This window comes from Callionymus lyra, chromosome 17, assembly GCF_982586985.1.
Source record: "Callionymus lyra chromosome 17, fCalLyr1.hap1.1, whole genome shotgun sequence".
Classification (NCBI taxonomy): domain Eukaryota; kingdom Metazoa; phylum Chordata; class Actinopteri; order Syngnathiformes; family Callionymidae; genus Callionymus; species Callionymus lyra.
Genome location: NC_141834.1, coordinates 8,689,292 through 8,761,380, shown reverse-complemented (window position 1 = coordinate 8,761,380; position 72,089 = coordinate 8,689,292). Strand labels below are relative to the sequence as shown.

Below are 72,089 nucleotides of genomic sequence, written 5' to 3'. Positions count from 1 at the left end.
CTCCGGTGGCAGCGCCCTGGTAATGATCCAATCAAAAAGCCCCACAGGAGTTTGCACTTCGGCTAATCCCATTTTGACGCGATGTTGAGATCCATTATCCAACTTGACTTTATGTGGCCGTCCCCAAGGTCAAGATTTTTTTTATTTAATCAACAAATAACAAAGAGATAACTTCTCTTATTTAACTCTACTAAATACTGGAGTGGTTACGTAAGATGTTTATGTCTGTGTTTTTGGTTACGATTTAAAACTGGGTTATATTTGACGGCTGTTATAAGGGGCCGTCAAGCAAAAGCAAGAAGGGACAATGTCGTTTTGAAACTAAATAAATAAAAGAAAATAAATATATAATTAGCTGTTTCTTTGTTAGTTCAGTTTCCATTTTTTTGTATTGCAATAAAAGTTTATGTTTCTGACATTGTTTAATACTTTTTAATGTATTTTATTTGAATATTCTAAAAACAAACAAAAAAAACATGGCATATTAAATGTGTATTAAATAATTATAAATAATAGTATTTAAAAATTGAGGATAAAAAACAAAACATAAATGTATGAAGTATTATTTTGCCATAAAATAAAATGTTATATAAAAGTGCTTTAATTAAAAATAATAATAATAATTCAACATTACCCATAAAAAGGTAAAGATGAATAAATAAAAAAAACTTCCAATATAGATTTTTAGGAGTTAAACTCTTCAAAGTCAATGACCACACGTGGACCACATTGATAGAGTCGGAGGGACACAAGTGGCCCCTGTGTCCCCCATATCTGATCTAAAATGATGGAATTTTGATGGATTGTCATCTGTGTGGCTTTTAATCGGTGCTGCTTGTTGCTTCATTCAGTTGTCCTGCTAAAACGACTATGTAAATTTTGATCAAATCTAAGAAGAATCCCCATGAATTTAGTGACAACATATTTTATTGTTCTTTCAATCATCATCAGAAGTTTGCGTGTAAAGAAATTAAAAAAAAAATGTCATTTTACATTTTTTAACAGCTAGATGTCTTTGTTTTCATGTAAATCGGAAAATTTGCAACAATTTTAAACAAATTTCAAGTCATGGAATAAAAAGGTTGTTTATAGAAGCGACTAAAACTAGTGTTTTACCACATGCAACCCTCTGACTGTATTTATGGGGCCCTAATGATGTTTCAGTAAAACTATAAAAATCCTCCTTACAAAAACATTTTTTATTTAACTAATGTAAGTCATAACAGATCTTTGTTTGATTTATTTTCTTCTTTTTTGGTGAATATTTTTAGTGTTTTAATATCATAATCATTTGCATTTGACTTTTTATACATGATATTGATAATGTATTGCATTAAATAATATGAATGAAAATATGTGTGATATTAATACGTGTGAAAATATGTATAATATTAATATGTGTGAACAAATGTATAATATTCAATCAATTTAACACTTAAGCTCATTTATAATTAATTGGTTAGGGTCGGCGGCCCCTTACAGCAGTTAGATCAATGTTTGGACAGAGACTAATTATCAAAGAGATGCCCCTAAGTTCATCTAATTGCCCTCCTCTGTTCTAGTTGCTACATCAGAAGAACACATCGATCAGATCCAGTTTTGTGTAGCATGTATCGTACATTGTGTGTCCGTGCTTGGATGAGACGAGTGAGTCAGTGCGGTGGTTTCCCAGGATGCACTTTGTTACTCATATGAAAGTGCACATTATGACGCCGGTGTCTCCCCACTGTGCGCACGCAGAATCAATTTGCAAATCATACGCACACATGTTCACACACACACACACACACACACACACGGTATTCAACGAGCAGGAGTCCTTTACTGTCGTCATGGAAACTACCCCCCCTCCTCTTCCTGTACTTATATCCTCATCTATTCATCATGACTCTTCGCTATCTGCTAATTTAGGTAGAATCCTCTCGACGCAGTCAGAGGTGTGTGTGTGTGTGTGTGTGCGTGTGGGGGTGTGTGTGTGTGTGTGTTAGAGTGCGAGCACACAGGTAGTCGAAGAGTGTGTTGTTTATCTTTGTCGCAGTGAAGCCACCAACACGCCACACAACCTTTTGAAAGCCTTTTTTCCAATATTTGACTTTCATTTTGATCACATGGCGCCTCATAACGTGAGTCAAATATATTTCTATCAAGTCGCAGTGGAATCTGAATCCATCCATATATGGACGGGAGGCTCCGTCAGATCGACCGGTAAATCCCTGGAAAGCGCTGAGAAAAAAACTGGCTACAGGCGGAATATCTCATTACATAGATCTCACGCTAAAGGTTGGTTAAAATATCCATCATGGAGTCACAGATGGTTTTCCTGCCAAAGAAAAGGCTTTTACAGGATGAATTCCTGCAGTTTGACTTTTAGGATGTTTACGACATTCACTTCATCACCTGAGAACAAGAACTCAAATCAAATATGAATTATTAATGTTAATATTTATTCGACAATTATACCATGTTGTAGTTTAAGTTGGTGTCGCAGCAGATTACCAGGTGGTGATGGAGCTGAAGCAATAATACATAATATTTTAAGAAGATTTTCTTTCATATTTTTTAATGATTGGTTTCATTTTTTTTTTACTTTTATGCATCAGTAGATAGAGTTGAACTACAGTTGAACCAGAAACTAACACCACACAAGCTTTTATCTAATTTTGTAAACAAATGTAAATACAGAAAATGTCAACAGTGTTATGACAAATGTAGTAACACTCCTTCGACACTAGGGTGGCCAAGAAACACTTTTTAAAATGCTACTGATTGGGGCTTTTTTTTATTATTGAAATGAATATTGAAAAAAATCTAAAGATTAATTTGATCTCCATATTTATTGATTATTTTTGCACAAATAAATTATTTAGTTTGTAGGGGAAAAAATCATGTTAAAGTGTAACATATTACAAGTACATTTTTATATTATTTTTTAAAGTATATGAATTCAATCTTGTTGAGGCCGATGTTGAAATGTTTCTTATATTAAAAATAAAATGTTTTTTGTTTTTTTTTCGTTTTTTTCTTGTTTGACATTAAATGAAAATAAGTGAATAATGACAGGAAACTATTTTCATGTTATTCTCATTAGATTAAAACAAATCTTTTAAAATAACTAAATAATAATATTTCTAAATAACTACATTCAAATGTTTAAATTATGTTCCGGGGGTTCTAAGCCGTTTGACCTAAACAACTTATTTCACTTTATATCTATTTAAAAATGTGTTTTCATTCCAGTAGCATCAGTGCAATAGTCGCATCAAATATGTAATAACCTCTTTATTTATCTTTGTTAATTCATCAACACAATGTGACAAGATGGATTTTATTACTTCACAACCAAATATTACCTTCAGAAATATTGAACATTTTATTTTCATTCTGCTGCGAACACGAGGCAGTCGAGGAGCAGTGAGAGCGAAACATGAATCTTCATTTGTGCAGAAGCTCTCAGCGTTGACTAGAAAATCAGGAATATTGTAGAGAACGCAGTCGAGCAACTAAGTCGGATATGAAAAGTGGATTTCATGTAAATGAAGTAAAGGCACTTTATAAAAGTACTTTGGGTTGCCCGGGTCATTTTCTGGGAAGATTCCTGACAGGGTCACGATCCCTTCTCATCCATAAGTCATCGCTTTTTTCGCCCTAATTGGCCTGAATTTGGATGCGAGCCGCGGCCGTTTTTTTTTTTTCCGAACGTCTCACCCACCGCTGGTCACCGGCGTCGACACCAGAGCAGGAGAAACTCCTTCATTAGGCGGACGTGTCCCGGCAGATGCCGTTTATCAAGACGCTGTTATGTCAGCGCTGAAAGCAAAAGAATTAATTTGGTTCTTCAGAGGCCTCCACCGCTTCCCTCGATAGCTCCGCGGAAATGAGGACAGCTGGTGAAAAAAGGTCACAGAGTGTTGTATTTTTAGGAAAGTCGGAAATATGTGTGTGTGTGTGTGTGTGTGAGAACATGTGCGTGTGTTTGTTGACATCTGACAGGCCTTCAGAGATGAGAAGCAGATTGAAAATCTGGCTTGATAGCGGCTGCTGGTGAGAGGCCAACGAGAAACTGGACCACATGCAAGCAAGGGAGCACACACACACACACACACACACACAACACATCCATATAAATCTTTAAAATCATATTTTAAAGTCGGTTTGTGGAGTTTAACTGCATCCGAAGTGGTCAATACAGCGAGTCCAGAATAATGGCAGACAGATGTTTGGCGCTGGAGCTGTATTATTATTTCTCTTGGCCTCAACGAACCTCTGCGTGACCTTGCCTTGCTTGGCCTAAAATCTCCGACACGCCATCATGAAATCTAAAACTCTCCCCCCGCCATCTTGAAACCACACTGTCCTGAACTGACCCGTAAAAGCAGGCTGATGTTCACCACTGCCTTCAATCATTGTTTTGGGATTTCTCCAGTTACTGTGGTTTGTGTTTGATATTTTCTCAGTAATATTGTTATCACTATGTTACCATTAGAGCAAGTTAAATCAATCTATATCTATAAAGGGCACTTGAGTTATCTTCCTTATCCTCTCACAGGTCCTACAGATCTCTTCTTGGTCCAAAAATGACTGCCATGACCTGCGTCTATAAAGAACTATTTAGGCTCATTTTCTTGGTCATGTTCAAAAGGAACGTTTTAAACTAAATCAGGGCTGTGTAGCTCAATATTAAGCCATTTACAGCCTTTTAAAAGTCACAATTCCTCCAACATTTTTAGCCTTATTTTAGCTATTAAATCCTTCCGCAGTATTTTTCGGAATCGGTGGAATGATCGGACGAAAATGTATCCTATCAGCATGTTTAACAAACAAAATAATGTTTAAAACTACATTATATGGCCTTTTATTTTTTCATTTAAAATATTTTTGGTGGTTTCATGTCTTTAAAAATCCCCAACCTAGTTTATTGTTTTCCTTTTTATCCTGTATAAATTAAGTTATTTAGCTAATTTCATTAGTTTTCGTTTTTGTTATTAGCATTATGTGTGCTTATTATTGATTATATGACGTTGATAATAAGCTTAAGATACTTTTTTTGTATTTTTTTAAGGTTAGTGCAAGCCCTGAAATGCCCCAAAAAATATTTTTTAAATGATAATATTTTCCTTTTTTTAATGGCCATTTTCTCAGTAATCTTGCGAACTGCACAAACATTCAAAGTGATTACGCAATTAGAAAAAGTGTATTTCAGGTAACAAGTTTACTAATACTTCAATGCAGATTGAAGTGTAAAATGCAGAATATCTAACAAACCTGAAAACAATTTGTCATAGAAAGTGCTTCTTTATATAGAACATTTTAAATGGGATCAAACTGTGTGTATGTGTAATTGTGCATGCATGGCTGTGGTGGTTGAAACATTGTAAGTAGCATCACAAAAAGAAAATGTCATTTATTTAATCATTATTTAGTGTTTGCTACTTTTAAAGAAAGACGTAGGGAGTTAATAAGTAAAGAAACTTGTTTTAGAAATGTACATTTTGAACTCTACGACAAATATTCTAAAACCTTATCCTGTATATTGTTGGTTTAATATGTTCAGTTTGAAGTCATGGCTGGAACATACCAAAATAAATTAATGTGTCAGCGATAGCCCCCCCCCCCCCCCACCCTCCCGCCGCCCCTTGACACTTCCTGCTCCCACCTCCACCCCACGTGTCGGGGTGTCATCAGAAACGACAGATTGAATCGGGGGGGTGTTCGTACCTCGGCAGGCGGCGCGGAGGCTCTGGCACTCGGACACTGTCACACCCATAAGTAGGTCGTGCAGCGGGCGCCGTGTGGCGAGCGAGAGGCGCTGGGTCTTCAGCCATCTGCTGGTGAAGTGTGCTAGATATCCTCGGAGAGACCCACGGAGACGAAGAAGGGAAGGGAGAAGATGGAGGATAGATGGGGGGGATAGAAAGAGGGTCACCTTGAGAAAGTTGGGCCCCATTTTCTTTTTATGGATAAGCCAAATATCTCAATGATTTGTCGATGTATTTGAATAAAATTGACAACAAAACAAGAAAGAAATGATCACATGGTGGAGTTCTGTAATTCTACTGACTCTTTCAAGAAACATCTTAAGACGTTTTTATTCGTGCAGGCTTTCTCTTGATTTTCTGGAACTTTAAGTAAGTAAGTCATTTTTATTTGTATGGCGCCTTTCTAGACCAGGGTCACAAAGCGCTTAAACAATCAAAAATACTTTAAAGGTCATGATAAAACTGATAACACAACAGGAGTTCCAGAAAATCAAGGAAAAATCAGTTGTTCTCAGTTTTATCTTGACCTTTAAAGTATATACTTTATTGAGTATTGTTTTGATTGTTTAAGCGCTTTGTGACCTTGGTCTGGAAAAGCGCTATATAAAAACAAATTACTTACTTACTTACTTTTTTCATGTGTATGCTCCTTTAAAATTGGACGGAATATGTTTTTAATGTCTATTTAACATGGGGGACAGTGGTTGGGTCTTTTTTGTTCCACGAACAACTGAATTATTTATTAATTCATCTATTAATCTACTGCTTATTCCACGACTTCAAAGCCAACGCTCGGTGGATAAATGTATTTGGTTTCAGGAGGAGCAGCATCTGTTGTGTTTTCATCATTGATATTCTGACATGCTCTAGTAGAAGAACTCACATTTCTCCGATTCCTTAAAACTCTTCACTGGCTTCCAGTTTCTTTCAGGATCAACTTTAAAATTCTGGTTCTTACTTTCAGATCTTCCTCTATCTTTGCGCTTGACATCTTAAGACATTTTTATTTGTTCAGGCTTTTCCTTGATTTTCTGGAACTCCTGTTGTGTTATCAGTTTTATCTTGATCTTTAAAGTATATACTTTATTGAATATTGTTTTGATTGTTTAAGCGCTTTGTGACCCTGGTCTGGAAAAGCGCTATATAAATGAAAATGACTTACTTACTTACTTACACTGATGCTAACTATAGCTTGTTTACGTCAAAAGTCCATTAAATTAGACTAATTTCGTTTAACTTTAGATTCATTTTTTTGCGTCAAATGTGTGGTAAAATGATTGGACGATAAGTTGAGTATCACAAATGATGATTTTAGTCCAATTTCCTTGAGACACGTTGACGTCTGACAAAGTTTTCAGCATGTTATCAGAGAATTGAAAAAGAAAGTAGGACGCCCACACAGCAGCCTTGTCCTCCGCTGTCCTCTCCACAGGCTGAAGGTTCTGTTTTTCATTACTTTACTTCGGCAGATGAAGGTGAAAGATGTTATTATCAAAGTGTCGAGACAATGCGGTGGGAAAAAACACACACCGACTGGACATCGGTGTGTGTTTGAGGTGTTTGATTTCGGTGTTTTCCTTCCCCTTATATTTGAGACTCTGACACCATCTTAGCAGCTTTTTAATTAGCGGCCTCCCGCGGGATCCAGTCGGGTAGTTAAACAGAGAAATCAGCATTACAGCAATTATTGGTTCACCGTGAATACAATCTCGTCATCTGTAATCATTGGGGGCGTCTTGGCCTGAGAGGAAACATCTTCTGGTGGAGCAGTCGTGTGGAGGAGACGAGAGACTAAAGACTATCTTCATTCATTCATTTATTCATGAATCCATCCATTATAATACCTTATTATTATCATGAATTTCCAACAGTACTAATACTTATACTACTAATGTATTTTGGTCATATATTGATGCAAATTCAACCAGTATTGGTTCAAGACACATTTTAAAGTTGGTTTAATTTGCCTGACTGTCAGAAAGTTTCATTTTTTTGCTGTGAGTCTTCAAGGAATAGTTTTTAATGACTTTCTCTTCAAAACGGGTTTAATTTCCGATTTGAGACGTAATGTTTTTTTTCCCGATTCATAGATTATATGTTCATGGTTTAATGGAACTTTAAAATAATATGGTGCGGTAATGGACCTTATCCTAGAATCAGAATATTAAATGTTTTAATTAAAATGTTAAATGTTGAAACTTTTTTATTATTATTATTATTTTTTAAATAATTAAATAAAATAATTTTCTTAATTAAATTTAAACTCGTTTTCTTAATAATTCAATTAGAAAGTAAAATTTTTTTTTTTTTCCAACTCAAGTTTGACACTTTACTACTATATGTTATTTTTATCATATGTATCATATGTAGCCTCTTGAATTCAGTATTTTACTAATATTTTTTATTTATTTTGAATTTAAAGCACTAGGATTCAAAGAATGTTCAAGTAATAAAAAAAATGTATTTTTGAATTAATTAACTCAGAATATGAAGCTCTGATGCATTCATTTTTAATATTTATTTAATATATATTTAATATTTATTTTTTACGTAATTATTACTATATTTTTAAATCAACCATAAATATATAATTTATTGCATTTAACAAATTGAACCTTTTTTACCATGAAAAAATATTAGAATCAGTTATTCCTGATAAGGTTTAAACATTTGAATGTTGAATGTCTAATGGAACCAAAAAGCTTAGTAACAAGTAACAAAAAAAAGTAAATAAAATATCATATTTTGTCTGAACCTCCTGTTTGAGACCTTGGCTCCTGCAAGTGTTTGAGAGATGTTATTTTCTACTTCACTATTAAAATAATCTTTGAAATGGAAACTGTGAGAAATATGTGGTAATATGTAAAATATATATATACATGGTTTTGTTTAGATATTGAAGATGTCATTTTATAGGGTAAAACATTTTTATTTCATTCTTTAATATCAATTAAATTATTGATAAATTTGTTTCCATGAGATTTGTGGTCAGTTAAACAGGCCGAAAAGGTCTTTCGATAGTTCATTTGTGTCCAGGTGCCTTCAGGTGTCTAAAGTCCTAAGTTCTTCCCTCTCCACAGCTTCAGGGCGATCTGGACCAGGAGTACCAGGACAAGTTCCGTCGGCTCCCCGTGGAGATCCAAGAGTTTGTCCAGGACAGCAGCAAGGCCAAGCCTAGAGAAGACACCGCCCCGGGCGAGATCCTCGTCGGCTCGTCGACGGCCGAGAAGCTGAACCACAAGGCGTCGCAGTCGGAGGACGACACAGAAGATGGATCGACGGAGCGAGTCTACGACACCCCTCTTTAGAGACCCTCTCGCTTCACACTGGACACCGATAGGTAGTTCCGACCACGTACGGGCGCCCATGTTTGGTCCTGTAAACGACCGGCGGACGGACTTTTATCATTGACTCGGGCCTGAACCGGTGAGTAGGCGTCACTTTCCACGACCGGAGTTCAATGTAATAATGTAAAAAAAAAAAAAAAGTCTATGTGCTTGTGTTTCACCCGTCGTCTGTTGGGGGTACGACCGCAGGAAATACTTGAACCAACGCACGAGTAGTTGAATATCGGCCGATGTATAAGAAGGTGGTGGTTCTGAAGTCATCGTCGCTAGAGTGGAGTGTAGTGTAAACCAGCCTTCCAACCTTCCCTGGTTAGATCCATGTTTGCACTGAAGTCTCACAACACGTCGTGTTGCTGCTCGTTCGTCTGATCTCCTCTGAAACGGTCGAGGACGTGACGGTTGTACAGCGTCTGCATGAACCTGAACTGTAAATGTCACAGTAGCTCTGTAGCAGAGATGTTTATGTAAATCTATTTTCTTGGAGATATTTCATCACTGGGCAAAAAAAAAAAAAAAAAAAAAAGAAACACATTCTTCACACAGTAATTGTGTTGTTGACCTTTTTGAAAACACCACGACTAACAAGAACCGGATCCTGCTGTAGTTTTTTTTATTTTTTTTGAAAGTGGCCTTCCTTGTTTTACTGGCTCACTGTTTACTGGATCTGTGCTTCAAATATTTGACGGTGGAAAGTCTTCGCTTCTTTTCTTAAGATTTCGGTCGTCCATCCCGGGACTCAACCCGGAAAGGTGGTCCGGGGCTAGATTTAGAGTTTATCAACGGCTCATTCCGGGACCACCTGGGCTCTTTCCGTGGCATTTAAAAAACTCCAGGTGTTTGAACGGCTGCGGTTCCGTTTCCATGTGAGAGTCCTGTGCCTTTTTTTAAAAACAGCCTGGTTTGATGTTGAATGTGTGAAATGCAATATATTCTATGACGCTGTCGGATATTATAAAAAAGACTGTGTGCACTTTTGAGTCCAGTACCACTACTGAGTAATGCTTGTGACGAGCAGTGTTTCCATTTATTTAACCCCCCCCCCCCCCCTATCATTTTACGTGTATGCACTCTGGAATTGTAATGTATTGCTAACAGGTGAAACATGTTGATAAAGAGTTATTAGTGTAAAGGGAATTTGCCTGTAATTAAATAAATGTGGTTATTATTGTACTTACTATTGGACGTTTGTGTTTTTCTTTTATTTATCGTTTGTGTATTTTTTTGTTCTCTATTCTCTCATCTTTTCATTTCTTTTTCTGTCTATTCTTAATTTAAAGTGATGGTTCAAATTCAAACTTCCCTCATTTTCTACTCGCCCTCATGTCGACTAAGGGTTGGGATTATTTTCAGAGTAATCGGTTACTTTTTAGAGTTATAGACAGAAATGTTTGTTCATTTTAACGAATTATATGAATCTCATTGGTCTTCGTCCTTATCTTCGTCCAAAAAGACACTTAAAAACATCCAAATACCTTCATGGTGCTCGTCTGTCCGGTTTTTCTGGAACAATTCCTTTCTTTTTTTAAATAAGTCATTTTTGACGGAGAAAAATGCGACAACTGAGCGCCTGAAAATGGACATACTTTTTGTCTATAACTCTAAAAAGGAACAGATTACTCTGAAAATAATCCCAACTCTTAGTCCAAAATGAGTAGAAAATGAGTGAATTTTGAATTTTGGGTGAACTATCTCTTTGATGCTTAAAATTATCTCCTCACCACTCATTGATCTGTTACACACACATATTTGACTTTATTATTTTGACGTTTCATTCACACCAAACATGATGTATAATAAATATATATGTATAAATGTGATAAACGATCACGCTACAGATTTGAGTGACTCAGTGACACATTCTTTTTGAGGTGTATCAGGTAAATATTGTAGACAACAGCACAAGTATCAAACGTTCAAAAAACGCAAACTTTGGTGACAGGTCGCAGCGTGTTAACCAATTAAAATCCCAGATTTGACCAGGAAGTGTTAAAAATGTGAAATTATAGCATCTCTCCTGGATCAGATGGCATTGGGAAAAAAAATAATTCCCAATTCTTTTCTTAGCTTTTCTTACTGCATCTTTTATCCCCCGTCTTAAATTACCACTTACTTGAAAAATAGCAGGAAACCAAACAACCACTTAGCTGCCCAAGGTTCCTCGGATTCCTGTTCTCGAGTGTACAAACGTTATAAGAACATTTAGACGGTGAGAAGACGAAGACAATCCATGGACCGTGCTGTTTGTGGATTATGTAGTAAGAATCAAACTGGAGAATGGAAAAGAGACAACATTTTGGGGGAAATTTATCCAGATTCAGACGAGCAAAAGTGAATATGTTGGATAGAGAAAAGCCAGAGATGAAAAATACAGAAGAAGAAAAGGACTTAAAGGTTTGTTGAAGACATTAAAGAAAGTATTTCGAATGGGTGATATTTGCTTTAAGTTCAAATAAAAAACCGAGAAGCAGGAAGTGTTTGGATTTATGTTAGACGTAACACGATGGTAGGACTCTTAATAATCTACTTCCTGTTGTCTCCAAGGTAACGATTATCCTCCAACGACAAGACTGAGAGCCTCCTGTCATCACAGGTCGACGCTTCAGCTCGCAGTTCTTTGAATCTGTGAGTCAGATTAAATCGAAACAAAATACTATTGTAGGACCTTTAAGAAACTTGTTAATCCATTCGTGACCAACCAAGTGTCTGGAGCTTTAAGAGCGTGAGTCGATAAAAGGGTCAATGCATCTCCGATTTCCTAAGTAGAAAACCTCAAAAGTTCTATCTTTTGACATTGGTTTAGCTTTTGTGGAATTTCTCCTGGAGTTGTGATGGCCCGTCGAGCTGTCCAGGGTGTCCCCGAGTCATGCCCGGAGTAGCTGGGATCCGTTCTGGACCCGAGTCCGTGAGTACACACGTATTTTTACGGACTAGTAGTTGATATGCCAGCGATGCCGTTCCATAAAAAGTCTTCGATGAGGCGAAAAAACTTGTCTGATTGTGTGTGTTTTTTTTTTCGCCTGTGAAAGTGAGTGTTTGCTTTGTATGCAGGATGTGTGCGTCCCTGACAGACTTCAAGAAACACTGTCCTCTCCCGCCTCGGCACCTCGGCTGAATCCCAACGAGCCGCAACATGTGACCACGCTTGTTCCTGGTCGACGCCGGCTAGGAAGTGAGCTAATTAACCCCAGAGTTCAGCGACGGAAGGACTGTGGCTTTTTAATAAGATTCTCTGGGTTACATAAACAGTGCCGCCCTCCCAAACTCCCAGGAATATTATCATCACCCCGCTGTGGCCGTCCATCTGCTGCAGGAACCAGGAAGAGGAGGAGGAGGAGGAGGAGGAGGAGGAGGAGGAGGAGGAGGAGGAGGAGAAAGAAGGAGGAGGAGGAGGAGGAGGAGGAGGAGGAGGAGGAGGAGGAGGAGGAGGAGGAGGAGGAGGAGGAGGAAGAAGGAGGAAGAAGGAGGAGGAGGAGGAAGAAGGAGGAGGAGGAGGAAGAAGGAGGAGGAGGAGGAAGAAGGAGGAAGAGGAGGAGGAGGAGGAGGAGGAGGAGTCCGGGAACGGAGCATTAGAAAGAACCAACAGGATGTCAAGAGAGGACTGAACATTTGAAGAAGGTACACACACACACACACACACACTCACACACACCTGTTTTAAAGTCAGATTGTTATTTGGCAGTGTTGATGTAATCCGTGGTAATCCTGGACAAACAAGAACCAGATGTGACATTTTTGCTACCAACAAAAAAAGAAGAAAAACTACTTTAATGTTCTGCTAGCTTGATATAATTATTTTAATAATTCTTTATTTTATATCAGGCACAGCTGCCGGACCATGAATTGCTGGTGGTTCACTAAGATTGGGCGTCCAATTATGAAAGTGATATGAAGATTGTTTTTATGGCCGACATGAAAAAGACTGAACTTTACGTCTCTTTTTCGGTCACTTTATTAATTTGGATTTGTATCTTTCTGAACACATACAAAAGATACTATACAGTAAGTAAGTAAGAAAGTAATCTATATTTATAGAACGCTAAGGGTTGGGATTATTTTCAGAGTAATCGGTTCCTTTTTAGAGTTATAGACGGAAATGTTTGTTCATTTTAACAAATTATATGAATCTCATTGGTCTTCGTCCAAAAAGACACTTAAAAACATCCAAATACCTTCGTGGTGCTCGTCTGTCTGGTTTTTCTGGAACAATTCCTTTCTTTTTTTTAAATTCGTCATCTTTGACGAAGATAATTGCGACAACTGAGCGACTGTAAATGGACATACTTTTTGTCTATAATTCTAAAAAGGAACAGATTAATCCCAACTCTTACTCCACATGAGGGTGAGTAGAAAATGAGTGAAGTTTGAATTTTGGGTGAACTATCTCTTTGATGCTTAAAATGATCTCCTTACCACTCATTGATCTGTTACACACACATATTTGACTTTATTATTTTGACGTATCATTCACACCAAACATGATTTGTCATGAAAAGTAAATATAAATGTGATAAACGATCACGCTTCAGATTTGAGTGACTCAGTGAGACATTCTTTTTGAGGTGTATCAGGCAAATATTGTAGACAACATAACAAGTATCAAATGTTAAAAAACACAAACTTTGGTGACAAGTCGCATCGTGTTAACCAATTAAAATCCCAGATTTGACCAGGAAGTGTTAAAAATGTGAAATTATAGCATCTCTCCTGGATCAGATGGCATTGAAAAAAAATAATTCCCAATCGTTTTCTTAGCTTTTCTCGCTGCATCTTTAATCCTCCGTCTTAAATTACCACTTACTTGAAATATAGCAGGAAACCAACGACCACTTGGGTGCCCGAGGTTCCTCGGATTCCTGTTATAAGAACATTGACTGAACTTTACGTCTCTTTTTCTGTAACTTCATTAATTTGGATTTTTATCTTTCTGAACACATACAAAAATATACTAGACAGTAAGTAAGTAAGAAAGTAATCTATATTTATAGAACGCTTTTCCAGACCAGGGTCACAAAGCGCTTCAATCAAAACATGCTCAATAAAATATATACTTAAAAGGTTAAGATCACTGAAAACAACACAGGAGTCTCAGAAAATCAAGGAAAAGCCTGAACAAATATAAATATGTTAAGATGGTTCTTGAAGGAGTCAGTAGACAGTGCAATATTACCACTAGAAAAATTCTTAATATGCAGAGAAACACAATCATTAGAAGATTGTTTAATTTGCTAGAAAAAGTAAATATTACCTAATGCTCTTACACTCAAGGCCTAGGGGCCGAATCCATCCTGCCTAGTCTTGTTACAGGTCATGAAAAATAGTTAAATATAGGAAGTGTTTTATGTAGGCAAAATGTTTTATACAATAATAATAATACAATAATTTATTTTATTTTACAATTTACATGAAAATATTCATGCCGTGTTACTTTTTATCTTGCAATTTAACTTAGATGGCGGCATTCATTATATCCACCATAGCTAAGTGAACGTTGAAATCCCCCAGCGATAACTGAGGACGAGAGGATACAGTCGACTCTAGCAGCTTTTAAAGCTGACGTCAAGACATATGTTCAGTACAAATGAAAGCAGTTACGACTTCATCAAGAGTTACGTGCTCTGTAAATATCGCAATACCAGAGTCTAGTACCCGACAATACTACAAATATATTCTTGTTACTACAGGGTTGCAATATATTGCCATATATGGTATCATTGCCACTTTATTGTGATACGTAACGTGTCGCAGGATTCTTGACAATTCACACAGTTATGTTTTTGTGTTATCAGTCTGTGTAAAAGGAGGATAAAAATTAGAGGTTTTATTTTGGTAAAATTGCGTGTTAGTAAAGTTGTGTGATCCTTAAATGACACCTCCTGAACTTCATGAGTCTACATGAAACACTTCTTTTTAATAACCTGCAGGCAGCTGCGTGTTTGCTCTGCAAATAGATACTTATTAATTATTAAGTTGCAGGTTTTTATTGAGCGTGATACCTCTTGTGCGTGTGAAGTGTGTCGAGTGTGTTGATCTGACGTACACAAGCTACACTTGCTCTTCAATGGGGGGTTTGTATATGTGCGTCAGCGAGCGTTCATCGTATTTGTCGGTCTGAGACGTCTCACTATTATGGTTTGCCTTTGGTTTCTATTGTGAGTAAGTTATGGTTATTTGTCTGACAATTGTTGTTGTTTTTGTTGTGTAGCGTTGCAAAAACACTGGCTTGGACAGATGTTTACACAAACATAATCATGGCAGTTTAAACAACAACATTTGAGATATGTTTGTTAGCATTTTTCTGCAACGATAATTAATTTAAATGATGATTTTAATGGATAAACTTAAGCAAAGAAATAGTTTCCATCCCTAATAATTTAAATAAACTACTAAAAAGGTTTCAGTGTTTATAATATTTTAAATTTGAATTGTTTATCAACAAATATTTGACTTGTAAATGTTTAAGAAATAGACGGAAAATAAGGTTAACATTTAAATGTTATTCTAATATACATAGTTGTAGGACAGTTTTATTTATTATGTTTGTTTTTAATCTTATATGTTTAACAGGAAAAGTAAAAATATCTATTTATCCATAAGAAAGTCAGAACGGAGCAACACTTTTGGTCAAAACTTAAAAATTACACTTATGATCATGTACAGCTCCCACAATGCATTTCTCCCACGCAAGAAGATGTACATACATTATTCATATTAATTATGGGGAGCAGCGTCGTCGTGGAGGGCTGAACAACTTAAAGGTTTCAAATCTCGATGGAAGCTGTGATGTATAAATTACGTGGCTTTTGTCGCACTGAGGTTTATTGTGTGTGTCTGAGCTATAACTTGAGTGCTGATGAAGGAAGTGAAACTGTCTTTTTCAGTTTTTATCCTTCATAAAAAGTCATTTTGGTTTCACATTTAGAGCGGCTATTCCCCTGAAGTACTTATTTACCCTCTTAAAAATCAACATTGCAATTCTGAGGGTATGTTTTTGTTGGGTTTAACCATTTTAAAGAGCAGTGTATGAGTTGTAATCCTTATTAATTTATATTTGATCGCACACTAAAAAATAAAGTTGTAATCTTTGAAATGTTATTATTTACTTTCCATATTGAGAATTTTATGAAAAAAACATTAGGTCATGATATTTGATTTTACTTCTCATCATAGTTCTGACTTTCATACGTTTTTATAGGCAGTAAGAGTTTTATGGCACGAATTAAAATAACTGAAGGTGGTCATAATGTTTAATGAACACTGACAATCACATGACCTTTATAATGTAGTAACAACTAGGGGGTTGTTTTGGAAAAAATCTTGTGATACAATAGGTATCACGATACAGGGGCAACGATACGATATATTTTGTTGTATTGTGATACTGTAGCAACACTGATATATTTTTAGTAATTTAAAGACAACATGACTCTTGACAAAGTCGTAACTCGCTTTACCAAAAAAAGTCCAAACATCAGCTTTAAAAGCTTCTGAGGTGGACTGTATCCTCTCGTCCTCAGTCCTCATTGTAGGAACAAGGATACATTTGTAGTATAGTTTAGTACCTGACTATAATGTTGCAGAATGTACAGACCACACGACCCTTGATGAAATCGTAACTCGCTTTACCCAAAACTGTCCAAACATCAGCTTTAAAAGCTTCTGGGGTCAACTGTATCCAACTGTATCCCCTCGTCCTCAGTCCTCACTGTAGGAACGACAATTTATTTGTAGTATTGTTTAGAACTTGACTCCGGTGTTCTAGAATTTACAGACCACATTACTCTTGACGAAGTCGTAACTCGCTTTACCCCAAAAATGTCCAAACATCAGCTTTAAAAGCTTCGGAGGTTGACTGTATCCTCTCGTCCTCAGTCTTCACTTAAGGAACAAGGATATATATTTGTAGTATTTTTTAGAACTTGACTCTGGTGTTGTAGAATGTACAGACCACATGACTCTTGACGCAGTCTTAACTCGCTTTACCCAAAACTGTCCAAACATCAGCTTTAAAAGCTTCTGGGGTCAACTGTATCCAACTGTATCCCCTCGTCCTCAGTCCTCACTGTAAGAACAACAATATATTTGTAGTATTGTTTAGTACTTGACTCTGGTGTTGCAGAATGTACAGATCACATGACTCTTGACGAAGTCGTAACTCGCTTTACCCCAAAAATGTCCAAACATCAGCTTTAAAAGCTTCTGAGGTTGACTGTATCCTCTCGTCCTCAGTCTTCACTTAAGGAACAAGAATATATTTGTAGTATTTTTTAGAACTTGACTCTGGTGTTGTAGAATGTACAGACCACATGACTCTTGACGCAGTCTTAACTCGCTTTACCCAAAACTGTCCAAACATCAGCTTTAAAAGCTTCTGGGGTCAACTGTATCCAACTGTATCCCCTCGTCCTCAGTCCTCACTGTAAGAACAACAATATATTTGTAGTATTGTTTAGTACTTGACTCTGGTGTTGCAGAATGTACAGATCACATGACTCTTGACGAAGTCCTGACTCACTTTACCCAAAAAAATTCCAATTATCAGCTTTAAAAGCTTGTGAGGTCGACTGTATCCTCTCATACTCAGTCATCAGTGTAGGAACAAGGATATATTTGTAGTATTGTTGAGTACTTGACTCTGGTGTTGTAGAATTTAAAGACCACATGACTCTTGACTAAGTCGTGACTCGCTTTACCCCAAAAATGTCCAAACATCAGCTTTAAAATCTTCTGCCGTCCACTGCATCCTCTCGTCCTCAGTCATCACCGTAGGAACAGGGATATATTTGTAGTATTGTTAAGTACTTGACTCTGGTGTTGAAGAATGTTCAGACCACATGACTCTCGACAAAGTCGTGACAGACTTTACCCAAAAAATGTCCAGTCATCAGCTCTAAAAGCTTGTGAGGTTGACTGCATCCTCTCGTCCTCAGTCATCCCTGGGGGTCCTGGCGAGGATTTCATCGTTTCCTTTCGCTGCGGAAGGACGAAACGATAGACGGATAGATTGACTCCATCTACGAGAGATCTCCTTTTGGGGGGGAAATCGGGGTTTGCGATGCGGGAAAATACGACAAGAAACGCCGCCATCTAGCGGCCGGACGTTTAATTGCAACACAAAAGTGAACAAACTCTGAAATATAAACTATAAAAACAAAATCGATACGGTGCCCTGAAAACAAAAACTGCGATATATCGGTGTCGAACAATCTCCTTCAAGTGTGTATCGATCGGAGTGTGTAGCGTTGTGCGCACAACAACCCACGGTGTGTGTGTTGCAGGAGCTGCAGGAGCTTGACTCAGGGAGGAGGCAGAGCCACTGTTTGTTCTCCAGGAGTCAGCTGTTGGAGGAGCAGGGAGGAGCTGATGACTCACTCTGTCAACCCCGAACACTCTCTCTCGGTACTGAGGCAGAAGAAGAAGGGGCTCCTGAGCTGAGGGCCACTCATTCTCCACTGGAGGGCGAGAGGGACCAGAGAGCCGCTCCAGGGGAGGAGAGGGGGGGAGACACGCCAGCAGAGACGCACAGACAAATCCCCTCGAACCGGGACTTTTTTTTTTTTTGTATCCACCCGCGTCTGGATTTAAACCCCCGAGTGTCGAAGCCACGGACTCACGTAAGAAAGAACCGGTCGGTGTGTGTCTCGTGAACCGCGAGTGTTTCCCGGTTGTTTCCTCGCAACTCCATCCTCGCATCATCCTCCTCCTCCGTGTCACACACACAGCTGGAGACAGTAGCCATTAGCTAGAAGCTAACGTAGCTCCCGCCGCTGTCACACACACGCCAGTTTTAAAAAAAAAAGTGTGTGTGATTGTGTTGACCTTTAGGAAGAGAATGCGTGCGTGAGACCCGTGCGTGTGTGGAAGTTAAGAGAGAGAAAAAAAATCCGCGTTATCGATGTTTCCATCCGGACGGGAGGTTAGCCGGGGAGCTAGCTGCTGTAGCGGGACAGCAGCAGTCATGGCCATAAAAGTCGACAGACGAGCCAACACTGAGAGGGTTTTTAAATGTCGGGTGTGTTTTTGCGAAGCGATGTCCGCTTTTATTCGAGGTTTAATGGTGTGTTTGTTTGACTTTTATGTCCCTGAAGAAAACATCCTCGGCGAGTAGTGGCTGCAGCGGTGGAGCTGCTGAGATGCACATGTTTGAATGAAAAATCAAACATTATACTATAATGTAACGAGATAATACAGCACACAGATGTGTATTTTAGTACCTTTTTTTGGGAACTTTTCAAATGTGTTTTAATGAATATTCCTGTAATAAATCTGACATAACATATATTTACACCATCATTCCATTAATGTTGCATTACAGTCATCTTTATACACATATAATGTTATATACAACTTATTTATTTGCAGTTATTTCATTTTTGTTTTCTTCTTATCATCGTTGGAAAAATTCGAAATATTTCCGGCTCTTTTATTATTTTTGTCTCATGAAATTTCTTCTACAAGATACTACACTGGATAGACGTGTCGTATATATATTTTTTCCAACCTTTTTGTATCTTTTCTTTTCTTTTTTTTTGCATATTCCTCTAATAAATCTGACATAAGAGATATTTACACCATTAATTCCATCACAGTCATATTTATACACAGATTTTATATACAGTTTTATTTTTTTTTAACGTTTTTCCTCTTACCAACATTAGAATTAGAAAATTCTAACTATATCCAGCTATTTTTATTAGTTTAGTCCCATGTTGGATAATTATTGTTTTTGCACATTTCCAACATGTCTAATTTAAGTTTAAAAATTCGTTTTTTTTTTTACCCGTAACACTGTTTACGTTTAATGGGGAATTAAACAATCCTTTTTGTTTCTTAATGTTATGTATATATATTGTTATCTTTATTTCAATATGAACCTTGGCAAAAAAAAGTGCAAACCAGGATGAACCCAAAATGAAACACAATTTTATTTCTCTATTTCAGTATATATTACTGTATAATACTGGTCCTTTCAAAGTATAATTTCATACATTTTCTAAGACAAATTCTACGTCTTGTACATCTTTCCAGTTTTTGAGTTTTTCCAAGATCCTTCGGGGCCCAAAAAAAACATTTGTCTCCAATATTTAAACAAGATTATTTGCCAGGATATGTTCATCACTATTTGTATTTGCCTTGGAAAAAATACACTGCAGGATAAGCTTTCGGTTCAATACAAATTGAATATGTTTTATTCTTTATTACATAAGATGTGTAAAAACATCTCTTCATATTCCATTTAGAAACCATACAGTATATTTCCATTCTACATGGATACTTTACACCTTAAAATGACATCGTCGTACATTTATTAATTCTATATAAAATAGACACAATTTGTCAATTCATAATTTTCAGAATAAAGTAAAATTATGGCTTGTATTGTTCAATTATTGACCCATTTGAATTATTCTATCACCTCAATGCTGAAATTTGATGAGTTTTTTTGTTTATTAATCCTTAAAATGATTTATTTAAAAACAATTAAAATGCCCTGTTAAGCCTTTAGGGTGTGTTTTGTATTCCTGTTCCTATCTCGTCCACCTTTTTGAAACTATGGTCTCCCAATGTCTTCATGACAAGGGGCCTCCTCTCCTCTAGGGGGTAACACTGAGGACCCATATTGAAAAACAACCTCTGGACTAAAAGCTCGACTAAAGTCTTCCACCTCCTCCTCAAACATTGGACGAATGTCAAGGCAGTCTTATAACGCGTCATGTTTTTCTTTCTTTTTAAATAAAGGTTGCTTCGAGGTTAAACTTCCGGATGATACAAGAACATGTTCTGGCATTTACATTATGTTTGAATAGACTTAAATAGGAATAAGTCATATTCCATGGGAGTGTATTTGTTTAGTAGAAAAACAAATTCTCCTCTCGACATATTGACTTTACAGCATTAAATGTTTACTGGTGATCATAAAAGCTAACATGACCCTCCCTGTTACAATACCTGAGCTCGTGATGCATTATCGTGAATAGACGAAGCTCTCTTTAAGTACCATCCGGCTGCTAAAAGAGAAAATTAATGGATGTTATTATCCAACATCTTGTTGGATATGTCCTTCGTGTGTAATTGTTCTTGAGACTGAGTGTGTCAGTATCGAATAAATAGTCCATTAAAGGTCAGAAAATAAATGGCGTCCTTTGAAAAACTAGGATTATAGATTAGGTCAATAGATGTAATGGTATTTTAAGATGTGATTTATTTTCTAATAGGAGTTTATTGACAAAGCGAATATTGTCTTATAGAAAATGGTTATGTTTTTTGAAGGCCACTTTTAATAGGTGGTGTTTATCATAGAGTTTATACAGACATTTTTCACTCAACACCCAAGGTTGTTTGAATTGTATTATAATATGAATTAATTTTAAACCTGTCAATTCAAGTGTCTCTTCCTCAAGTATTTCCATGATGACTGAAGTTGTCTCCAGGCCTGTGTGACAGAGGGTGACGTGCAAGTGCTCAAAAAAACTGGTCTGGCAAGAGTTTGTATGAGATCATGCTAATGCATTGTTTGCCTGAACTCCCTCAAACACAACGTTGACATTGGTCCGCGCATCTTTATTTAGTTTCCTTCTAGTTAAGAATTATATCTTGATAATGAACTAAATATTTTCAATTAAAATAAACTTTTTCAATTGTTTTTGTTGTTGATATAAAACTATTTTTAAATATCTATTTATACATAAATATCTTGGCAAATGATGAAACAATTCATGTATTGTTGTTAACAATTATGGGAACGTTATCATGGACGTTTGCATCAAATGTAGAATATCGTCTCCGTTTGCATCATGTATTCAGCAAAATAAGATGAGGAAATATTTCCCAGACGCTCAGTTCGGCATGTCAGGAGTTCAGTGGGAAGGAGAATTGTAGCCGCGAGCATCCCTTCAGCCAGACATGAAGTAACAGAATCAATTTCTGTTTTCTACTTTGCCGAGACAACTTTCAGATCGCGAAGAATATCCAGAAGATTGAAGGGATTTCACTTAAAACTGTACGCTCTGCTGCACGTATTGATTCATACCTACCCCCTGTCGTGGACACTGTTGTCATTTTTCAACTCTTGTTTTGTTCAACTTCCTTTTTTTTATTATTTTAATTAAGCCGGTCTGCTCTTGATTACCTCTGCTGTCTCCGGTTCCACGCCTGTGTTATGACAGGAGTATCAGGGTTTCTTCACAGACCCCTGTGCTCGCTGCTCTGTGCAGACACAGCTGTCAGATGTACCTGCAGCTTTGTTTAAAAGGCTCAAAGGAGAAGGTCTGTGCGTGTGGAGGTGATGCAACGATGACACGGAATGAAGCCGCGATCCTGCTAGCACGGATGATGATAAGGGGCGTGTGGATCTGAGCGCGATTGCATGTTGATGGGCAGAAGAAATGGAATCGAGGGCACCTTCCTGGTGATTGTTGGGGAATAAGGGGTTTGGGATCTCATTGATTTTGTGTCCTTTGCTTGCTCTGTCGATGATTCTATTCATCAAGTCGAGTAGATGACAAACAGCGTCCAAAAATGTGAAAGCCCACCTGCAAAAAATCATTAAACCACCATCTTGTTGTGTCAAATAAGTCCTTTGTTTGCAGCACTTGGAGACGTGTCTCATGGCGGAGGTTTTCCCCAAATAAACAAGTATTAAATACTTAGTTTTGACGTTCAAAATAAAAAACGAGTGAAGCAGAAATATTCTCTAATTCAGTGACTCTTTAACCGTAATCTTAAACACCTCAGCTTTCAACTAATGTTCAGATGTTATCGCCCCGGGCTTTCGTAATATCGCACAGATGATGTGATATACTATGTTACTCTTGGCAGCCACACCGGCCATGTGGTTGTCTCGCTGTGTGATTCTGCCTCACCTCCTGACCCGTACCGCTGCAGCAGCCCCGGGTTTAGATCTCAGCCAAATAAGTCCAGATCCAAGCTTCTGCGATTTGTGAAATTCTCCGAGCTTATCGCAGTATTTCCTTTTTTGTCTCTCCAGGCCAAGACATGGGATTTTCCTCCTGAACACTGTTGATGTTTTACTGGTGAGTTGAAAAAAAAAAATTGTTTTGTTTTTCAATGTTATGTTAATAAGGCTCGGTATCCATCGACCATTTCAATACCTTGAATCTACAGACCTACTGATCTCTTCACTTCAAAACCGATTCCTGAACAATACTTTTTCAACTCCAGTTTAAGATCCATTCCAACAAAAATAAAATTTCTTTACACAGGTAGAAATCTTGAGTTACATAGCCCAGCCATAGATGTACATATAAATAACATAAATTATTTCACACACATTATTTTATTGAATAAACAGCTGGCATTAAGTTAACTATCATTCTGTTTAAATAGTAAGTAAGTAAGTAAGTAAAGGTTATTTGTAAAGCGCCTTTCTAGACCAGGGTCACAAAGCGCTTTAACAATCAAAAACAATAGACAGTTTAAACTATATACTATTTAAGGCCAAGACATATAAGACAAACACAGAAAAGCCTGCATAAATAAGAAGGTCTTAAGATGTTTCTTAAAGGAGTCAGTAGATCATCAAACACCGAGAGAGTAAGATCGTTCCAAAGCTTAGGAGCAACAGTCTGGAAGGATTTCTCTCCTCTGGTCCAGAAGCGTGTTCAGGAACCATCAGTAGATTCTGATCCACAGACCTCAGAGCCCGAGCTCGGGTGTAAGGCTGGATCAGATCACTGATGTAAGGAGGAGCCTGACAATGAATAGATCTGAAAGTAAGAACCAGCAATTCTGAAAGAAACTGGCAGCCAGTGAAGAGTTTTAAGGATCGGAGAAATGTGAGTTCTTCTACTAGAGCAGGTCCGAAGCTGCAGAGTTTAATCCTACACCTCAGATGCATTAAGATAAGAACGTTAAATAGAATTGGGATAAGAATAGATGGTGATGATGAAGTATACACTTTATCAAATCCCAAAATGGTTCAAAATGTCATTAACCTGCTTGTGTTCCATCATAGTTACATCAACATGTTCTATTCCAATCATATATAATGAGAGCCAATTCCTTGGCGAAGAAAAAACACCTGATCCCGTTTTCAACCGTTTGCATCATGCCCCTCTTATCCCGTCCTTTTGTGGAGAATACTAATGTCCGTCGCGTCGAGTCATTTGACACCGAAAACAAAGAGCAGCCTGAGTCGAGAACGACGACCCCGTGAGCAGATTGATGCTGAGAGATGAAAGCAGAAGCAATATATATTACAAGACGGATGTGTTGTGCTTGTCGATCCACAGTGAGACGTCGCTCATTGATACGCAGGACACGTGTCGGGCTGCTAGAGACCCTGATGGTGGAGCCCCCTATATCCATACAGTACTGGAGAAATTATGTAATCCACTCTAATGATGTAATGTGTAGCATGACCGCTATGGCCTGATTCATTTCATTTTCCACTGCAACGAAGAAGGATACATGCGTCGATTTCAGTCGGCTATGAAATAATGTATCCTCCCTCATCATATTGCAGGAATTACAGGTGAATTATAGATGAAACGAGACCTACTTACTCTGTTGGAGTGACCCGGTGTTTCATGTGCAGCCAAGCCCATCCGAAGAAAATCCTAATTATAAGTCACATCTTGTGGGTATATATGACAGTTCGAGGTCAGTCAGTTAAGCCTCTTAGCTTGTGTGACAGGGACAAGTTGTGACCCAAAATGACATCAAGGAGATGGATATGGTTATTAAAAGTAGGAGCACATGCATGGTAGATTTGTCCCTCATGTACTTTATTCTGTTTGTTTATGGGATTCAAGTGTCATGTCTTCAGTCACCCTTCAATTTAAACAAGCATATATAAGTACGTAAGTAAGTAATATTTGTAGAGCGCTTTTCTAGACCAGGGTCACAAAGCACTTGAACAATCAAAATAATACCAAATAAAAATATATGCTTAAAAGGTCAAGACACCACGAGGCAAACACAGGAGTCTCAGAGAGTCAAGGAAAGGCCAGCAGGAATAAAAGTGTCTGTGCCTCAATAAAAATGACCTTGTTAACTTAACAGAGAATCGCAACTGTGAGCTAAAAACCTTTTTTCCAATCTGACTCCATACGTTCACAAAACAGATCAAAAACTAACATTTTAATTGTTGATGATTTGCTAACTATCGAAACGCTAAAGCCTGTTTTCTGCACACTGCTTAAACTTTCCAATACATAACCGGCGGTAGTTTTATCGGAACACAAGATGTTGGTAATAACCAAAAATTGGTTATAAGCTACCATTAAACGTAAGTAGAAAACACACATCATGCTAACACCATCAAGATGGAAAACATATGGTAAAATGGACATGATAAAGCTTTTGAGATAAAAGTGTATATTGGCATCGTCATCATCATCATCATCATGATCAATGGTGAGATGTTAGAGACGGCAGCGTAAAAGACTGACTCAATGCAAGAAGATAGCGAAAGCTTTTGGAAACTAAAAAAATAATGTAAGTCAGTAAGTAATTTATATTTATAATGGGGGGTGAGAAAACATCGAAACACTGTATACTGTGTGTACCGATTCATTATATTTATATAAAAAATCTACAATTAACATGCAAACATACAGGCGTTTGATAACTTAAATTCCCGGAGCAGTTATTACATCCTCCAAAGCCAAAGGAACAATGAAATTCTGCAAGATTCCGGGGATGACTGAGGACGAGAGGATAGACTCAGTGTCCCCTTAAATAGTTCTGAAAATTATGCAAGTGCATCGTTATACATCTTATTGAATCAAGCTTGTTAAAGAAACTGAAAATATTGTGAGCTGAATATATTTATCGTATTGTATCGCAACAGTCCTACCAGACCATGACGGTTCTGGTAGTCTGGTTACTGTCATGTTACAAGCATTTATTTAATTCCATGCATATATTTTTGTCTTCAATCGTGTTGTTTAGATATATAATTTTACAATTTGGACACCTGTGGCTTATAGGTGTTCCCCTTATAATGATGCCCTTTTGAGTGAGCAAGTGGTGGCTAATACAAATGAAAAGTAATGTTCCTTGTTTCTTAGGTATGTTCACAAGATACTCCTTCATTTGCTTCACAGTGGAATCATTTCGGATTCATTATTTAATGAGATTAATATTATTTGGTTGACGATAATTCAAATAATGATGATTAATCATTTAAGTGATTCGTTGTTTGCTTTAATTGGGCTGCATGTTGCTAACAAGAGGTGTGTGCAGACATCTTCCCTCTTTCCTTTGTTTGCCGGTGAAGTTGTTTTGTATCAACAGTTCACTGCAGCAGTAAACATTGCCTTTTTCTCCTGCGGAAGGAATCTTTTGTATCACCCGGCAGAATGAATTCCCCCGGCCCGACACCTCATTATGTAATAATGTAATTCAATACAGTGACACAAAGCTGAGGTCACTGATGTCTTTCAGTTAATCGAATTCCACGCCTCTGAGAGCGTGATGAAAAAAAAACACACACACTGTTGCTTCTTTATTAATGACTGAATGCAGGCCTTATTAAACATCTGACATGTAGAAAATGATGAGAAGAAATTTGCATCATTAAAAAATGCTCCATATCTCTAAGAGTTGCCTGCGTTTTCTGTCGCCCTCGATGACTCCAGAGAATCTCTGGGTGGGAGCAGGAAAGAAAACACATTTAAACCAATCAGGTGTGTTTATAATCAGTTGATTGTCAGACAGACACCTGATTGGTTAAACTGTGTATTATTGCACGAAGACATTTTCTGGATCAATTGAAGACCCCTATACTTTCCGTTGTAATTACATCAATGATTGAAATGGCTACTTCTGTCTTTCTTCGTAATTGGATATCAAGATTTGTAATAAGTCTGACTTGTTTTTATCTTATTTTAACTTTAGTGTTCCACAAGTAGGTAGTAAATTAAGACTGTTTATTGGCAAGAATCTGGTGATACGAATCACGAACAATATGTTGTGTTACTGTAGAAGCGACACTATATTTGTGGCTTTGCTCGAGTACTTTCCTCTGATGTTGCTGTTTATTAACAGTCGTAACTGCTTTCATTGTTTTAAAAAACTAAATATGTCCAAACATCAGCTTTAAAATCTGCTGGAGCCGACTGTATCCTCTCGTCCTCAGTCTTTGCCTGGATCTTGCGAGATTTCAATGTCCATAAAGCTGTGGAAGACGTAATGACTGCCATCTAGAGGCCGGAAGTGTAATTGCAACAGAAATCTGAACAAACAGGATTGTTTATTTAAAATGAGTGAGTGAGTTTTATTTCACACATACATAATTGATCTACAAACCTTAAAAAACGATTGTCAGAAATGAAAAAATAAATAAATAACAATAATTTTATACATTTTTAAAATAATCTATACAGTAATGTTGAATATTGATACATTATCGTGTAAAAGAATGTTGCGATATATCGCCATATCAATATTTTCTTAGCTTCTTCATCCATGCGCCTTCTAATTTGCATGCATTATTATCATAAGAAGTATAAAAAGAATATTTAACAATGCTACATCAACCTCATAATTATTATAGACGGGCTCAGTCTATTTTTCGTTACACAGTGAATCAAACTCTGAGTGAATTAATCTCCCTGTCTTTTTCTGTCTGTGCTGATAAAACAATTAAACAACATCATTTGTCTTGAAAGACATCAGCGATGATCAAAAGTCTCGTCTCGGCTCATCTAGTCCCGAGTTTTAAGATTCTTGGGAGGGTTACAATGTTTACAGAGCGATCAATACCGAGAGGTTCTCAACACAAAAGTAAACGTGGCTGTAGAAGAAACACAGCCGTTGTCTCTGCTTCTCCTTCTGCTGTTTACTGTGTCTACACACAGTGGGCAGAGGAGCCAGCATGCATTGCTCCAGCCGCCATATGGGAGTCAATATTTACTTGCTTTTTTTTTTTACTAAATTTGGCAGCTTTAGTGAAGTTAATTCAGTGGCTGCCTGCAGGAGCTTTTCTTATGCGTGGGATGGAGTTGTAATATCAACACTTTGGTGATCGTAATTGTGCCCCGTGTTACATTCACCGCCTCCTCAACCGCTTCTCCTCATTCATTGTTCCGTGAAAACGTGCACGTTCCCGTGCACACATTCACTTTACCCGTGGCTCTATCCACTGTGGGGATACATGTGAACGCAATTTGCACTTCCAATTAAACTGCCGACCTTCGTTCCAGAATGCAAAAGTTGATTCTGTAACAACCTCTTCAGGATAGCTATTATTACCCAGCCTGCCCCGGGAAAAGTCAGGACGTGGTTTCACAACACGGCAACGAGGATTTTTGATGTCAGCAGAATTATACGATACACTGTTACGAAAAACATGTGTTCATGTATTTTTTCACTTTAATGTTTTTTCTAGGAACAATTCGCATGTATGTTACCATTATCTTGCCACTTATAATAGCTGTAGCTGCTTTTATTCGCAAATAAATCTGACATTTTTTGATGACGAACAAAAACAGAAACACAATAAACGGCTCCAATAAAAGCATAATCATACCAGTTTAAATTAAAGTTTTGACTTAAACGTATTCCTACAATTGAATTTTGTTGAATTATGTTGATGTTTTTTATTGTTTAAACATAACTGGTAGAGCAAAACCTTTTTCTTAATAGTTATTGGAAGATGCAGGAATCTTTCCCTAATATGTGTCATTAACTTTAATAATTGATAAGACATCATTTAATGGATCAAACTTCAAAATTAAAGTCTTCCTTTGAGTCCTTGTTGAAAGGAAGAAAACGCTATAAAAGTTTTTACCCCAAGATAATATAATTCAATTACTCAGGCGGTCTTTCGCTGGCAAGATGCAACTGAGTAATCTCAAATATTTCTTAACCAATATCTGGCTTCACAAATATCTTCAACAATATCTCATCCTATTTTCGTTTAACCTCCCAAAGTCTTCAGGGAGTGATTTATAGATAGCGTGTTGTATTTGACTCGACTTGTCATACATGTTTATTTGTGTTAAAAGGTTGTAAAGATGACTCTCCAAAGTATTAGCAGTTTATTATATAACAATTATTTGTTGTATTTTTGACCCTAAATGCCCAATTCGTCTGAGCATTCATGGCTGAGAAACGCATATGAAAACCTCCGCTGGGTGAAATTGAAATATTGAATAAATAATTGGATTCCAAACTCATCAGCTACCAGATCTGCTGCAGACTAATGCAGGATTTGCCTAAAGCGAGTTACTTGAAAAGAGCCTTGAACACGGCTTCACCACATGACTCTCCCGGGCCACATCAGATGACTAGATAAACGGCAGGAATGTTGCTTCTTTCTCTCTTAAGGAATGAGTGGGACCGAATCAATTTTGTGCATGTGTCCCCTTGTGTGAAAACAATAATGAAAAAAATAAATCAACCAATGACAGTTTTATTCAGTTAAAATAAGTTTGTTTTTTTTTCGGATTTTTTTTTTTTTCCTTCGTAAGTAAAACATAATTTAGGAGCTGAAGGAATAAAAAGGGCCGTGAAGCTCTCTCTCATTAATATAATTTCAAGTACTATAAAATTGCAACATGTTTTTTGACAGTATCACTAAATATCTTGGGCTTTTTTTTGTAATTTTTCTTAAAAAACTTTTCCTTAAAAAAAACTTTAAAATGTATTTATGATTTTGTTTATAAAACCCTGCATCATTTTCTTATTTGGAATACTCGCCCAACTAAAAGTATCTGAGTCAATTTCTTTACTAGGAATTTTTATACTAATAAATGTAGTATCAACCGTTTCTGTGCATTGGTCATTTGATGACTCAGCAGTACTGAATTAGATGTATTCGATGGTATAAATCAAGTTTTCTACCGTCACAGCCACTAGTTCACCTTGTTATTCTTCTTAATAGCAATTTTTTTTAGGACTTCTATTATGAAGAATTCATTTTTCTTCTATTCCAGGAAGACTAAAAGACATAATTTAAAAAACACATTATCGTCGAAGACCAAAAAGCCTCCTGTTGTAGGTGAGCAGTAATGGCTATGAGTCAGGGTCCTTTGCTCCATCTTTGCTAATAATAGCGACAAATTATCTTAGACGCTGGTTAGCAGAAAGACAACGTGTCTCATTGTGTGTGTTCAAAAGAACTTATTTTGTTCTTGTCAAAGAGATTCGTACATCATTCACCAGCCAGTGATGCTACTGACACAGCCATCTTAAAATATCTCTCTCACCTTCCTCTTTGCCTTGATACTTTTCATCTGTTCTGTAACCCTTTTCTTTAATGTGTTTTCCTCAACTTCCAGTTTATGAAGAAAAAGTACTTGCCAACAATGTTACTAGTTGAATCATAGTCAAGTCACGAAGAATTGTACATACATACATTTATCATCTTAATATCATTCATGGACCAATTCGTCCACACTGTTAGTGTTTTAAGATGTTTATTCATATCATCTTCTATCATCCGCCCTGGTCATTTAATAATCTATGAGGGATTCCCCCCCCCAAAAAAACGAAAGAAAACATCCTCTTTCAATCCGCCCTCCCTACTTTCTTTACCCAATACTGGACACAGCTGCACGATGAACCGAGGGCAGAGTTTTCTCAGAGTCTTTCTGGTCCTTTTTTCTCAACAAAAAAAAAGTCGAAAATATGGCCCGGCATCGAAAACGGCAGGTGGTGTTCTTAGCAGGGTGGAAGCTCATGGTTAGTATCATTTTCAATCTAAAAAGGAAGGACAGATGTTTTGAAAAGTTGTATTCTCACTGTTGTCTATTTTCGCTGCTTTTTTTTTTTTACAGTAGATATACCATCTAACATGCAAGTCTGAATTGGCAGCTCACATTTAACTTTTTTAATTTAGAGCGCTGTCATTATAGACACAAATGTAGTCAACATCTACTAGCGGGCTATCTATAGACGCCTGTTAAAACGAATTCCCGAGATCCATACCTGTATTATTGGTGAAGGGAGGGTGTGTCTCGGGGCGCTTTCGTTCTATTTGTGTTTGTTAACGTGTCCTTTTAATCAGCACCCCTGTGTGTTTCCCTCTAGACGGATAAATGATATTGACAGACCTGCCAGATTGGGCCATTCAAAACCCTATGTATAAAGGGCGGTGTATGATAAGCATCCTTTAACATGTTGCCCTTATCAAAGATCTACCGCTGCACTGCTGGATGTATCTAAAAATAAAAAAAGCAGTGTCTAAAAATATATATATCCCTCTGGACTAAAAGAGGAAGTCCTTACATCGATCATTCTTCTTGTTTGGGGGGGGGCAGGTGTTTTTATAGGGGTTGTTTGGAGAATGATAATTGGTATACAATGATATATACTTGTACTTTGATCCTTCATTTCCAGATTCAAATAATATTTATGATGACGGTGAACATATATTGACAGAGTTGGAGTGTACTTTTCATGGTTTCCATTTAGTAGTCCTTCTCCACCTGTTTGCCTAGAAGATGGCTTAGCACTTCAATTAAGAGAATAAAAAGAAAATAACATTAAAATCATGTGATGATGTGAAGTGATATTTCCTGTTTGGCTCTTAGCTTTTCCGGCCCAAAAATGTCAGTGTTAGAAGTGTTTGTGCTTAAAACCACAAATGGCCTTTTGGCTATTTTCAGTATGAATACAAACCAGTTTACATACATTTTTCAACACTTTGAACATACAATTTTGACACCAGGGATGACTACCAAATGCAACTTTTCTTTCAGACGTTTTTTTATTTACTTGGAAACCCCCCAGAATTGTAATGTACTGGAAAAGTGAATAGAAAAGCGCAAAATCAAACTATTAGTCTTGTATTAAGTTAGATCAGTGGCTTGTAATTCCTCAACTCGATCAAAGAAAGGTTAATTAGAAATCACTACCCTTAAAAGAAAAGACAATTGTGTCGAACAAGCTTGCAATGAATCGTAATACAAACCTTAAGAATTACCTTTCTGGCTTAACATGTCAACATGTAACGGACAAATCCCAGGAATGTGAGTCAGAAACTGCATGGGAGAGCACTCGAGTGCTTTCCTCAAAGCATGATCCCAGATATGAAGAGGCCTGTGAATGGCTCTCGGCCAGTGACACCACTTGACATGTTGAATAATTGATACGTACTGTTTGAACTGCTATCCTGGCTGAGGCAGTAAAAAGAGACACTATTCTCTCTTTTGTGATCGCAGACAGAGGACTGGCCACTCTGTGACCGATGTTATCTTTACAGTGACGCCGCCATCACCAAAATATTCCTGAGCTCACTTTAAACTGTTTACATGATGCAGTGGTTGTTTGTTGATGAACATCCAAATTCTTGAGCTTTTGGTTTATAAGAACTTTCTCTTGTTGATGTTGATCGTGTAAGTGGCTCAGTTGTCAATACAAACAATTGTATGTGGTCTTAGCCAACTGAAGATGACTTAATGACTTTAAATTATGTTAGAATGAATCATGTATATTTCCTCTTATTTAATGTCTTAATGATGACTTTTATCTAGCTATAAAGTACATGAGCTTGCACAAGACTTTGGATTAATCTTAATACTGTTTAATGGCCAATAAAGAAGAACTTTAGTGATTGTTTTTGTGGCCAAAAGAGATGTTTATTAGTAGAAGAAAAAACAAAAATCTTCGAACTAATCAACCATGACTATGCTAAGTTCAGCGGTGTGTCCTTCCGAAACAAATGTACACTTAATATGTCACATTTTGGCAAATAAACCTCTTAGGACAACTAACAACTGTACACCCATTGCTTGGGGAAAAAGACGAGTGTAGTGTCGGCAAAATACTTCTTAAGCAACTCCATACAGAATTTCTCTGCGTGACATGCCATGACATTTGGTCACATTTCTGTAATCTTTCTAGTAGTAAGTAAGTAAGTAATTTTTATTTGTATAGCGCTTTTCCAGACCAGGGTCACAAAGCGCTTAAACAATCAAAACAATATTCAATAAAGTATATACTTTAAAGAGCAAGATAAAACTGATAACACAACAGGAGTTCCAGAAAATCAACAACAAATAAAACAAATAAAAATGTCTTAAGATGTTTATTAACTGTCAAAGAACTTGAATTTGGAGAAGAAATTCTCTTTCTTTTATACAAAATTAGCAGGTTTTAAGGGTTATCTAACCACAAAATATATAACTTCTAAATTCATTCATACTTATTAAACTTAAATGAAAAAGAAAAGAAGAGTCCAGTGTAAACTTTACATAAACATGGAAGACACCAGATGTATTTTACTATGAACAGTTTATACCACAGGTCTTAGTATAAGTACAGTGTGTTTCACTTGTTCTGTGAGAGTGTAATGTTGATATTGTGATGACTTTACTGAAGACTTAAGCAGAGGTATGGCTAGAACACTTCTATCTGGCCAGATGCGTTGTAACATGTCAACTGGATAATCGCTCTATTTTCAACCTATATTCTACTTCCACATATACTCCACTGATGTTTCATGCCTAGAGGGTTAAAGTGGAAGTGAGGACCATTACTGACATATTATCAAGATTGTACACTAGTGTGTGGTGATGTACTCTCTCCCTCAACCACTTTTCTGTATTTTTTCTGCTTATAGAGTCGCCAAGTGCTTTCCTTCAGTGCCCCCTTCCCTTCAGTATCCAGCCCCAGTGTTTGTCACTCGGTAAGTACAATCATTTTCACCCACTCTCTTACATATACACTACCAAGGCTCTCGATGTTTTCCAGTCCTTGATTCTTATCGCAATACCTTCCACTGCGAATCACCCTCTCTGTAAAAACAGGTTTTTTGTCAGAGGAAATCGACATCAAAGTATCCGCATTAATATTTATCTTAGATGTGAAAAGTTGCCTATGGCCATAAAATGATGAACTTAATGCTCTTTTTTATTATTAAAAGCCCCCCAGAGCTTTTTAATTGGCGGCAAGGTGTTTACAATGTCGAAGAACAGTTTGCTGGCAGCTTTGGCTTTGTGAAACTGATGTTAATCTATGGTGAATATAAAAACGACTTACCATACGTATGATCTTGGTGCCTTCATTTAAAAAAAATACCAGTTATTTAGTCAAACAGTAGAACTCAAGTGTGACAAGAAAATTTACTTCTCAATCAAAATCTACAGAAATATCATGTCAAGAAGATTAAAAATGAAACTATTTAAACGGGCTGTCTGTGCTAAGGGGGCATTCCACATTTGGAAGTTTAGTTTTCTGATGGATGAATAAATAGATAACATCTTGATTAAGAGAATCCAGGTGCTAGAAGCAGAAAATGGGAACACAGAACTTAAAAAGTGGAGGACTTAAAAAACTCGTGCTGTTCAAGATGACTTTTTAAAAACCTAAAAAAAGCTTCTTATAGATATAAATTAGGGTTGTGTGTTGGCAAGAATCTAGTGATATGATACCTACCATTATACAGGAGCAACTATACTTATTATATTATACTTAGTTTATTGTGGTTGGTACTGTAGGTAAATATATCTTAAGTATCTCCGAAGTACCTGACTCTGGTGTTGCAGAATTCACAGATGGCATCAGCTTTGACCCTTGTGTCGTCTCTGGGTAAAGTCCAAAACAAACATGAACACCCAGAAGCAACACAAAGCATACCACAAGCACATTTATTTTAGCTCCTTCGGGGAACTTTGACTCTGAGATATCAAAAGGGACGTAAACTGCTGGAGTTGGCTGTATCCTCTCATTCTTAGTCAAAGCCGAGACAACGTGGGATTTCATTGTTAATAAACTTTATTGAAATATAAACCAAACAAATAATTATGATAAAAATATGATTTGAAAGCCCAAAAGATTAAACCTAAAAATGTTTTTATTTATTTATTGTTTTGGAAAAAAAAAGATACAGTGCTTTTGTTTATCGTTACAGTATCATGAAAAACATAATGTGATATTTAACTGTATGATATTTCCTCACAACTCTTATATATGAATATATATATACCTCCATTTCCTCCAGTTCTAGAATATTCTTTCATTTATCATTGTTTTGCACTTGTACATCCCCTGCCCCCCCCCCCCCCTGTCGACACACATGTCACATGTGTGATGTCTTACAAACAAGATAACTAAACTATGTAAAACATAAAAGTAGAAACCTGCTAGCATTCATTTAGGAGCGAAAAAACCTCTGTGTTTATCAGCCGGTCTTAAGCTTTTAAACTTTTGGACGGGGAATCTAGGGCGGCAACAACAAAAAAAACCTTAATTCCCGGTATCCCTCGGTGCCAATTTCACGGGTGTAATGCCTTTGACAGCAGTCTTTAACGTTTAGATATGTGTGTTCTCTGCTCAGGCCTGGAGGGGGTGTTTAGCCTGCAATGGCTACAAGTCCCTCTGTCACTATAAATACTCTCTGGGATCCCATTCAGAAGCTGTTTGTGTGTGTGTGTCTGTGTGTGTGTGTGTGTGTGTGGGCATATGCATGACGCCACTGCAGACGGGCGAACCAAAGGCTATTACTGGCCAGCCGGGTTGCTGTGGTGACCAGTGGTGCCAGAGAAGAGCAACATCTGTGAAGTGTTTTTAACAGTTTTTCCTCTTGTGTTTCTGTCCTTTTATTCTGCATCAAGTAGAAACAAACATCAATATATTTTCTCTTAAACAACCAAAAAACAGAACTGATTTCAAAAGCATCTTAGGTTCAGCTGTGTTTAATAGATCGCAGTCTTTCAGTCTTGTCTCCGGGGGGTTCGGGGACTCTTCTTCTGGATATTTGCCAATGGAAAGCTCACATTCTAGGGAAGCATTTAACCTCCGACCTCCTGGTGCTGCATCCATCCACAGCCCTGCTCTCTATATGGACATGTTCTCTCTCCTTTTGCTCGTTTCTCTTCTCCGCCTTATCAGTCGCTCAGCAGGGCACACAATCTTTTAATGGGGTACTTATTTGGGCAATGAGAAGAATCTTCTTTCTAGACCCTTCCCTTCCATCCTTTTAATCAGCCCCTTTAAGGAATCTAGTGTCTGGTATTTCCTAGCAACCCAAGTTGAGTCAATATGGGGTCACTATTAAAAAAGCTTGCCGGTTCTTGTGAAGAGAATCTTGAGATCACTATTTTGTCAAATCAAACGCCTCGTGATTCTCGTAGCTTAATGAACATCATTCGTTTCACAAATATTCCAAATCTTTTCCTCAGAGATATTTTAACCCAGGTCGACCCCCTTGAGTCGCGTGATTCACTCTATAAATCTTTGACCATTTTTGGAGAAGTGTTGGTCACTCAAGCCCTCTACGGTCTTTTGTGTAGTAGTCGGACAAACCAAACCTTCGACCTCCTAATCCGCTCCAAACGAGACCATCGCACACACAACATGGTGTTGCTCAGCATCGTAAGTCTGTGATGTAACTTGGTAATTTGGGGATAATTCTCCCTTTTTTTCACTCTGTAGGCATCTGTGCAGACGCGGCAGTTACCTAACATTCATGTTCAAGGACTATCTTGGTCACCTGTGCATTTTGAATGTAAATCACAGGTAACATTTTTCAGAAGAAGGCCACTAATTGGATTACATTGACTTTATTATTCCCTCTGGAGATCTCCTTCAGGATGAAGTCGTACCAAAAGTTTTTATATTTAGAAGTCCTAAAAAACATGTGTGTCTTCATCCAGTCCAAGATTTTGTGTATTTAGGAATTAGTAACATCACTAAAGCAGTTTCACTAGATGGTGCTTTCGACTCATCTTGTCCTTAAAGGGCAATAAATAAAATAAATTTAAATTTAAAAAATACATATTTATGTTAACATGGTGAGAGTTACTTCTGCCTTTAGGTGTTTTTGTAATGTGTACATTAAGCAACAAAACTTATTTTTATTAATTGTTTTTAATGTACAAAACGGGACTTTCAGGGGTGAGTATAAAATTTACGTGAGTCCTTGAATGCAACTCGTGTTTTTGTGACCAATCAGAGCAGAGTGGGCGTGGTTGCTTGGACGAGACGACTTATCAGCCAAAACAACGCATTTTAATTGGGCGGGTCTTAAGCGTATTTTCTAATATAAATATCTTTATTAAATGAGAGTTTTGTGCAAAAAAGGAACATACTGATAAGTATAATAAGGTCCTAGAACAATTTAAGACACACTTAAATTATCACATTAGGTGCCCTTTAAAAGTTCATGTGGCATTTAAAAAGTTTTAGATTCGGTTCATAACACAGATTATAACGGAGACCGTAGGCCAAAGAAATCTGCTGTAGGGCAACAAACCACTGGATTTGGGACATCCTTTTTTTTTTGTGTTTCGCGAAGACAAAATGTCTTTTTATGTATTAAGCTAAGTGATCACTTTAAGCTACAGTCGAAAATCAATGAAACCATTTACTATTGATAACTGTTCTGTAAAGACCAAAAAAACCGTGAAATAGATTTTTCTTTCTGCCGAACTAGCTTATATTTTGTAAGAATTTATTTGAATGAAGGTTTACTCTCTGTTACAACTGTTAACATATGTATCTGGCACATGCAGTTGCTCGTTGAATTATGCAAAAACAATCTTGCTAAATGACTGCAGGGACAAACGTTGGAAGATTGTGCTCCTGATTTAGGATAAACGCTTCTAATGCGTCGCTCCGACCACTCCACCTCATTACATAAAGGGAACTCCGAGGCCTAATGCCTTTTCTGAAATTGCGCACATGCTCACTCTCAGTTCTAAATACCACAATTGAGATTGTTGATATCCCAGGGACAGCCCTTATCCTAATCTCTTCGTGCTTCCTCCCTTTTTTTTTCTCTCCTCCTCTGAAGGGCTCAGTGTTCATGATAGACTGCATTGCCCTTTGGTCTGTTGAGCCCTCAGTCTGTCTGTCTCTCGCACACAACACTCACACTATTGGGTAATTACTCAGTTATAAGGTAAAGCCTCTGTCCATTAGGCCATGTGTTAAATTCTTTGTATAACTCAATTTGTCATCGGCTGGATGTGCATGACTATATATAGAGTTGCTGTGAGCATGCGTGTGTCCCAGTGTGGATAGTTGAACTAAGTTTTCAGCATCTGCCATCACAACTTACGGCAAACATCCACATGTTGTCAACATATCTATGTCCGAAGTGTGTTACCAGATGCGACACAAGACGGATGACCATGTTCATCCGGAGGGTGGGAAAGAGCATTCATTACGGTCATTTGTCATGGGAAACTATTTTTATTGAAGTGGTTCAGTGTCCGTAACCATAGTAACTCAAACACAAACAAATGTAGAAAAACATACTCGTGCGCAGCGCTTTTGTCGGACTGAATAAATAAAATGGTCCCAGTTCTTGATTTAGCTTTTCCTTAAATCATTCATTTATTTTAATTTTTCTCAAGAGGGCGGTCGTGCTATAAATATCAAACCGTTAGCTTAATTCCGCCACCACTTGAATAAATAATGGGTACATATATTCCTCGTCTGTCACACCTCGACATAAGAGCTACGTGGGTTTTAAAAAAAACACACTCGAGGGGCTTCAAACATAAATAAATGAGCCCACTAATCCTGGGCGAGAGATATTTACAGTCCGCAAACCGCCCCGGGGGCGAACCATAATCACTCGGCGACGAAAACGTGAAACTTTTCAAATATTTTTTACTCTCTTAATCCTAATATTCACAGAGCTTAGTACCTTTAGGCCCTTGTGTGCGTCAGTGAATATTGAGCAGGTGAAACCATTTGCTCACATTAAGACAAACACACACAGGATCTCCATCCTTGTTAAGGTAAGTACATGTTTACTCAAGGGTTTGCTGCACTCGTCTCTCCACAACCTGCCCTGCGATGGCCTCAATTTCGGATATGGGTCGTGTGTCGATACTGGAGAGCTTTTTAATGATTCTTTGTGTTTGTCAGCCTTCTTAGTATTTGTCAAGTATAAAAAGCAAACATTAACCCTAGTGCTAACTGGATAATAGTGACTATCCTTAATAATGTTATTAATTGCTGAAGGTCTTTTGCAGCAGCTACAGTTCCTTCTTCATTTTTAGCATTGATGTGTTAGAGAAAAAAGAAAGTATGCTTCAATATTAATTTTCGAAACCAAAGTATATCAGGATATTCGGTAGGGCTGTGTATTGGCTAGAATCTGGTGATATGCATCACGATACATTTGTGACAATACGATATATTGTGATACTGAAGGAACAACGATATAATTTTTTTTTTAAAGAATACTTTTTATGGTTTTTACAGCAAATAAATGAATAAAAAAGTGCTTGTATGAAAGTGCCTCTCAAAATATTAACAAAAAATAAAAAAAAACGTATATTAACAATGAAGTGCATTAATAGTCTTAAACAATCTGGAGCAACATGCAATTTCCAGTATCTATCAGAGTTTAATTTTTACCCATTTTTAACTTTTAAACATTGTTTTATAGCCAAAAGTTGCTGGAGCCTGGTGTATCCTTTGTTTTAAACTCATTGCTGCCATTTCGCCGGTTTTGTTGTTACTTTGGCAGTCCTGGAGGAAATCAGAATCCTTTATTTAGAAATGAAGAATGTTGCTAACTAGTGGCCAGATGCAACACACAAATGAATAAACACTGTGAATATTTGAGTGTTAATTGTCAAATAAAACAACAAATGATTGTCTTTTAAACACACGCTATTGAAAAAACAAAACATAAAATAACTTTGAATTAAAATAAAATTTTATTTCAAAGGTTTTAAAAAACAATAATATTGATACAGTGCTATTGAATATCGATACAATATCGGGAATTGAAATATTGCAATATATATATTCTTATATCCATATTTTAATACATCCCTAATATTAGGTATGGATGGGTTAATGAAGCTTTGTGAAGCAATCTCCTATTATTTAGAGCTCACTAGGTGGCGCCCTCAGTTTAAAAGTAATGTGAGCTTTTAACTGCTTCCCGTCCGGCGGGAGATCGATACAGACCAGAACATCTTGGTTAAAGAACTATCTATCCGTCTGCTGTCCAAATCATGAACATTTTTTAGTTAAATGTAATGCTTTTTTAATTTTATTTATTTATTGTGTTTTGTTTTATTAATCCCTTTTTATTTCATTGGTATTATTTCATTTTTGTATTCTGTAATACCGTCTAAATAAATTCCTGTGTTGTGTTTACAACACTGGAAATAAACGATTTCTGAATCAGTTCACAATGATACTGCGAGAATAGAGTATTTCAAAGGGATTTAAGATAAAGTTCTTGTCTCCTGAAATATGTAACACCTATAAATTGTTGACTCACGAAATACAGTTTTTGTAATACACAAGAATACAATTAACAAAGAATAATTTATCACTGGATGACTGATGGAGCTGTTTATGTTCATCTAGAGATGTGTTGGTTTTCCTGTTTTGTGCTTCTGACTGGGTAAACATTTCATTGAAACACAGTGTACTTTAAACATATTTAAGTAAACCTAGTATTGACGCCCACTGTCTGGAATTCTGGAGACTAATTTGTAAAAAGACAACATTTTTACAGCTTTTATAAGAGCCTTACCTTGAAACGATGAATGGTCTTTTATATTCTAAAGCTTCTTCTTTCTCACCAATAATTTTGAATAGTTCTTTGAGCAGTGACTTGTCAGTCAACATTCTAGTCTTGGTTGTGTGCTCCACAAGGACGTCGCAGACCTTCGAATCTGCAGACACTACATTGAGCCAGAGAGGTAAACATGGACACGAGGGCTACCTTGAAGATTTTAAGAGACCCCATGACTCCTTCATAATTGTAAAGCCGACCATATACGGTCAAGCAAGTAGAACCAGGAAATTTATTGTCAGACTCCGGCTTAAAAACCCACGTAAATAAGATTAATCATGGCATCTTTTTGGAGTTAGGTCTGTTTTTCTGCTTAAAAAGCCTCGGCATGACAAGACGGCGATGACAAGAAGATTACATGAACTGAAATGTAGATGTTGCAAATAGTTTTTACAAGCTTTTCCTCTAGTTCAGCTGGTTGTTTGAAGACTCAAACGAGTCGAAGCCTTTAAATAGCAGAGATAGTTGAGCTTGAAGAGGGACTTTTCTTGAATAGTGGTTAAAACCCAACCAAGTTCTTATTTATTTTTACGGAAGAGACGGTTTTATCCCCCTTTTTAAAGTACCTAAAAGCTCAATATACACTGAAAAATACATTAATTATAATGATGGTAAATTTAGCTCAAACTGCTTTAGCTTATTCACTTCTACAAGGGTCATGATCAGGATTTTTTCCTAAACTTGTGATAGAGGTGGTGGTTCACGGGTGAAAGAAAAGGATCAGATCTGTATCAAAATCTCGAAGTATCGTTTAACAGTCCGATCCAGCCTCTCAAATTTGGCCGAATTTGGAGCCGACCCAGGCTATGTTTGCACTGACGTCCTGCACCTGACTAGATGAACAAGCTGCAGTGGCTCACAGCAGAGGTTCTGCTGCAGTGTGAATTTTTGATTCATTTTAATTAAGCATCTAAAGAAGCACCAGGCCATAGAATGTGAAGAGTTTGATAAAACAAAGAGCAACGTAATGAAGCGATTTGCTTTGCTGGCTATTCTGCAGGGACAAGAGAGAAATCCAGTCGACTGAATAAAAAAATAACCAAAAACCTGCATCAATTTATTTAGAAGGATTGTCCTAAAAATGGTTAAAATTTAGATGGTTTTGTTGAATATTTATAACCACTGTACTCTCTGCCCTCCTGTAAGTATTTGTATATATTAATAATATTGTATATAGTTTAAGGTAAGGTAAAACTTTATTGATCCCTCAAAATAAATCAAAATAAAATAAGAACAAATAGATAATTTAATTATATTTCCAAATAATTAATCTATTTGATTACATTTATGTAGTCATATTTTCTCTTTATTCGAAGCATGACCATTAGTATCTCACAGTAGAGCAAGAAAGTAACAATTTTAACACGGATCAGTATCATTATTGGTCAAACCTCAGGTATTATTTTTAATAGTCAGTTGGCAGCATCCCTCATAATATTCACAAAAAAGGGTTGAATTAAACCATTGTTTTGATTTTTACTGAGCAGCATTGACTACAAGTCTAATGAAAACATTGTCCTTTAATGTTGTGTGGTATGACAAACCATTCTCTATAAAGGGAAATAATACCACTAATAAGTTACATAACTAGTAAATGCTCCAATGACTAAGTCAGTATCCTTGTTAAGCAAAAGTTCTTGTCCTTCACCTCACCAATATATCTTTCATCTTAATGCAATAACCAGCTGTATAGTATGATACAAGATACTGTATATGATGTAAATTCATCAGTGTGTATGGGTTTTTGTATCGTATGTAAATAATTTAGGATAAGAGCAAAAGCCCTCGCTGCTTTAGCTCAAGCTTATTTTGAGACCAGAGGTATCAATCTTTCCGATACACGACATGGGTTCGCCTCTGTGCCCCGATCGCATCAACGAGTCTTGGCCACGGCCCGCTGGCTGTGGGCACTCTTGGCTGGAACTAAAGGAAAAGCCTCATGAAAATTCACCGGTCACCATTTGACTGTGTCCTGAGCCGACCCGCCGTGGCTAGCTTACTGATGTAACCTAATTTTAGCTTATGAGGTGTGGGACCGCTGGGTGTTACCCTAGCTGCCATTGCAGATGAAAAGGATAGGAACAGTCTGCCTCCTGGGGCTCTGGACTCTTACAATTATCTCATTTGTAAGGTTTGGACGGAGGTTCAGATCCTACACAATTGTGTACACAAAGTACACAAAGTGTTACACAAAAGTGCACACAAACTCACAAGTTTGCCCTTTTAATTGGACTTTTACAATCCAAATTGATTCTAAAAACCAAGAGTTTGGTTTCTTTTAGGCAGAATTACTTTACTGTATGATTAGCTGAATAAATTATGTTTTGGAGTATGGGCAAGGACTTCACGATACAATACTGGGGTCACAATATGCTGATGAGATACTAAATATATATATTATACACAAAGATAAATCACACAATATTCCCTCATGATTCAAGAGGAAAATATCAAGTCACATTTAGCTGATTAAAAAACCCTTTTCCATTTTACTTTTTAAATACTGTAAATGAAATCTAGTAATAAATTCCCACATTCTTTGTTTTTATTTTCTCACCCATTGTGCTCCCTTTACCTGTGTACTCCAACTGCATCAACAGGAAAGTCATATGTAACGTCCTACTTAATTTGAATTCTTCTTTTTACGAACGAAAAACCAATCTTAATCTTAAATAGTCTAATAGTTGTGAGGTTTGGACTAGAGTTGGACCCAATCGCTAATGCAAACAATGGACAAAAACATCAAGAATTAAAAAAGGGTTTAATGACAATAGTTCATATAAAAACAAAAACAAAGTTCAAGTATCCATTTCACAGTCCAAAGAACTCCAAGCTCACCACAAGTCGTGCGGTGATTAAAAAAACTAAAGCGGACTGAAAAAACAATAGAGCGGTGATTAGAAAAAACACACGCTGGATGAATAAAATACTAAGAACAAGAAAAAATGTAATCCACAGAAAGGCAGAATGGAGAACGTCTGTTGCTGCGGGAGAGGTGGCTTTAAGCTCTGCTGCCGAGGTGGTGATTAGGTGAAGTGAGCAACAGGCGCCGTGGAGCTCAGGAAAAAAAAGGATATGCAAAACAAGTTTCGAAATATAATCATGAGACAAGACATGACAATAGTGATACAATTTCTTACAAATCTTGAGAACGTTTAGCCATTTGGGACCTTTTTTAGGTACATTTTTTACTAATAATCAGCCTAGACTTTCTTGATGGTGAGAGGCTTATACTAGATATTGGCGCCACCATTTGATCTTGACTCTCCTTATCAAGCTATTTTCTTCACTCATTGTCGTGCGATGACGGAATCCTGACGGCCTAAACGCTTTCCATCATCTGCCTGTGTCACGCCTGTGGCTTACAGTAGCCCACCCAGCGAGGGGGCTTTCTGTAGTCTCGGTCGATGTTGCATCTGCTCTGTGATCATTGCATCAAAAGCAGACCTCTCTCCCCAGTGTGCCCTGGAGCCCCTCTCCAGCCGGCCTCTGTCACACACAGCTGTTGATCCATCTCCTGCTGCCAGACACACATTTCATGACCACACTTCCTTTGAACCGCTTTTTTAGACCACGGCTCATCCCGAAATCAAACGTTTGTTTTATCAAATTATAGTTTTATTTCATCTCCAGCGACCTGTTTGTTCCTATATATACATACATGGCTCATATTCTTGTCTGTTGTTCGGAGGCTATTGTCATTAAAATGTGTTGAGCATTAGGCCAAGGATTCCTATTGAAGCCAAATCCCACCTCTGTCTATTCCCATAATGACTTTGTACCAGCTAAGCTCTCTGACTATATATAGTGTGTCACGTTCTCATATCTCTCTCGCTTTTACTCGACACATTTGAGTCTGACGTAAGAGGAGTCTATATGCGGGGAGTGTCATCTAAAAGATAACAGTTTTCCTGTCTTACCTGACTGTACACGTGCCGGTGTGTCACACCAACCAAACTCGCCCATATTTTTTTTACAAGTCTTCGTGGAAGAAATGTAACACAATGTAACACATACACAAGTTAGAATAAGGTAAGGTAAGGTAAAACTTTATTGATCCCTCAGGAGGTCTCCTTTGGGAAATTGTTTTTTACCAATAGCCAGCAATTTTTCATAAACAATAAAAAATAATACATTAAAAAAAAAATATGAAGAAGAACACAAAGAGGAAGAACAAGATGACACATAATGAATAACCACCAGATGTCATTTACTAAGCCTCAAAAAAAGACGAGGCCAAAAAATAAATTGGTTTCTAACAACTTCAAGTCAAATTTAAAACCTATTTATGAATTTAACTGGAACTTCTATAAAAAAAATAATTGACAAAGTTCTCTAAAATAGCTTGGGATTCAAAGCAACAATATGTAACATTTTGGCATTATTCATAATTTGTATTTTATTTTCTGGTTTATTTTTTAATATTCATGACTTATGTAGTAGCTGAGCTGTTATCTTAAAATCAAATTTACTGCATTGCCATTAAACGATTTCAAAAATAGTGGGAGCCAGAAAAACCTTTTCCAAACAAGATGTCCAAACAGATTGTGACTTAAAGAGTAAAAATACAAATAAAGCTGCTATTCTGTTGTGTGAGTTTCTTTTTGTTTGTAATTTTTTTCTGGTTTTGGTCAGTAAAAAAATTATATACATACATCCTTCTTATTTTTGCTGTGCGCTTACATTTTAGTAATGTGTATATATTTTTAACAGGATTGTGTTTGTTTTGTGTTTTTCAGGTGTGTGAGCAGTCATGACAAAATCCTACGAGTTCAACTGGCAGAAGCACTTGCCCAAGTTTATGCAAGATGGCGCCTTGTTTGACAGGTTTGATGAGGTAAAATCATAACCATTACTGGTTAAATTAAAAAAACATTTCTAATGTACTCCGAACTTACTTGACTCAACTGGATATTTGGAGACTTGATGCAAGGAGAAAGAGATTTAAAAACTGATTTACCCATGAAAATCCAAACAATTAAAGAGAAGGAGAAACCAGGGTTAATCTGGAGATATACGGTACATTAAACAGATACACTGAAAGTAAGAGCAAAAACGCGGCAGAATAAAAATTTGTGGTATAATTTAAACCAAAATTAGCATAGCTGTCAACACATGAAGAGTTGGAAGAACAAATACAAACTTGTGAAGGTTCAGTAACACACCAATGGACGAATATAGAAAAGGTTAAACCCACTAGAGAAAATAAGAACACTTTAGTCAACTTTGCCACACAGCAAATTGGACGGACGGACACCACGGACTGGAACCAGGAAACTAAGCCGATTCCAGCTGGTGTAAGCACCATTTCGGTCCACCCTGTCGTTACGGTCCGGGTACTTCCTACGTCGAAAATAATTTTCAAAATAAATTGCCCGGCTTTCATTTCCTGGTCTGATGACACACATGACTTTTTCCCCAGCGAATGTGTCAGGGCTATACTTGACAGCGTCGCTGATTTGCTGAACCATGTTCCACTAAAATTACACTTTTATCAGTACAATGCAATATAAACATTCAAGTGACTAAGAGGGGTTACCAAATAAATAAATGTTCTGATTATAAAGCAAAAAACAATTGAAATGTTTTAAATACTGTATCTTTAATAAATGGATTGGGTCACAGTTAAGACAATCAGTGTCGTTGTCACTTGTAGTCCGAACACATTCTGTTAGGACAGACACGTGTCTTTTTGCAAGTAGCCATGTTTAATGTTGTTTTAAAAAGCTTTTAAAAAGGCTTTTGCGGCTTGTGACGTCATCATGTAGGAAGTGCCAGGACCGTAAACCAACATCTCAAGAGAGAGAACAAGAGAAGTGAGAGACACTGTATATGCCTTCATTTTTTTTACTTCCTTCAAATATGAGTAATGGCAATTGAGTTTTAGTCCTTTTTACTCTATCTAACTACTACTACTACTACTCTAACTGTCCTACATATTAATTAAATTTGACAAACAGATTGTTTTTAAAAACAAATGCAACAAACGTAAGCAATCACGAATAGTTGTTTGAATATTGAATCTGTTGATGCACACTTTCCGCACATATTTTCGCGCACAACAGGGAATCCCCTCAGTCTTCAGTGGACGCCATCGTTCTTCCAGAAAGGAAGAGGGGCCAGGTCCCAGAGAAGCAGAATAAAACTTAAGGAAATGGTACAGAAAGGAATGATCAATCGCACAGACGTGTCTAAGTGGGGCGTGAAAGGGGGGTCGACATGCTTCTGAAGAGAGTCCTCAGTGTGTTGTTGGAGCCAAGCCTAAGCAGAGTGAAGTCTCTTCAAGATGTGTTTCTTCTTACTATGGCGCGATACAAAGAGAGTAGTATCCTCTTGACGTGAGCATTTTACACCCTCTTCCTTGAGTGATATGTTTACATTGAAGAGCCCAAGAAACAGAAACTTGTTATGTTTTCTGGTGTAAGAAACTAAAGTACAGTTGATGTTTTTTTTCGTTTCATTTTTTGGTAAACGTCCTCTGTAGAGGTGACAACTAAGCAGGCTGGATAAGCCCAATTGATTTCCATTGTGCAGAAGGAATTATTGATTATCTTCCTCAGGTCAGGAGAAAAGGAGTTCAGAGGTTACATTTTCTCTTCAGCAACCATAAGGCATCTGTTTTAGCTTTTGTCCCTTCGACCAGAAATCCATTCTTGGCGACAGGACTTGTAATTTAGGGGCATATACGGTGCATAATGAAGAGGAGGGGAACACGGAATCTTGCATCTGATAAAAGGCTTTGATATCTCAGTCAGTTATGAAAAGAAACAAATTACATACACTTGCGTCACGATGACACAATAGCTGAAGTAATGTAATTTATGCGCTTCCGTAGTCGCTTAATAATATTCAGGTTTGTAACGTTTGGATCAGTGTGGACTTAAACTGAGCTCATCAGGATGTAGATGATAAAAACTAACCGAATCTGGCGCTGATTGTCAGACATTCTTTCATTTCCGGGCACTCAGGTTTCCTCCCACAGAGATGGATTTTTCCTAATAGGTGTGAGTGTGTCCATGAATGGAGATATATCTCTGTGTGCTCTGCATCAGGTGGGGGCGACTTGTCCAGGTCCTCCCACACCTCTCGTTCTATCCACCGTTGATAGACACCAGCTGCGATCCTGAGGAGGGAATGATAGAAATAGAAAAATAAAGAATTGGCTTTGAGTCCAAATTCATTTTTCTGTTTGTTCCAACATGAAAAATTGGTGCAGAAAGGGGGAAAAACAACGCAACGTTTGTTTGGATTTATTAGGGCTATTGCGACCAAAATAAACAGATGTTTGTGTGTCACGCTGCTCCTTGTTTCTAATAAAAGAAGGTGACCTGGCAAACATTGTTTCTCCTCCATCCTCAGATGTGGGATTTGACAGTATTGTGTCAAAGTACTCAGAGTTTCTTGCAGATTGATTTTGGCAAAACGTTGTTTTTCATTAATAATCTTGTGTTCACCTTGAACCGCAACGAGTCTCTGTGTAAACGCCTGTAGAGACGGATCAGGTGTGCGTCGTTTACATGGCTGTGCTGCATGGAATGATGTTTGCATTCAGAGCTACATGTTTGTGACATTTATCTCACTCTTGTTTGCCGGAGAAGCGTTTGCACGCAACCACTGTGTAAATGGAATATATTTGCACATGTTTTTTTTAAATGTAAATGGTACGTCTCTGCCATCATAACCTTGAAGATGAAGGAGTAGTGCTACAGAGTTTTGTTTGAAAGTCCAATCATTTTTTTTAGTCGTGAGTCTAAATATTTTCTTTCTTTCCAGGACCCCTTCGTGTTGGAACCCAACTGCCAGGTGAAGGTGGACGAGTATGGGTTTTTCATCTCCTGGAAGAGTGAAGGAAAGGTAGGTTATTCTCATCTTGTGCTATATTTTAATAACTATGTATAAATATTAAGTGCTATTTATTAACAATATTAAATATATCATTGAAATATTTTAGATATTTCACTTCACTTTATTTTAATGTTTATATTCTGTGTCCCCTGAAGGAAGGCCAAGTTCTGGAATGTTCCTTAATAAACAGCATCCGTGTTGGTGGTGTTCCCAAGGTAAGGCATCAGATGTTCCTCTACCAGAGTTCAGTGCTCCCCCAGGATTTTAGGAAAGTGAAAAGCAAAAATGAATCATCAGAGATTATTGTTGAATATGATCAGCTAATTTTACAAAACAAATAAGGAGCTGAAAAGTACCAATAATACCATTTTTCTGTTTATGATTTGGTTTGATGATGCTAACAAATTTATACTAATAAACCTGTATAGTCTTTTAAGAAAGGATTTTCCATAAAGGTTTGTGTCGGCTTCCCATGTCTACTTTCATTTAGACAATGGAAAAAGCTTTTTATCTCCTTGTTTCTGCTTAAATAACTCCAAATGCACAAGCATTTTACCTTCAATGTCCTGATTAAGAGATTATTTTGCCAAATTAAGGATGAATAATTGCATTTGAATGATGGATTAGTCAACTTTTATGTTTAGATTAAAAGACATTAATGGTGGTTCGTCTGAAATCTTTAAAGTTTATGTTTTAGTTTTTGTTTTGTAAATTCAGTTTCAAATTTTAGTAACAGCAATAATTACATTTTTCAATACTTTTTAGAATGTTGATTAAAATGTGTGTTTGTTAGGTTTGAAAGAAAGAAAAAAATACTTATATAACTTATTTTCTTTTAGATCATTGATTATTATTGTCTAATAGGTGATGTATTTAAAACACTGTCTTTGCAATTGTTATCATTCTGCTAAATACTTGCTCGTAAACCAAGATTATTAGAAGAACCTTCTAATACACCAAGTGCTCTTCCTCCTTCTCAATCTTTGAAAATGACTGTTCCGTTGGAACTCACAGGTTTGTGGCTGAATCACAGGTGTTAGACGTTCAATCTGAAAGTGATAGATCCCGTCCTATTAGTCATCACATAGCCATTTGTTCAGAGATCTCTCGGAACACCATGTACGCATGCAAGATCCAAACACAAATATTGCAACCTGATAACAGCGTCCTCTGTTTGTGGCAGCTGATCTATAGAATCAACAGCAGGAACACGAGCCCTCTTAGTCACATCCTTGATTTAATTAAAGTGGAAAGATGAATGAGGTTAGCCCTTTGTTTTGTTGATGAAAAACAGTGGAGCCCATCGCCTTTTTTCAGTTCATTTAATTTAAACCCTTTATCTCAGGGGTCAAGATGACCTGAAGTCCTGAAAAAACATGTTTGTTTTATGCTCTTGTGTTGACTCTGGGTCAAAATGAACAACCTCCACCACTGCATATGTATTTTTGAAAGCCAGAGAGGTTGTTTACTGACTCCGGGTCACCTTGACCCTGTGATGACACAAAAGGTTAAAGGTTCAGTAAGTCAAAGAGGAACGAGGGATTTGATTTGTTGATGGAATCCTCGGGTCATTTTTATCAATTTTACATGTAAAACACATTTTTTAAATATTTATTTTATATGATGACGACTCTAAAAAAGTTAAATTCCAAAAACAACTTCTTTACATGTTAGACTGGGAATTTGAAAGAATCAAAATGCAATTTCTCTATTAAAAATCTTCATTATCTGTTGTACAAAATGATGATTCCACGAAACATTCAAAACTTAAAAATGAAGCTGACTCATTTGTCTTGTTTTCATCCTGTTTTATCTCTGATAAGCATCGTTTTGCTTTGCCCTTTTCAGGACCCCAAGGTCTTGTCGTCATTCGAGGCCCTCGGCAAAACAGAAGCCGACCTGGAAGGATGCATCATCTGCATCTGCAGCGGCACGGACCTGGTCAACCTCAACTTCATGTTCATGGTGGCAGAAAATCCAGAAACCGCACGGGTAAACACCTGGAGTCTTTTGGTTGAACATTTGTCAATCTTGGGTTAAAACAAAAAGATTCTTCGTAAAGCAAATGTTTAAGGAACGTGTCATACATGGTGGAATTATTGTAGATATAGCGTCAGAGTAAACCTTCTCTTATCTATTTATCAAAGTGAGGAATTTGTGTTAAAGTGTAGTTAAATAAATATTTGTACATTATATTCATGGGACAAATTGAGAAACCATTTAATTTATATTCTATATTAAATTAGAATCCTATTGGAGTTGAGTCTCTGAGTGTAATTTATAACTATGATACATTCTTATGCGTCATTCTCACACCGTGACACATGAATAAATCATAATCTGAGACACTGGTTTGATTATTATACGACACTTCCTTTGAATTCCGAATAACTCATTTTGTATTATCTAACTGAAAGTGAGTTTCGAATTAATCGGATTAGCTGGATTTTTTTTCAACAAACTAGCCAGGGAGTCCATGATTTATTGATCATGTTGTTAGCGCTGACCAATCTATAATCTTGAGATTCATTCGTATTTTATACAAATAATCAGAGGGTTTTTTTGAGATTGGAAAATGTGATCAAAAACATTGTATCTCACGCAACTAACCTGGTTAAACATAAAGATTTTCTTCTTTTCAATGAAGTAATTGCGATTGAAAAAGAAATAAATTCTTAGACAGAAACATAAACTCATTACTATTTTATACAATGTTGCTGGTGCACATCCTAGAGGAGCTAGTTTTGTGGTGATGCTGTTAGAAAGGTTGTTGTTCTCTGCAGCTCCACAACACACTACATCACTAAGCATGAAATCAATTGAAGGAAACACACTGACTTATTCATGATTTTGTCAATAATTTAGGGTCAGTAATCAGATGGAAGGGCAAACGTATTACTGAATGTTAATCCACAAGTTTCGAACTAATTCTCACTGTTCTGTGTACATTCTTGATTATTTATCTCAGAACACATGTTTTTCAGAAATGGACGGAGGGTTTGAGGTCCGTCATCCACAACTTTAAGGCCAACAACGTGTGTCCAATGACCTGCTTGAAAAAACAGTGCGTTTATCCTCCAAAAAAAAATCTTATCTCAGTGATTCCTTCTTTTAAAACCTTCACATTTCCTCATTCAGTTGGATGAGATTGTGTTTCCTGACCAATGTAAACGGCAAGATTCCAGTCAGAGGGTAGGTGATGGAAGGCGTCTAATCTGCTGCGACTTTGCTTTCTCACTCTCGCCCTTCTCTCCTTTATTTGCAGCATCACCAGAACGTTTGCGTCCGGGAAGACGGAGAAGGGAATCTTCCAGGCTCTGAAAGATCTGGGCCTGCCAAGTGGAAAGGTGAGAAGATGAGATACAAATCATAAGTTGTTACGTACGTCTCAAAACAACAAAATGCATCACTTAAAGTCAAACACAAGATTATACTTGGTCACAAATAAATACTAAAGCAATGATGGATATATTTTCCATATTTTTGTCATTATCCCATGTTTTATCTCTGGGTCAAGGTGAGCCATAGGCTTGAAAACATATGCGTTTGACCCTTGACCTTGCCCAGAGGCAACACAAGGGATACCACAGACACATTTGTTTTCTGGCCTCCGGGTCACCTTGACCCAGAGACATAACAAGGGTTAAGCTGTGAATAAACATTATATTTTGTGTTTTTGTTCTCGCTATCTTTATATCAGGGGTTATTATATACTGTTTAAAAACTGGTATACGGGGCTGACAAGCCAAAAGAAGTAGAGGCAAATAAAGAATTTAAAAATGGATAATATAATTCTAAAATAAATCTTTATTTGATTGTATTTCAAGATTAAAAAGAGAAAGACAGCGATGTATATTTCATATATTTAACAATTAAAAAAAAAATGCATTTAATGCACAATAAAGCATTATTATTCCATAACATTTCATTTTATTTGTATTTACTAAAAATATACATTTAAAAAAACAAGGCAAAAACTTGGTAAAACTAGGTAAAACACCTTTAAGGACATAAAGGAAGAATATTAGGTAAAAAAAAAGGTTCAAAATAAGATCTTTAACAAATTATATGTACGTGTTTTACAGTTTTATATTATTTTGACCGTATGTGCCCACATATATGGATGCATAGTCGTTTTGCCCGGGGCTACTTTAGATTCATATATTTCCTTTTAGTGTTTAGCAGTCAACACCAATCTACACAGAAATTATTCCTTCTGATGAAGACGGAAAATCATGTCAAAGATTCTATTAGTGTTGATTGAAATGTGAATTGTGATGAGTTTTTAAGCAGCTGGTGTAAGAAAAACCTGCATATTGTCACACCCGAGTCAAATCCTTATAATAACCAACGTTTCTAAGGATTAATAGAAGCAGGACTTTCCTATCAGCCGGATCCTCAAGCGAAAGACAAATGTATAAGAAACAAGTGAACAGACAATATTTATCACACAAACATTTTTCATTAGAAAGTCAAGAGAGATTCTTTCTGTGGTAGCATTGTGTGTGTGTGAAAAACTTGGCCGTCAGATCAACTCGTCCATTCAAATCCTCATCATGATTTGAACTGTATTTTGTCATTTGTTATTGCCAATAAAGTTTACAAGGCCAAAGGCAATCGAGTGAAGGTTTTATTAGGATGACACTTTTCATATCCAGCTCTTGTTTTTTTATTCCTGCCGTTTCACTTGAGCTCTCCACTGAGGCGGAAATGAATTACTTTTCTGACCATTTTTCAGTGTTTAACAGACTGTAGAGTACACGAGGCTTCATGTTGCCAGAGGGATTCTGCACTGAACAAGCAGGAAAAGCTCTTTGAATTTTAATATACTATGAAAGTGAGTCCAACATGAGATTCTGTCTCTAAAACAAGACGAAAAACAAACTGTCGTATTCTTCTTAATCTTGTTTAGAGGCGGTTTGCATCTAGCTTTTGGTGCATTAGTGCCACCTATTGATCCGTCAGCAATTCTTCCACCTCTCCGACACGCTCTTTGCTCCCTGATATAGCGCCCCCTAGAGGCCGCAGACGTACATAGGTAAGCCACACCAGGGCTCACAGAAGTAGCGCCGGAAATTACGTTAATAGCTTTTTTATACATTTATTTTTAATGAAGAAAATAAAATAATTTAGATGCATTGAGAGGTTTTTATTTGTAATTCTTCCTACAAAAATGTAGCTCGAACTGTGCCAGGTGTGGAAAAAAGGGAATGTCTTTAGAAATAAGAAGAAATAATGTGACATTTTAAATAAATGTTCCTTCTCTTGCTGTGTCCTTTTCACAGAACGATGAGATTGAAAATTCCGACTTTACATTTGACATTTTCTACGCGCTCACGCAAAAGATCTGTCCTCGCACAGACATCGAGGAGCTCTTCAAGAAGATGTGAGTTATTTTTTTTTATTTTTTTTTTTTTATAGCTAAAGTGACGACCCTTTTCCTTCAGAAGCATTTGATTTGTATTTTCTCCGTTTGACGACAGAGCTAAAAAAAAAAAACCTGAATGTTTCTGTGCCTGCTTCACTAACTTTGTCTAACCTGCTTCTATAACTCAACAAGGTTGTCGCTAGTTTATAAAATAAAACTCTGTTAATTTCTGATAATATTGAACTTCTTTCCCCCCTCGAGTATAAAGTCCTCTCAGTCGCTGCTTCCTCGACTGCTTGTGTTTGACTGTCTATTTGAAGAAGCCTAACAATTTTTGTTTGTTTTTTTTCTAATTAATTCCTTTGCAGCAATGGGAGCAAAAGTGATTATTTAACTGTAGACCAGTTAGTCAGCTTTCTGAATGAAGTAAGCTCTTTATCATTCATTAACTTGTGTGTGTATTTAGCCTCCCTCAGCCCCTCCCTAGTACCCCCCCGCTCCCTACCCTCCTCCTGGCTGAAGTTGCCCTCCGGCCGTCAAAACCAGTTTTAATAAAAACACATGAATTGTTTGAACACGAAGCCCGCAAGTGCAACTTCATCCAGCTTTTTCTGCATGTCCAACCATTTCCCATCTACCGACCCCTCCCTGCCCTCCCCCCCTTTAGCGCCGCTTGCATCCCTGTGTCTGATTGGTGTTGCCATGGTAACGGGAGGGCAGAAGTTTCCATCCTGTTGCTTCTTTCTGGGCTCATCGTGTTTCCTGCCGTGTGTGTCGGTGGCCGTGCTGCTGAATACCTGCTTCGCCGCTACACTGTGTGTGTGTGTGTGTCTGCCTCACACATCAGATTTACACTTTATTTTTTAAATTAGATTTATAACCCACATAGCCCAAATCATCACTATGTAGAGCCTAGCATCGTTTCTTACCGTCACCATGACGACAGTGCAACCATAGTTAAGCACCTTTATTGATTTAAGGTTCATTTTCTATTTGTCATTTCCCCACATTGCCCCGCTTGTTCCTCTCGTCTGTGATGGTTTGTTTTTTTCCTCACGTCATCTGGAGATCCTGTTTCCGGGCCCGATCAATATTTGTGACTTTTTTTTGTGTGTGTGTGCGTCACTTCTCAGAACCAGCGTGACCCTAGGTTAAACGAGATCCTGTTCCCGTTCTATGACCCCAAGAGGGCCATGCAGATCATCGAGAAATACGAGAGGGACGCAGAGCTGAAGAAGAAGGGTGAGCGACCTGTCTGTGGCGATAGTTTGAGTTGTGTCGCCATCTTGCTGTGAGATGGTGGTACTACAGCTCATGGCTCCCAACAATAATGTGGAAATAAGGTTGATTTTCAGAAAAACAAAGTCTAATGCAAGCAGAGAAGGAATTAATAACCTATTGTGTGACGTATAATATTCTAAAATGGAGGTAAAATATGAACTTTTATTAGCGGATGCTAGCTCCTATTGTTTGCTAAAGCCCCGTTTCTATAATTAAGATTTTGCTTATTGTATTGAATTATGTTTGAAGAAACATGAAAATTGCAAGAAAAGCATAAGTTCGAATAAATGGATTTGACATTCAGCTCTAAATAGATAAACAACCCTTCCTGAAGCAAAACAGTTAGCAAAACAATGCTAACTAGCATCACATAGTAAACAAACAGGTGTTACTTGAGCCTCCATATATGAATCATATCTATATTACTTTAAATGCTTTCTATGCACACATTAAACTTGAAAATAATGAATTTAATAATATCACTTAACCATGTGAGACGTACCATTTATCATCTTCTAACCTGGAAAATGAGGAAAACACCATTATTGTGGTCGTTGTTTTGATGTTATTCTTTAATCTTTATTTCATCAATATAGTTATTTTTTCTAGTAAAAAACAGCATCCAAAATGTAATTGTTTCAAAGGGTTGTCAATGGTTGCATCCTATAAAAGCTCAATAACAGCTTACTTCAAATATTTGATGAACCCAGGTGTTAATCTGAAACCCCAGTAAATATAAATATATGGTTCTCGTTATTTAACAGACACATTCTGACAAAAAACATCATCTCTTACACCTGAAAAAGTAAATGCTAACATAAAACATTACATTTTTGTCTCAGGCCGTATGTCCAGCGATGGCTTCTGCAGGTACCTGATGTCGGACGAGAACGCGCCGGTGTTCCTGGACCGACTAGAGCTGTACCAGGACATGGACCAGCCCCTGGGCCACTACTACATCAGCTCCTCGCACAACACCTACCTGAACGGCCGACAGTTTGGAGGAAAGTCATCCGTGGAGATGTACCGGCAGGTGCTGCTGTCCGGATGCAGGTACGGAGAAGATGATGGACCTTCGTTTGAAGATTGAACGATTTTTAAAATGATTCTTGTCCATCAGGTGTGTGGAGCTGGACTGCTGGGATGGAAAAGGAGAGGACCAGGAACCCATCATTACTCACGGCAAGGCCATGTGCACCGACATCCTGTTCAAGGTACTCACACACTGACTTACGACTCTTTTTGTTTGCGCCGCCTGCCCCCTATCGTTGAAAACGTGTAACTGCATCAATACCTCTGCAGGATGTCATCCAAGCCATCAGGGACACAGCATTTGTGACGGCTGATTACCCCGTCATCTTATCCTTCGAAAACCATTGCAGGTAACGTTTAGACAACACAAGACTTTTGATATTTTATCAACATGAAAACTGACCCTGACGTCGGCTTCTGTTGGTCTTTAGTAAACCACAGCAGTACAAGATGGCCAAGTACTGTGAGGAGATCTTTGGTGACTTTCTTCTGAGGCAGCCTCTGGAAAACTATGTGGTGAGTAATAATGTTTGAGTTTATCGTTTTAGAAAAAAAAACAAGTATTTTTAATCTTTTTTTTCCTTGTTTTTTACAAGATGAACAAAAACAATGGCTTTGTTTTAAAGAAATGTATATTTTAAGGCATATCCTTTTGTTTTCTTTTATTCATACATTTTTCTTGTACATGTGTTTATTGTATTTTATATTTTAATCATTATTTTATTTTTTATCATATAGGAAAAGCTTATTTTATTCACAGAATGAGCATAAATCTTTAGTTAAAAAAAAAAGCTTTTATTTTGGTATTTTACTGCAAATTCTTTTATTTGGCTTTTTATACATTAATTTCTTTCATTCAAATTAATTTATAAAGTATAAATAACACATTTATACATTTTTATTGTACTAGTGTTTATTGTACTGTACCTATGTACCTATGTTTATTGTTTTTGGATATTTTAATCAATATTTTATGTTTTTATCATGTAGGAAAAGCTTTTTGTATTTTAAAAATGAGCATGAATCTTTTTTAAATGCTTTTATTTTGGTATTTTACTGAAAAGATTAAGATTGGCTTTTAATACATTATCTTTTCAATAATAAAACATTTTTAATGTGTTATTAAAAATGTATACATTTTTAATTTTTAATAATTATTGTTTTTTGGTACATTTATAATTATTTTATGTTTTTTTCAAAATTCATTTTCATCTTTTTTTTGTTTATTAATACATTTTTCTTGAACTTGTGTTTATTGTCCTGTACTAATGTTTATTGTTCTTAATTTATTTATCATAATTATTATATTTATATATTTCTACTATTTTATTATCATTACTTACTAATATTAATTACTTTTATCATCATAACTTTTTTTTATTGATTATTGTTTTTGTTATTTGAAAGTTACCATGTATGTAATATTTAATCTTTTTCTTGTGAACTGCTAAAGCAACTCCAATGAGCGAAGAATAAATGTGGTTCAATCGATCAATCAAAATGGTTCTCATGGTGTAAATGTGTTCTTTCCCAGCTTGAACCAGGTCGTCCACTTCCATCGCCAAATGAGCTGAAACGCAAAATACTCATCAAAAACAAACGCTTGAAACCAGAAGTAGAACAAAGTTTGTGCACGAGTTTTACTTCATGTTTGCGTGTCGCAAAAAAACACGTTTTAAAAGTCGATCTTTGCTGTTGATCTGCAGAACAACTTGAAGCCTTTAAGAAACACATGGAGGCCGGAGAGACCAACACTCCTGCCATCATCATGGGAGAAGAAGACGACACTGAGATTGGTCGGTCGTCTTTTCACGTTTTATCAAACGCGGAGATAGAAGTCGAGAAGTAACTTCCTGTATTGTTTGTTCAGGAGACAAAGATGCAGATGATAAGGACAACTCAGAAGCTCCGGAAGCAAACGGAGAATCTAATCACGTTTCTCAGAAAACTGAAAAAAACAGCAAGACCAGCGTGAAAAAGGTAAGACACAGACTCCTTTAAAGTGTATTTTGAATCAATATTGAACTCCAATAATCATTTATCATTTAGAAACAAATTTGAAAAATATAGATTTTTAAGTGAAAATAATTGAATTAATTTTACCCTCATAGGTTTAATTCCATTAGCATTTTAATGAGACACAAAACTGATTTTCTTGATGTAGTTTCTCTTATTTCCGATATATTTGTTTGTCACCAGACGCCTGACGAGGAAGGAACGGAGGCGTCTGAAGCCACAGAACCAACAGATGTGACAGATGTTTCTGAAGTATCAGACATGGAGAACAACAAGAAGGTCAGCCCTGGGGTCACGTTGGAAAACACGGGTGACATTAGAATGATATCGAGGCTCACTCTCTCCTGTGCAGGGCGGGGAAGAGCCTGAAGACTCTGAAGAGGCTCTCATCGCTCAGTATACATATGTCGGGGCCACCACTAACATCCACCCGTACCTCTCAGCCATGGTGAACTACGCTCAGCCCGTCAAGTTCCAGAGCTTTGATGTGGCAGAGGGTGAGCTGTCAATCAAATTGTTGTTTTTAGCATCATTTGTTACCATGTCAGGCTGGTGAAATGTGTTTTTTTATCATCTCGAAAAAGCAAATATGATCATAAATCACGTATTATTTTTTTTTAAATTTCTTTTTTGTTTTGGTATTTTAAGGAGTATACTTTTGTTTTCGCTTTTATACATTAAATTAATTAAAATAATATTATTCTGTGCTGAACTTTCTGAACATGTTATTTTAACTGTAAAACAGTTTTTGCAGTTTTAATCATCTTCATTTGAAGCACATTTGCAGAAGCTTTTATTTTATTTTTTAGAGCAATATTATTGGACCCAAAAAAATATTTTATTCAATATACTTACTTTTTTAATGAGCGTTCATAACCGTGTTTTCTTCTCTGTTGTTACCAGAGAAGAACATCCATCACAACATGTCTTCTTTCAACGAGTCCGTCGGCCTTGGATACCTGAAGACCAACGCCTTAGAGTTTGTCAAGTATCCTTTGAGCGTGAAAACGTTTGCCTCATTTAGTGAAAAAAATGTTTAAATATTATTATTTTTGGAAGATCAATTGTTTTATTTTTTTCACCTTTTCTTTTAAAATATTTTAGGTTTGACATCTTTTCAATTACCTTATGTAACAGTTTTTTTTAAAGAGAAAACAATGATGATTTCTTATAAAATATTTTTCTGCAATATTTGCTTTTAGCCGTTTTTAAAGGAGCGACTAACATGTTTAAACACGTTTTTCACACACTCGTCTTACTCCGCACTTTCCTGAACGCCGTCACCACAGCTACAACAAACGTCAGATGAGCCGCATCTACCCCAAAGGGGGCCGCGTTGACTCCAGTAATTATATGCCTCAGATCTTCTGGAACGCCGGCTGCCAGATGGTCTCGCTCAACTTCCAGACCCCAGGTACTGCATCACACGACAACACGACGCGTCACACATTCAACTGTAAACCGTATTTCAACATCACACGGTTGACCCCATGAACCCCCAAAATATAGTCTCATATCAAAACTTCATGCGTATATTTTTCTAATTGTGTGCAATTAAATTTTTTATTGAATTAGAAATTATACAAAAGTGAAATAACTATCATTTGTAACAACATTAAAACAAAGCTGGAATCATGAAGAAAATACTGATTTTAAAGTAGATTAACATTCTTTAGTTCAACATTTTCTTCATTTTTATTTGTGGCTTTTCTTGTATTAATTGACTGTTAAGTGGACATCAATGCTAAATGGGCCACTAACGTTTAAAAGTATATATATATATAAGACTGCGGACACACAACCAGAGTTGGTGCTTAAAACCAATCTTAATTTATCTGTTGGATTATTCTTATATTCTATCCATTATTTAATTATGTTCAGCTAATCATTAAAATAAATCTATATGCATACTTTAATGTACGACTCTCTTTTTTTATTTGATGCCCTGTATTTCATTAATGTCATTGTAGTTTATTCATATTAATTCAATTCATTTTATTATAAACTGAAAACTCCAACAATAAATCATGTGTTTTGGTTACAATACTCAAAACCCACCTGTTTTAAAAATGCTTACTCATTTTTTTTCGTCTTTTTTGTCCTTTAGAACGTAAAGCATCTTTGTGTGTCCTAAAAGTGTTCAATAAATACAATTTATTATTATTATTAATACTGGCTTTAAACATTTTTTTTGAGAAAAACTTTTATTTATTTTTAAATAAAGGAAAAAACTGTATTTTGCGGAAAGAATTAGCAGCTTCCATATACAATATCAGGAATTTTCATCAGTAATTGTTTCAAGTAATTTGAAAACGGGGATTTTTGAACATGAATTAAAGTTTTAATGATGAACATTTGATGATGTGTTATGTAAGGTGATGATAAACAATAGACTTTCACATGTCCAAACTTGCACGTGTTCGTCTGCCCCGCGCTCGTGTCTTTACACCGTTTAATATCTAATTCCATCACACGCTGCGACTCTAACGTTGCACATGTAAAAATAGTCTATGAAGCCTGTTTGGAAGCAGCTGTTGCTCCATAACTAGAGGCGAGAGGGTCGGAGCATATGGCCCGCTGGAAGCTGGAAGCTGGACATCTGCAGCCTCAGAGATGGGTTCACACAAGTCTGTCAATCTCTTCGGCGAGAATAAGAGTTGTTGCTAAATTTAAATTATTCTACAAATGAAAACCACATCTTGAATTTTGCCTCTTCTTTTTCTCAGATTTAGCCATGCAGCTCAACCAGGGAAAGTTTGAATACAACGGTTCCTGCGGGTGAGAAATCCCTCTCTCTCTCTCTCTCTCTCTCCGTCTCTCCCTCCCTTCCTGTCTCCTGTCCTTTTATCACTCCTCCCCTCTCTCTTGTGCTCTCACAAGCTCATCAATTAAAGCTTGTCACATCTCATTAGTGGCTGCCGGCAGCCATCGTAGCCGCTGTCTGCCCGAGAGCCGGTGAGGGCTGTGGAGAGAGGCGAGTACCTCTTCACTCTGCACCCAAACTATCTGCAGTCATCTGTCTCTTCCTCCCTCCGTCGCTGTCTCAGTTCCCCCGACTGTTATACGACGCCTCAGGGCAGAGTCTCTTTACTGCTAATGCTGGAAATCTCATCTGAGGAGAGATCAGCGCTTTGGCTGGAGCCTGCTCTTCACTGGTGTCACTCAAGATTCATCGTTACATCAATACTCCTGATGGGCTGGAGATGTACCTGTTATAACTTGAACTCTGTAAATATGCATCAATCGTTACAACAGATGAGAATATTGTGTTATTCGTTCTTTCTAAACCCCTGGTCCGCGGACTTCTACCATTCCGTGAGGCATTTGCTACAAGGCCACACTCATAGTTTATAGAATATTTCTTCTATTGATTACTACTGTCTAAATGGTTTATTGTTCTAAGATCGTATTTTCTCTGAAGAAAGGCGCTCATTTCAGTTAATAAAAATAAATGAATAAAGCTGTAAAAATGAGTAAGAATCTAACTCAAAATGATTTATATTTTTGAACTGAGGATAAGCCCGTTGTTATAATGTCGACATTAAAAAAAGGTTTAACAATTTCTTTCTTCATACATTTACTTAATATATATATATATATTTTTTTAAGGTATTTAAAACTGTATTTTCTTAAGATTCATATGGATTTCTCTTCCTATTCTCTATTCCTTTATTTTAATTAGATACATGTTGTTTATCTTTGTTTTTTCCTTCTCAAAGCATATATTTTAATGTGTTTTAACATAAAAGAGAAAAAGGAGAATGAAAAATAACATGCAAAAAAAGGGAAATCCTCTATTTTCCTGACGTCATACAGAAAATAACAGGCATTTTAAAGTCAGGCCTTTGGGCACTGTCTGCCTCTTGATTAAATGTCATGTATTAATGTGTTTATTGCTCTCAAGGACCAGATTAAATAAAAATAAATTAAAAACTATATTCAACCGTGACACCAGGTCATTCCATGAGTCAATTTTAAACACCCCAATGTTGAGGTGCCAAGCGTTAAGTTCCTTTTCCACCTTATTAAATGATAAAGAATATCAATAAATATTTAGAAACATAATGTTTTGCCTGTAACTTAACCATTAAACAAGCTGCGTTACTAAAACGTGTCCCTGTGTTTGTGCGTCAGGTACCTGCAGAAGCCTGATTTCATGCGGCGGTCCGACAGGATGTTCGACCCGTTCTCAGAGACCCCCGTGGACGGTGTCATCGCGGCCACTTGCAGCGTGCAGGTCCGACAACTAAAAGTGTTTAAACCTGTATTCTATTTAATTTATATGTCTCTAATAGAGTAATATTTTTTATTTATATTATTTATATAAAAATTATAAGAATATAATCAATTAACTCATTATTTTTACCTTGAATAAATGAAATATAAATGTCATAATATCATCAGATTTCAATTGAATTATAAACAACGATGAAGTCGACATTGTCCTCGTTACACTCTCCTCATCCTCCTCTCGTTTTTTTCTTCAGGTTTTCTCCGGTCAGTTTCTGTCGGATAAAAAGATCGGCACGTACGTGGAGGTGGACATGTACGGCCTCCCGACCGACACCATCAGGAAGGAGTTCCGCACGCGCATGGTGATGAACAACGGCCTGAACCCGGCGTACAACGAGGAGCCGTTCGTCTTCAGGAAGGTACTTGCCAAGGACGGAGGAGGGTGGGACGGGTCACGTGAAAAAACGTGTCCGACATAAAGGGATGGAGGGATGGTGGAGATCGCATAAAGAGTCAAAGATCTAAAAAGAAGAAAGAGAAGAACCTGCGCGGCGAGAGTGCTGCTCTCAGCAGAATGAGGAGTCTCTCAGCCATGACTGTGACTCCAGCTCACTAACACACACCATCAATCACAGCCTCCTGCAGTGCCGCTCCACACACACACACACACCAAGTTACACTCTGCTATCAGAGCCCACAATCCCCTGCAAATGTGCAGCCGAGACTTCCTCTATCTCCGCACAATACCTGTAAATACAGCAGCTTCAGTGTGCTCACAGCGCGGTGGAGATGACGCAGCGGCAGCAGCCCCCTCACTCACTACAGCGTACACATCCACGTGCATCTCCGCTCATTCATCTCTAGTGACTATTCGGCAGGTTTTATCTCCAACCGTCCTCCTCGTCTAGGTATTAATCATCCTCTTCGCCTCACTTATCGCTACACACAAGGCCAGTTTTTTTTTTTTTTTTACCCTTCATTCCTCAGGGGGGGGTGGGTGGGGGGTTCAGCTCGTATAAGCTCCTCCACACACACACCGACATCCACATTAAAGTGTAAATAGGTGCATATTCGTGGAGGAGATGGCCTTGTCACCGGTCAGATTTGCAGCATGTTGCCGTGCTATCACAGCGTGACCGTCCCCTGATAGTGTCCACTCCGCTCTCATCCTTGACCTTCTCCTTTTGTTCCGATGGTGACAATGTTGCAGTGTTTACGTGCACAAGCGCTTGTTAATAGCGACGGGTCGATGACGCCTCGTGAAACCCCTGTGTAGTGAAGACACTGTATCATGATACAGTGTTTTAATTTTGATAAGCCACCAGATGGAACTCTGTGCTTTACAACTATTAACTCTGATCTACTAGTTCAATGAAACCTGGGAATCATTTTTAAACTTTGAGTGCCATCTTGTAGTAATGGGCTGATGAAGCTTCATGAAACAGTGTCATTTTGTTTAGAGGTCAGTAGGTGGCGCCATCATTAAAAAAGTTATGTGATGTTTCATCAGAACAGGAAAATAGTTCAGAGACCGCCATCTAGTGGACTCTTAATATACAGACACTGCTTCATGAAGCTTCATCAGATCATCAGTACCATCTAGTGGTCTTTCAAAATAAAGACACTATTTCTTCACTACTAAGCTGTTTCATGAAGCCTCTGAAATGAATTAAAATGAGTCATGATTAATCAAAATCAATCCATAATAACCCTATGACTAATGTAAAAAAAATGTATATATTGATAGTACAAATGAGAGGAAAACGGCTCCACACAAATCGCAATGAGCGTCAATAGCGGGGCAGAAACCTCGAGCAGAACCAGACTCTGTGTTGATGACCTCTTGCTCTGACCGACTGAAGGGGAGATGAGTCTGACATGATACTCTCTGTTATGCAGCTGTATTTGTAGTTTTGCTCTTGAACACGCCATCTTTAAACGCCTGTAAGACCTTTGAGATGAATCAACTTCTTTTTTCTAATCTCCCTCCGCACAGGTGATCCTTCCCGACCTGGCCGTGCTGCGCATCGGCGTGTACGACGACAGCAACAAGCTGATTGGTCAGCGCATCCTGCCTCTGGACGGCCTGCAGGCCGGCTACCGACACATCTCGCTGAGGAACGAGGGCAACAAGCCGCTCTCACTGCCCACCATCTTCTGCCAAATCATCCTCAAGACATATGTGCCCGACGGTTTCGGAGGTGAGAGAGTTTATTCTCCACCCTAGCGGGGGGTGTAACGGCCTCCTGCCTCGGGCCCCGTTGACCCTCTGAGACACAGATGATGATGATGATGGTGAAGCAAACAAACGCGAAGTACATTTGCAGTTGTCGTTAAATAAAGCCTAGAGGCTCGTAGATCATAAAACACCAGCATTAGCCTCTGTCTCCGCTTGAAAAGACACTTTTTAATATTCTCTCGTCGCGGTTATGATGATTATGTTTGGCTTATTTCAATATTTGTGCATGTTTTACAGAGTTTCAACTGCATCTTCAAACACTGTTTTTATTCACTAATATTCCTCAATGTGGCAGCCATGTTTTGTACTGTAGACTCTAACATTGTCCTTAAATATCTGTGAATCATCTTCTAGATCTGACAAACTTGTAGTTTTTAATATAAATATATAGAAATTACGATATATACTGTACATAGTTGTTTTAATTTAATTATATTTAAATGTGGATTTATTAAACACTATTTAGTCATGATCTCCTTACATTTATTTAATCATATTAATAATGAAATTACTTAGTATTTCTGCTCCTTTTCAACCATTTTAATTCCTTTTTTGTACTGGTTTCTAATACACACTGTGACTTTTTTTGCTATTACACTTAATAATAATCATCATTATTTATATTTTTTGAAGAATAATCAGATATTTTTAAGTTGTTTCTGAGGTTATTATCTGTTGTTGTAGCTATTGTGGACGCTCTCTCGGACCCAAAGAAGTTCTTGACCATCGGAGAGAAGAGAGCTGACCAAATGAAAGCACTTGGGATCGACACGGTGTGTTAACACACACACACACACACACACACACACACACACACGCACACACACGCACTCACCCATAGTCCGTAAACAAAGTGCAGTAATTATTTCTGCTTCTCCGACCCCTGCAGAACGACATCGCCGACGTCCCCAGCGGCAGCTCTAAAAACGACAAGAAGGGAAAAAACAAGGGCGACACGGTCAAGGCCAACGTGACGCCACAGAGCAGCTCCGACATGGCGCAGACCTCCAACTCCGCCCAGAATAACTCATCAGAATCCAAGAAGGGTGAGTCGTGGCGTCACAGAAGGCACTTAAAAAAAAAGAAAAAACACAAACGTTGGTGTTTAACTGTCGCTCTTCTCCAGATTCTGCACTCGTGCCTAACGTCAATATTGAGGATTTGAAGCAGATGAAGGTGCTTTTTGAACATTTGGTTAATTGTATTTTTGCATTACGTTGTGAGCCACTTGTCACATGACAAAGGTGTTTTTGTGTGTCCCTGCAGTCGTACCTCAAGCTCATTAAAAAGCAGCAGAAAGAGCTCACCACTCTGAAGAAGAAGCACTCGAAGGTGAGGGCTCGTGTGTGTGTGCGTGTGTGTGTGTGTGTGTGTGTGTGTGTGTGTGTGGGGGGGTGTGTGTGTGTGTGTGTGTGTGTTGACAAAGCAACATGGCCGCGTTTTTTTTAAATCATCAGACTTTCACACACACGCTTTCATCTCCATATCGCTGGGGCGTTCAAACACACACACTTGTTGCCAACACAACCACGTAATGAATGTGTGTTTGCAAATTAGACTTGTTAAGTGACTCCTGGTTGTGTGTGTCGGTTGATTGATGGTTGAAGCATCTTGCGTAACCGTTCTTTTTCAACCCGTTTATTGTGTAGCGGCGTGAACCGACAAAGAGCTTTGTTAACGGGGGGATTGTTGTTGTTTGTTTGTTCATTTTCCACCAGGACCAAAATGTCATGCAGAAGACTCACTGCAGCCAGGTGGACAAGTTGGTCTCCCAGCACGACAAGGAGAAGACGACGCTGGAGAAGCTGCTGGAGAAGGCCATCAAAAAACGAGGGTCAGTGCAGCGACGAAGCTGTTATAACTCTAATTGATGATTTCAAAAGGTTAAAAAACTATATGTAGCTTGAAAAGTCCTCAGACATTGAATACCTCTGCCATTAATGAGAAGATATCAGTGTTTAAGCGCAACTAATGTGAAAACTCAACTCTCCTGACTCACATGTTTCAAATTTTGAAGTCTTCTTCTTAAATATGCAGTAAGTCCCTCATCATGACCATGTTTTGAACTTATTACTTTTATAAAGTTCTCCCCCGACTGAAATCTTGGCGAACGAGAGGTTACGAGAGCAGAGTCCATTATGAAGTAATAATTGCTTCTCACTCCTCCTCCAGACAACTGTAATCACGCCCCACTTTGTTTATACAATGAGTCCCTAGGAGGTGGAGACTTCAGGGATTGATGACTCTGTGTGATAAACCTTGATTTTTGACCAATCACAGCAGAGTGGGTGTGGTTATGGTGAACACGATTTAATCTAGAAAAATAGTGTTTTCAGTGGGCGGGGCTTAAGAACATTTTCTAATGTAAATATTTAAATGAAAAGATAGTTTTGTACAGAAAGACACATACTGATGATACATTGAACGCTACCTTGTTTCCACTGTGCGTGTGTGTTATTGTCTTTCATTTGACTGTGTCTTTCAATGTGTGTGTGTGTGTGTGTGTGTCCTTTCAGGGAGAACAACTGCCACGAGCTGAAGAAGGAAACAGAAGATAAAATTCAGACACTTCTGGCTGATCACAAAGCCAAGGTTGAACCTCGGCGACCTCATAAAAAGTTAGACGTTTATTTCAGTCTAGTGATGGATGTGTGTGTGTGTGTGTGTGTGTGCGTGTGCAGGTAAAGGACATCACGGCGCTGCACACTAAAGAATGGTCGGAGCTGATCAGTAGTCACAGCAGCGAGGAGCAGAACGCGAAGGACGGCCACGTCACGCAGCAGTGCGAGCTCCTCAAGAAACTTCTGGCCACTGTCCAGGAGCAGCAGACCGTGCAGCTCAAGCTCATCCACGACCGGTTCGCCTCCTCACACACACACACACACACACACACACGGTGCTTCACGTCCGATCATGTCTGCAGGCAGAGCAAAGAGATGAGAGCCAACCAAGCCAAGATGTCCATGGAGAACAGCAAAGCCATCAGTCAGGACAAGAGCATCAAAAACAAGGCTGAGAGAGAAAGGTGCGACTGATCTTCATTCCTCCTTCACTCATGTGGTGACAACATGTTTGTGTCGCAGGAGGGTGAGAGAGCTGAACTCCAGCAACACCAAGAAGTTCCTGGACGAGAGGAAAAGGGTACGAAAGTCAAGGATGGAGGAGAAGAAGGTGGTGTTAATGTGACTTTTTTTTAATCCTCAGTTGGCCATGAAGCACCAGAAGGAGATGGAGCAGCTGGAGAAGAACCAGAAGGAGCAGCTGGAGAAACTGGAGAAGTTCAACGAACAGGTGGATCATTGCACCACGGACTGAAGTCGTCCACGTCTTTACATTAACGCATGACTTCATTTGTCTTTAATATATGATTTGCTTCTCCTGGCACAGCATTTGAAATCACACCATGCAAATAAACAGTGTCCAGGTAGGAACCGTCATCTCACTGCTGCCTTTTCTTTCTTCTTGGTCTACATTTTGTCCTTCACCTTCTTCTGTCCATCGCTCACCATTACTCAGCATTAGTGCTTGTTTCTGTCGTAACTATTGATTTTTAAAATATTCATATAAACAACACATTAATTCATCTGATAATCTTTTTTAATCTCACCTACAAATACCAGAGAAAAGCAACCTTTTTTTGCTTTTTTTTATTGAAATTCATGATTGGGGCAAAAGTTTGCTGTATTTGAGTCACGATAAAATGAATAAAGATTGAATTTTAATTACTTTAAAAGATTTACCATCATCTACTGACTTAAATCCAACTTTTTCAAGCTTTTCTTGTACATCATATTATACATTAATTACATTATATTATACATATTATACATTTATTTGGTCGCAATATCAACTGCTCAAGACTTTGACACCTTGTGTGATTTAGTTTGACGACTGTCGTCTAAATCAAAATGTTATATCCACTTCAAGGTGTGACTGACCCTTGGTTACACACTGACAACTTGAGCACAAGAAGAACAACACAAGACAACGGTTAAAAAAAAAATTAGATTAATGCGATTAATCGCGATTAATTAATCAGAATCAGAAGCGATTAATTATTCCAAATTAATCGCGTAATTTTTTCTATATAAATATGTCAAATTGAGATGTGATGCAAGACACAAGTTTCCATTGTGTTGATAAGTCGTGTGAAGGGTTTTTGTGTTTCTACTGAAAGTGTAACATTTTAAAAATGACGTGTCTTGTCTCAAAAGGCCAAGGACATGCAGCAGATGGTGAAATTGGAGGAGGAGATGGACCGAAGACCTGCCACGGTGGTGTGAGCGACTGAGCGGGACGCACACACACACACTGACACACACACACACCGACACACACACTTACACACTCATCACCGTCTATTATATTCCTACACCGTAGCTTTGTGTTTCTGTCCATTCATCCGCCACTGAGCTTCTCACTGTCCACTGCGGGTCCAAGCACTCGTCACCGGGGGACTACCGAGACACACACTCATGAGTCCACACACACTCATGGGTCCACACACACTCATGAGTCCACACACACACTCTCTACGCCGACCACTGACGGGACGGGAAGACGCTCGTTCCTTCCCTCCCGAGCACTTTGACAGACATTTTCCAGATGTAGCACTGCTGTAGTATCTCAGTAAGAATGTATTTTGTAAAGAAAAAAAAAAAAAATGAAGGCGCCGCGACCTCTCACGACCCCCTCATGACCCCTCACGACCCCCGCCGCAATGCAAGTCGTCACCGTCGTGGTTCGATGTGTTCGATCGGTTTCTTGTTATCGCGAAAGTAAAAAAGTCGTTCACTTGGATCTGGAGAAGACGGCAGAGACCACTGAGGAGACACAAATAAACTCAGAATAATCCAGATTATACCTTAATCCTAGTCTGTGGAATTGTTTCTTATCTTTGGTTTGGGTTTTCGGTGCTGGGACATCAAAATAGCTGCAATTAATAATGTTTTTTTTGTGTCAACTACTGCCGTTAGTAAAAGTCACACCCAGAATAAGCAGAATTTAAGTCACTTTATATTCAATTCCTTATTATTTGTGGATTATTTAATCCTATTTTCACTTATATTCTACCACAAATATGTGGTTGGTACTGATCCAGGGACGTCCTGATCGGATTAACGATTGGATAAAGTTTGGTCGACCATATAATTTTGTGGTCTATTGTTATGAAGTCAGGAGATTATCAAAGAGGATAATCTTAATCTCTACCGCCACCAGAGTGAAGGTATGATTCATTTTTTTTTAATTACCTTTGACCAGATTTTACCCACAATCCCGCTGGTTCCTCATTGGTCGCCTGCTGAGAAAAACCACTGAGTTTACGTCGACGACACGAAATCCAAGTCCAGACGGGAAGTTGTTGTAAATACTGGAATGTTCGTACGTTGTTCTCCGTGCAGCAGTTCTGTCGTTCAAGGGCTCGGCGTTTCCTCTTTTTCCTTCTCTTCGTGGCGACACATTTGTATCATCTTTTATTTTCTTCCCTCTTGTTTTTGTTTTTATTTCCGGTCACTTCCTGCTCACGACGGCCGCTCCACATATCTAGAGACGATCGAAGAAGTGCTTTTAAAAAAAATTGGACTCCATCGCTTTTTTTCAAACGTGCCACTCAGTGTCTGTTAGGATGTTTAACTTATTGTACCGACGATAAATGCCAAAATAAAAGGGGGTTATTTATATGAAAACGTATATATCTATAAATAAAATGAATATATATATTATATATATATTAGATATGACGTGTAGTTTTAAGATTATTTGATCTGTTAGAGGCTTTTTTGCACTAGTTGAATGTTTCTGTTGTGTACATGTAAACTCGGGCTCTAGTTTGTCACAAAAGCAGATTATTTTTGCAGAGCAACGTCACACGGTTTCCTCGGTTTCTACTGTGTTTCCTCCGTTTCCTGTCAGCCAACATCCCGTGGTGTGTTTTTGTATTTATATTGTATCGTTCTACTTTTAGCGATGGAGATACTGTTATCCGGCTTCTTTAATACTGTTTTATAGTATGTGTTCCAATAAATTCTGGTGTAAAATGGGACATTATGGTCTGGATTTTTTTTGATTCGGTCTTCGGGGGATTATGGGTTCGGTGGAGAAAATCGTCTCAGACAAGAATGGCTGCGATTTGTTGGTTCATTTATTTCATTTCATGTGTGCAAGTTTTCTTCCAGATGAACCAGGGTTGTCGATGCATAGATGAAGAAATATATAGGGACTTTTAAATCTACAATATAAGCGACAATCCTGCTCTAACGTAGTTGCTTTTCAATGACAAAAACTAACGCTAAAATTTGTGGTGTGTGCTGCTCGTTTCTTTTCCTGAAGCAGGACAATAGAAAGTAATCAGTCCAAACGTATAAGAGTGTTTTTTACTTTCACTTTTACGCAATTTACGGAGGTCAAAAGGTCAGTAGGGGAAATAAATCATAATATGGAATAGTTTAATTTAACGTTTAAAATGTTAATAATTGTTTTGGGGTTTTTTTCAGTTCATTTTTTTTTGGTTTTTTTAAGCGTAGAATATATTTATATTTAAAGGTTGAATTTGTTTTTCATTATTGAATCTTTAAAAAGAAACTGAGTTTAGAACATTTTTTTTTACATTATTGGATTTAGATGATCAAAATGTATGTGTAAAATATTCTTTGTTTTTAATTCAATTAGTCAAAAAAGATCAAATCATTCAATATACCAAGTATTAAATTAAACTATTCAATAAGTTTTATCTTAAAAATAATGATAAAAGACATTTATCAATAATACAAATAAAAATAAACTGTGAAATGTTCAATATTCTGGCACATAGATTAGGTCCACGAAACTTCAGCTGTTCGATCACACTTTACAGCAACTAATGTGAAAATCCAACTCTCCTGACTCACTCACATGTTTCAAATGTTGAAGTCTTCCTCTCCAAGATGCAGTAAGTCTCTCATCATGACCATGTTTTGAACTACTTTATAAAGTTCTCCCCTGTCTGAAATCCCGGCAAACGAGAGGTTACGAGAGCGGAGTCCAATATGATGTAATAATGGGCTTCACTGCTCCTCCAGTCAGGTGTAATGACGCCTGCTTTGTTTATACAATGAATACCTTGGAGATGGAGACTTCCTGGATTTGATGACGCTGCACTGAGAAAACCTTGATTTCTTGACCAATCCCAGCAGAGTGGGCGTGGTTACAGTAAACAGGATTTTTTTTCCACGGGAAAAAAAGAGGTGGGCGGGGCTTAAGCGCATTTTCCTAATGATAATATATTTATTAAAAGTTTTTTTTTGCAAGAAGACACGGTTAAAGATAAGGCACCTGCTCTGGACAAACTAAGTGTTCTCTCAAAATAAAAAAGTCTACTGTTATTAGGAACATAAAACAAGACATTGTCGAACGGTACTGACCACTGCAGAACAGTAGATCCATGTTCTGAGGTAGGTGGTCATAATGTTATGTCAGATTGTTTGCCTCTCACAGAGGCTGATCTGAAGCACAAGATTTATTCCAACTTTGA

The 72,089-nt window shown here is 37.5% G+C and overlaps 2 protein-coding genes across 5 annotated transcripts in view; both read left to right on the top strand.

Moving 5' to 3' along the window:
- plcb1l (phospholipase C beta 1-like) overlaps positions 1-10,278 on the top strand; it is a 153,145-nt gene extending 142,867 nt beyond the window's left edge. Inside the window, exon 33 of the mRNA XM_087813062.1 lies at positions 8,837-10,278. Coding sequence (XP_087669188.1) covers positions 8,837-9,064 — 228 coding nt within the window. The 3' untranslated portion in view covers positions 9,065-10,278. The remainder of the gene's footprint in view (positions 1-8,836) is intronic.
- An 8,189-nt stretch (positions 10,279-18,467) lies between these two features.
- Positions 18,468-70,622, top strand: plcb4b (phospholipase C, beta 4b). 4 transcript variants are annotated; one of them, XM_087813064.1, is made up of 40 exons: positions 18,469-18,714; positions 23,088-23,133; positions 33,641-33,698; positions 45,305-45,402; positions 48,339-48,419; positions 48,566-48,625; positions 50,259-50,402; positions 51,395-51,474; positions 51,549-51,602; positions 51,676-51,757; positions 53,696-53,796; positions 54,147-54,204; positions 54,912-55,020; positions 55,902-56,112; positions 56,180-56,273; positions 56,362-56,441; positions 56,523-56,607; positions 57,626-57,716; positions 57,798-57,887; positions 57,962-58,071; positions 58,291-58,386; positions 58,460-58,604; positions 59,011-59,095; positions 59,397-59,521; positions 60,834-60,885; positions 62,242-62,344; positions 62,595-62,759; positions 64,337-64,541; positions 65,264-65,352; positions 65,469-65,625; positions 65,706-65,755; positions 65,846-65,911; positions 66,298-66,413; positions 67,096-67,171; positions 67,261-67,436; positions 67,503-67,604; positions 67,663-67,720; positions 67,784-67,870; positions 67,967-68,003; positions 68,794-70,622. In XM_087813064.1, the coding sequence occupies exons 4-40, from the start codon at positions 45,319-45,321 to the stop codon at positions 68,868-68,870; spliced, it is 3,681 nt and encodes a 1,226-aa protein (XP_087669190.1). In that variant the 5' UTR covers positions 18,469-18,714; positions 23,088-23,133; positions 33,641-33,698; positions 45,305-45,318; the 3' UTR covers positions 68,871-70,622. The 4 variants fall into 4 exon arrangements, with proteins under 4 accessions (XP_087669192.1, XP_087669190.1, XP_087669189.1 ...); XM_087813063.1 differs by having other exon boundaries at positions 33,633-33,698; XM_087813066.1 differs by lacking the exon at positions 67,967-68,003 and having other exon boundaries at positions 18,468-18,714; positions 33,633-33,698.
- Positions 70,623-72,089: the final 1,467 nt, after the last annotated feature.

What these genes read in the sequence shown, in the direction of transcription:
- plcb4b (XM_087813065.1), top strand. Translation starts at nt 45,319, where the DNA reads ATGACAAAATCCTACGAGTTCAACTGGCAGAAGCACTTGCCCAAGTTT. An exon ending in GGCAAGATTCCAGTCAGAGG is followed by an intron (nt 51,603 to 51,675) that starts GTAGGTGATGGA and finishes CTTTATTTGCAG; the next exon opens with CATCACCAGAACGTTTGCGT. An exon ending in CTCATCAGAATCCAAGAAGG is followed by an intron (nt 65,626 to 65,705) that starts GTGAGTCGTGGC and finishes GCTCTTCTCCAG; the next exon opens with ATTCTGCACTCGTGCCTAAC.